Source organism: Artibeus jamaicensis, unplaced genomic scaffold (assembly GCF_021234435.1).
Source record: "Artibeus jamaicensis isolate MK-2021 breed Jamaican fruit bat unplaced genomic scaffold, CSHL_Jam_final scaffold_461, whole genome shotgun sequence".
NCBI lineage: Eukaryota > Metazoa > Chordata > Mammalia > Chiroptera > Phyllostomidae > Artibeus > Artibeus jamaicensis.
This window is the reverse complement of record NW_026522045.1, coordinates 12,188,430-12,260,518: the sequence shown is the minus strand read 5'-3', so window position 1 is coordinate 12,260,518 and position 72,089 is coordinate 12,188,430. Positions and strand designations below refer to the sequence as shown.

At 39.1% G+C, this 72,089-nt stretch overlaps 1 non-coding gene across 1 annotated transcript; it reads left to right on the top strand.

Moving 5' to 3' along the window:
- Positions 1 to 39,327: 39,327 nt before the first annotated feature.
- LOC119040299 (U6 spliceosomal RNA) lies at positions 39,328 to 39,437 on the top strand. Its single transcript, XR_005080824.2, has one exon. It is a non-coding gene; the product is annotated as a U6 spliceosomal RNA (small nuclear RNA).
- The last annotated feature ends 32,652 nt before the right edge of the window (positions 39,438 to 72,089 follow it).

Below are 72,089 nucleotides of genomic sequence, written 5' to 3'. Positions count from 1 at the left end.
GACAAGCCATGCAACCCAGAGTACTAGCGCAGGAAAATAAAGCCTCAAAACCTCTGGCTGTAAAAAACCTGTGGATGTTGTCGCAGTGGAATAAATTCTTAGCTTCACAGGAGAGTTCATTGGAGACACCCACAGGGTCCTAGAATGTACAGAAACCCACCCAACCTGGAATCAGCAACAGAAGGGTCCAATTTGCTGTAGGTAGTGAGGAAAGTAACGGAAAGCCGGCCAAGAGCCTAGTGAGCAGCATGGTTCCCTGTAAAACCCCACCCCACACACAGCACCACCACGCAGCAATGCGGGCTGCCTCACCCTAGCAAATACCTAAGGCTCTGCCCCTTACTACATAACAGATGTGGTGAGACAAAAAAAATACAGCCCAAATGAAAGAACAAATCAAATCTCCAAAAATAGAACTAAGCAATGAAGAGATATCCAACTTATCAGATGTGCAGTTCAAAACACTGCTAATCAGAAATGGTTGAGTATCATCACAAAATACAGGAAAAAGTAAAGGTTATGCAAAGTGAAATAATGGAATATGTACAGGGAACCAGCAATGATGGAAAAGAAACCAGGACTCAAATCAATGATTTGGAGCAGAAGAAAGAAAGAAATATTCAACCAGAACAGAATGAAGAAACAAGAATTCAAAAAAATGAGGAGAGGTTTAGGAAACTCGAGGACATCTTAAAACATTCCAACATCTGAATCATAGGAGTGCCAGAGGAGAAGAGGAAGAGCAAGAAATTGGAGACTTATTTGCGCAAATAATGAAGGAGAACTTCCCCAATATCACAAAGGAGATAGACTTCCAGGAAATCCAGCAAGCTCAGAGAATCCCAAAGAAGTTGGACCAAGAAGTTGGACCCAAGGAAGCACACACCAAGGCACATCATAATTGCATTAGCCAACATTAAAGATAAGAAGAGAATCTTAAAAGCAACAAGAGAAAAGTAGACCATTACCTACAAAGGAGTTCCCATAAGAATGTCTGCTTATTTTTCAAAAGAAACCTTGCAAGCAAGAAGGAGCTGTAAAGAAGTATTCAAAGTCATGAAAGGCAAGAAGCTATACCCATGATTCCTTTACCCAGCAAAGCTATCATTTAGAATGGAAGGGCAGAGAAAGTTCTTCCCAAATAAGGTCAAGTTGAAGGAGTTCATTATAACAAAGCATTTGTTATGTGAAATGCTAAAGGTACTTACCTAAGGAAAAGAAGATGGTCAAAAATATCAACAGTAAAATGACAACAAATTCACAACTATCATCACCTGAACCTAAAAAAATAACAAAAACAAACTAAGCAAATCACTAGAACAGAAACAGAATCACAGAAATGGAGATCACATACAGGGTTATCATCAGGGAGAGGTACTGGGGAGAATGGAGGAAAAGGTACAGAGAATAAGAAGCATAAATGGTAGGTACAAAATAGACAGGGGGAGGTTAAGAATAGTATAAGAAATGAATAAGCCAAAGAACTTGTATGTATGACCCATGAACATGAACTGGTGGGAGGGGGATGCAGGTGGAGGGGAATAAAGGGGAGACAAAAATGGAACAACTGTAATAGCATAATTAATAAAATACACTTGAAAAAAAGGATCCATGAACAAAACTAAAGGTGGTTAAGATTGGGGGTGGGGGCATGAGGGAAAGTGGTCTTGGGAAAGTGGAGACAATTGTACTTTAACAACAATAAAAAAAGGAAAAAGAAATTAGGTAGCAATACATACCATAACATAGATGAACCTTAAAAAATTATGCCAAGTGAAATAGCTCAGATTCAAAGTCAACAAATTGTATGATTTCATTTATATAAAACATATAGAATAGGCAAATTTATAGAGACAGAATATAGACTAGTGTTTGCCTAGGGCCAGGAAAGATGAATTGATTTGGTAATGACAGCTAAAGGGTGTGTGGTGTTTTTTTATGTTTTAATTACAGTTTATATTCAATATTATTTGTATTAGTTTTAAGTGTACAGCATAGTGGTTAGACAATTATATACTTTACACAGTGTTCCCCCTCATATTTCCAGTATCCAAATGGCACCATACAGAGTAGACTGTCTTTACCCCATTGTACATTCTTGCTTCCCTTGTTAAATAGTGACAATATATGTGTGGATTTATTTCTGGAATTTCTATTCTGTTTCATTGATCTATGTGCTTGTTGTTGTTGTTTTTGCCAGTACTATGTTGTTTTAATTACTATGGCCTTGTAGTGTAGCTTGATATCATGTTTTGTGATACCCATGACTTCGTTCTTTTTTGTCAAGATTTTTATGACTATTTGGGGTCTTTTGTGGTACCACATAAATCTTGGGGTTTTTTGTTCTAGTTATTTGAAAAATACCTTTGGTATTTTTATGGTGATTGCATTGAATCTATAGATTGCTTTAGGTAGTATGGATATTTTAATGATGTTAATTCTTCCTATCCATGAGTATGGTATAAGCTTCCTTTTATTTGTACCTACTTCAAATTCTTTTCTTAAGTTTCTCATACTTTTCTGGAAAAAAAAGGCCTTCTACCTTCTTGGTTAAATTCATTGTTAGGTATTTTATTTTTGATGCAATTACTAATGGGATTCTTTTCTTTCTGATAGTTCATTATTGGTGTATAAAATGCAACCAATTTCTGAACATTAATTTTGTATCCTGCTACTTTATTAAAATTATTAATAAATTCTAGTACTTTCTTTGTGGAATCTTTAGTGTTTTCTATGTACAATACCATGCAATTTGCAAATAATGACAGTTTACTTCTTTCTTTCCAATTAGGATGCCTTTTATTTCTTCTTCTCCTCTGATTACACTAAGACTTCCACTAATATGTTAGATAAGACTTGTGAAAGTAGACATCCCTGTCTTGTTCCCAACCTTAAGGGGAACGCTTGTAGCTTTTGCCCATTGAGCATGATGCTGGAAGTGGGTTTATTTTATATGACCTTTATTATATTGAGATATGTTCCCTCTAGTTCTACTTTGTGAAGAAATAGTTATCATAAGTGGGTGCTGGATTTTGTCAAATGCTTTTCTGTATCAATTGCTATGATCATATCATTTTTATCATTCATTTTATTAAGAGGTATATTATATTAATTGATTTGCAGATACTATGCCAGGGATGCAGATACTATACTATACTTGCATCCCTGAAATAAATCCCACTTGATAATGGTGTATGATCTTTTTAATGTATTTCTAAATTTGGTTTGTTGCCATCTTGGATCTTGGTGTATTTCTTTTGGCATTAATGAAAATGTTCTAAAATCGATTATGGTGATAGATGCAAATTTCTGGGCATATACTAAGAACCATGGAATTGTACACTTTAAATGGGTGAATTATATATCATGTGGATTATATTTCAATAAAACTGATAAAAATAAAGCTAAAGCTACCATCAGACTTAATGATGGAACAGTAAATACTTTTTTGTCTATATTAAAAACAAGGCAAGGATTTTTATTCCCAGCAGTGGTTTAAACTTAGTACTACTCAGCACAATAAGGCAAGAAAAAAAAAATAAAAAGGCTTGCAGATCAGAAAAGAATAAAGAAAACTGTCTCAAATTGCAAATGACATGGTCATCTACATAGAAAATATAAAAGAACATATAACAAATGCTCCTTGATTTAATAATGAAGTTTAGTAAGGTCAAAAGATACAATATCATCATAGAAAAACCAATTGTGTCTCTATACACTAGCGATGAACTCATGAAAATCAAAATTAAAAATACAATGCCATTTACAATCACTCAATAAAAGGAGAAGTTCTTAGGTTTAAATTTAACAAAACCTTTATGAGTCTTACATGCTAAAAACTATCAAAAAATAATGAAAGAAACCAAGCATCTCAATAAATGGATAGATGTTATAGACTGCTCTGCCTAGTTTCAGGAATTGTAGCTCTCTGCCCCTTGTGGCTTGAGAATGAGTGAGACAACTACCTCTGGAATGTGAGCCACAGGAGGCAAAGCTTGTCTCTGGTAGCAAATGCTGCCTCAATTCCTCTTCCTGCCCTGAGAGCTTGGTTGGAAGTCATTAACTAGTAAGACCCCTCACAGCGAGGGGCAACCTAAGCCAGGCTCAATCACCTGGGAGGCCTTCATGGAAGGACTCAGGGGGCTGCAACAGAGAGCAATAGACTCTCACCCCCCAGCTTTGTCAAAGCCCGAGTCCCCAAGTACTCTGGGAGAAGCGCTGGCTCTAATCCCCTTAAGCCTGAATACCTGATGGGGAGAGGTGCAGCTCCTTGCCTGGCCAGAGCGTGCCCTGGGGAAAAATCTGGCACCACAAAGACTTGCTGATAAACCTGTGAAATCTGCTCTGCTATGAGTGCTTTTATTCATATGATAAGGGTTCGAGAGGAAATGAGTATGTCTCCCAAAGTTTCTGCAACTCTCTTCCTGACAGACACTCACTCAGACTGAAACCTTCAGACCTCTTTGAAATGTTATCTACTGTTTGATCCTTGCCGCCCTGTATTCCTGTGTATTACAACCCAATAAAAGGCTATGGAAGAGGGTGCTCGGGGCCTCTTTCTCCCCAGAGAAACTGGCCACAGCCCAGGCCTCCATCCCCAAACAGATCTCATTGCTTCTCGACCATATTTACTCATTCACGCGTGTCCGTGGCACTGGGGAGACCTTGTGGAGAGGTCGCCCCCACAGATAGACATACTGTGTTCATACCTTAGGAAACTTAATATAGTAAAACTTAATTCTCCCAAAATTGATATATATATATTGAATGTGATTCCTATCAAAATCCAAGCAAGATTATTGTAAGTTTAAATCATATTATTCTACAATATATTTCAAACAACAAATGACTTAAAATATTTAAGCAATTTTGAAACAAAAAAATAAACTAAGAGCAATTGCTTTACCCAATATTAAGGCTTAAAATATAACTACAGTAATCAACAGAGCATCGTGTTAGCAGAGGGATTGACACAGAGATCAAGGAAACAGAATAGATGATCTAGAAATAGACCCACACAAATATGCCAAACTGATTTTTGACAAAGCAGCAAAAACTAGTCAATGTGACAAACATTGCTTCTTCAACAAATGATAATGGAGCAATTCCACATCCATAAGCGAAATAAAACTACAGGGCCCAGCACATATAATTCCCTTTTTATTACAAATCTTTTATTACAAAATCATAAACATGTAATCCTGTAACATAACAATATCACACTCAAGCATACCATATGACATGTTCAGTGAAATGTTCAAATTAAAGCTATAAATTATTACACCTGATACAGGGTGCAGCCAAAGGGGCCCCCCCCAGAAAAAGATTTGGAATGGTGTCCAGAATTCAAAGTGTATGGGAATGATGGAGAGACATATAAGATGTCCTCACCCCACCCCCACAGGTGTGAGTTGGGGGGGAAGGGACAGTTTTGCACAGCCACAGCCTTGCAGCTAATCCATGGCATTGTCTTTTAACATATCTATAGCCTCTGGCGGTCACTTGGATATGTTAAATGGCTGTGGCCAGGCTTGGAGCTAGGGGGATGAAGTCACTTCCCCCAAGATGTAACTGGGGGCAGGTCCCCCCAAGTTACAGCGCTTGCGTAGGGGCTTGGAGAAGATTGGCTCGAGGACATGGGATGATTACTGCCCAGACTAACGATGGCAGCCCAGTAAACTTGTATTAATACAGAATACTGGCAGGTGTAACTGATTTTGGGAGGAGTCGGAAATAGGGGTACAGAGGAAGATGGGTGCTGGGATTTAAGAGCCAGGCACGGCAGCCATTGGGAGAGAGCCACGCGGTTTCAGCAGAGTGAGGACCCCCTGTTGGTGAGGTGAAAGAGGGAGCCACGTGGTTTTGGCAGAGTGCGGACCCCCTCTTTCCCAAGTGAAAGGAAAAAACCATGCAGCTTTGCCAGAATGGAGATCCCTGCAGCCAGGTGAAGAAGACAGCCACATGCTTTTGGTGGAGTGCGGACTCCTGCAGCTTTGGTAGAAGAGGCCCACGCGGCTTTGGGGTGCCCCTTTGGCCGCGGGGCCTGAAAAAGCAAGAGAGACTTTGACTGGAACTGGGTACAAAGGACTCTTGCCAGTGGACCATGAGAGGGTACCACAGTACTTTGGATTAACTCGAGATCCTGCACGGTGACACAGCTGACGGTGCCAGCGGCCTGCAACACAGACGTGTGCTCTTTTCCTGATTTACGGTACCCGGAGTTGGGACAGTGGGAGAAGGGAAGCGCTGTGTGGGTGTAGGTGTATACAACCTAAAGGACTTTGATATTTTAGTGGTGGCATTAGGCCTGAATAGCATTAAATAAACATTTTGTTTCCTTTTCACAAATCTCTGGCATTAAGAGATGTGTTTCCAATTGGCGGCGGACAGAAGGGCCCAGTAGATTTTAGTATTTTGGTTTTTGGGAGGGGCCCCTGTTGTACAGCAGTTTTGGGCATCCCTAGGTGGGCCAGATATTGTATTGCCTCTCCCTCGGACCACCTCCTCTTGTTCGGTAACACACCCATATTATTATTCCACCAACCACACTCAAGCAGGCATTACTTCTCCTAGACACCTTATTTTGATCTAAACCTCACAGCTTATACAAAAGTAAATCATAGATTTAAATGTAAAACTATACATACGCATAGTTTAATAACTATGTATAGTTAGAGGAGACTTTTTGAGGAAAATAAGAGAACTCTTAGGGATCCAGTGCTTAATGAGGAGTTATTAGAATGATGCCAACAAAACAACCCATAAAAAATCTATAATGGGATCTCATAATTAAAAACTTAGCTCTGTAAAGTTTCTATTAAAGAATGAGAAGACAGCCCTAGCTGGTGTGGCTCTGTGGATTGAGTGCTGGCCTGAAAAACAGAAGGTTGCTGGTTCAATTCTTAGTCAAGGTACATGTCTGGGTTATAGGCCAGGTCCCCTGTAGGGGGTTCATGAGAGGCAACAAAACATTGATGTTTCTATCCCTTTCTTTCTCCCTCCCTTCCCCACTGTTTAAAAATAAATAAATAAAATCTTTTTAAAAAATGAAGAGACAAGTTAATACTAAGAGAAAATATTTGCAAATGATGTGTATGACAAAGAGATACTATCTACAATATATAAAGAATCCTCAATACTCAACAGAAAATACACAAAATTCAGTGAGAAAATGGGCCTAAGACATGAGTATGCAGTAAATTGAAGAGGATATTTAGACAGGAAATAAGCACATGAAAAATAGATCAATATCATTAGCCATTAGAAAAATGCAAATTAAAACTATAAAAAATATCACTACGCACCTGTGAGATTGGCTAAAGTAATAAAATAGTGACAACACCAAATATTTGCAATGATGCAGAGAAATGGAATCACTCATATGTTGCTTATGAAAATGAAAAATGGTACAGTCACTATGGAAAACAGTTTGGCAGCTTCTTATAAAACAGACATGCACTTACTTATGACCTGGCAATCACACTCCTGGAATTTTGTCTCAGAGCTGAAAATTTTTGTCTACACAAAAACCTGTACACAATTATTTATATGATATTTATTTTTTAAATCCCAAACTGGAAACAAAAATATTATCCTTCAATTCATCAATGATTAAACAAACTCTGGTGTACCCATACCATGAAATACTATTCAGCATTAAAAACAAATGAATCAGATGAAGATTCAAGATAGCAGAGAAGTAAGTAAAGGCTACACTAAACTCCTCCCAGGACCAACCTGTAACTACAACTACAATGTAGAGAAAACAGCCAGAATAACCAACTGAACAGTAGCTGGAGAGAAACCTTAAAAACTAGAAGAGACAGAAGAAACCACCACAAGAAGGCTGGTAGGGAGTAAGGAGGAGGTACAAGAGGGCTGGCTGGGCTCTCACAGGTGGCAGATCAAGTTCCAGAGGGATATTTCAGTGGCTGGGGGAATTCCCCCTGAGAAGCGTGGACCTAAAGCTGAAGTTGGGCTCCACAGCCTACAGCATTACAGCCAGAAAGGAACCCAGATAACATCCAGCTGTGAAAACCAGAAAGGTTTCTGTCTGCCAGGGTGAGATCATGGGAGATGAAGAGAGCCTCCTAAAGGGCCAATGCACACAATTTCATTTGCAGACACTTCCTTGGGCTCCAGCAGAGGGAAGACTAGAGATACTTGAGGAGAGTCTGTGGTTGGTGGCACTGGGGAAAGAACTGAAGGAACAGTCACCAGGATCCCTGTGCTGAGTTATTCCCAACATAGCAGGAGACATGTTTCTCAGGCAGAGCACTCCCTCTAAGTGGCATAAGCTTGAGGGAAAGTATCAGCCCCTCACACAGGAATTACTCTGGCCCACCATGTGGAGCTTAAGCCAGGCTGCAGATTACAGCTTGGTTAGTATAACAGCTGATCAGGTTAGCAGCTGATTGGTTCAAATACTGAGGCAGACAATACAAATAAGTAGCCAAAATGGGAAGAAAAAGAAACAGACAACAGAAGAAAGAACAAGAGCATACTCCAAAAGAACTAGATGAAATGGAGGCAAGCAATTTATGAGAAAGAGAGTTTAAAGTAATGATTATAAGGATACTAAACAGCACTAAAAAAGACATAGGAACCATAGAAAAGGACTAGTCAGAAATAAAGAATGCACTATCTGAAATAAATAATACACTGGAAGGATTAAACAGTGGGCTAGATGAAGCAGGTGATTGAGTCAGTGATTTGTAAAACAAAATAGAAGAAAACACCTAGGCAGAGCAGGAAAAAAAACAGAGTTTTTAAAAAATGAGGAGAAATTAAGAAATATTTTGGACAACATGAAATGTAACATCTGCATTATAGGAATACCAGAATGAGAGCGAGGAAGGGATAAAGAACCTATGAAGCAATAATGACTGAAAACTTCCCTAATCTGGTGAAAGAAAAAGATACACAAGTCCCAGAAGTTTAGAAAGTCCCAAACAAGTTGGAGGCAAAGAGGCCTACACCAAGACACATAATAATTAAAATGACAAGGCTTAAAGACAAGGAGAGAATATTAAAAGCTGCAAGAGAAAAGCATGTACTTACCAACAAGGGAGCACCCAGGGGTATTCAACCTTTTGGTGACTCTGGGCCACACTGGAAGAAGAGTTGTCTTGAGCCATATATTAAATACACAAACACTAATGAAAACTGATGAGAAAAAATATGCTTTAAGTAAGTTTAGGATTTTGTGTTGGGCCACATTCATAGTCATCCTGGTCCACAGGTGGCCTGCAGGCACAGGACTAGACACCCCTGATAGACTGTCATCTAATTACTCAACAGAAACATTTCACCCAGAAGGGAGTGGCATGAAATATTCAAGGTGATGAAAAGCAAGGACCTACAACAAGGCTACTTTACCCAGCAAGGCTATCATTTAAAATTGAAAGAGAAATAAGGATCTTCCCAACCAGAAAAAACTAAAGCAGTTTGTTAACACAAAACCAGTACTGCAACAGATATTAAAGGGCTTAGTTTAGGAAGAATAAAAAGAGAAGGAAAAACAGAGAAAAACAGTCTAACAATAAAATGGTACTATATATGTATCTGTCAATAATCACCTTAAACATAAATGGCTTAAATACTCCAAGCAAAAGACACAGGGTGGCTGAATTGATATGAAAACATGACCCATATGTATGCTGTCTCCAACAGACCCATCTCAGATCAAAGGATATACAGACTAAAAGTAAAAGGATGGTAAGAGATATTTCATGCAAATGGAAAAGAAAAAAACTGGAGTAGCAGTACTTCTACCTGACAAGACAAACTTTAAAATCAAGGGTATCAATAAGAAACCAAGAAGGTGGATTGAGTGTGGGCCTGCGAACCACACAATCACGGTTCGATTCCCAGTCAGGGCACATGCCTGGGTTGCAGACCGGTTCCCTGCAGGCCAGTTCCCAGCAGGGGACGCACAAAAGGCAACCATACCTTGATGTTTCTCTCCCTCTCTCCTTCCCTTCCCCTCTAAAGATAAATAAATAAAATATTTTTTTAAAAAAAGAAACCAAGAAGGACACTATATAATGAATGATAAAGGGAACAATCCAACAAGAGGATACAACCCTGGTAAACATTTATGCACCCAATATAGGAACATCTAAATATATAAAGCAAATTCTGATGGACATGAAAGGAAAGATCAACAGAAATACAGTCATTGCCAGGGATTTTAACACCTCATTGACTTCAATGGGTAGATCTTCCACACAGAAAATCAACAAGAAGACAGTGGCCTTAAACAACAAGATCAAACGGACTTAATTGATATCTTCAGAGCATTTCACCCCCAAGCAGCATAATATAAATACTTTTCAAGTACACATGGAACATTTTCTTATATAGATCACATGTTAGGACACAAAACAAGTCTTAATAAATTTAAGAAGATTGAAATCATATCAAGCATCTTCTCTGACCACAATGCTATGAAACTAGAAATCACAAAACACTGAAAAACATACAAAGACATAGAAGCTAAATAACATGTTATTAAACAGTGAATGGGCAAAAATGAGCTCAAAGAAGAAGTCAAAAGATACCTTGAAACAAATGAACAGGAAGACACAACAATCCGAAATCTGTGGTATACTGGGAAAGCAATCCTAAAAGAGAAATTCATAGCATTCATTACAAGCCTACTCAAAAAAACAAAAAAAAAGTTCAAATACACAATCTAATTTTACACTTAAAGGCATTTGAATAGAATGACAAACAAAGCCCAAAATGAGTAAAAGGGGAAAAGAGAGAGAAAGAGAGGGAGAGAAACATCAGTGTGTAGTTGCTTCTTGTGCACTCCCTACTGGGGACCTGGCCTGGCCTGCAACACAAGCATGTGCCCTGACTAGAAATTGAACCAGTGACCCTTTGGTTCACACGCCAAAACAGCCAGCCTTTGCCCATTTCTAAGTGAATTGTTTGTCTTCCTGGTGTGGAGTCATGTAAGTTCTTTATATATTTTGCAGCTCAAACCCTTGTCTGAGCTATCATTGGCAAATATATTTTCCCATACAGTTGGTTCCCTTTTAATTTAGATGATGTTTTCTTTAGCCATGCAGACACTTTTTAATTTAATGTAGTCCCATTTGTTCATCATTTTCTTTATATCCCTTGCTATAGGATACGTATCAGTGAAAATATTGTGGCATGGAATAAACAAATCAACAAACAATAAGAGCTGGTGAGTTTGTGGAGAAAAGGGAACCCTAGTGCACTGTTGGTGGAAATGCAGACTGGTGAAGCCACTATGGAAAATGGTATGGAATTTCCTCAGAAAACTGAAAATGGAACTGGCTTTTGACCCAGCAATACCAGTGCTGGAATTATACCTCAAGAATCCTGAAACACCAATTCAAAAGAACCTATGCACCCCAATCTTCAGAGATGCACTATATGCAATAGCCAAGTGCTGGAAGCAGCCTAAGTTTCCATCAGTAATGAGTAAATAAAAAAACTGGCACATTTACACAACAGAAAATGACGCAGTGGAAAGAAATAAGGAGCTCCTACCCTTTGCAACAAACAGCACAGATGGAACTGGAAAGCATTATACTAACTGAAATAAGCCAGGCAATAAGTCACAAATACCATATGATCTCACCTACAAGTGAAACCTAATCAACAAAATAAACAAGCAAGAAAAATAGAACCAGAGACATGGAAATAAAGAACAAACTGATATTAACCAGAGGTGGGGAGGGGGACCTTGGGGGAAAGGAGGGGAAGGGTGAAGTCAAGGAACATGTATAAAGGATCCAATAACAAAGACAACAGGGTGCAGGGGAGGATTGAATAATAGAGATAGGGAGGATAGGGAGGGGGAGAGTAATAGGGTGGGGGGAAGGAGACAAGTATGATTGAACAATTTTTAAAAAAGAAATAAAAGAGGAAAAATAACAACTGACACCAATGAAATACAAAGGATTGTAAGAAAATATTGTGAACAACTAAATGCCAACAAACTGGACAAACGGGACGGAATGGATAAATTCCTAGAAACATACATCTTCCAAAGCTAAATAAGGAAGAATTAGAGAATCTAGTTAGACAGATTACACCTAATGAACTTGAATCAGTAATCAAAAACCTCCTAACAAATAAAAGCTCTGGACCAGGTGGCTTCACAGGTATGTTTCACTAAACATTCCCAGAAGAACTAGTACCTCTCTTTCACAAAATATTTCATAAAATTCAAGAGGAGGGATGGTTCCCAAACTCATTTTATGAGGCCAGCATTATCCTAATTCCAGAACTAGATAAATACATTACAAAGAAAGAACATCATAGGCCAATATCCCTAAAGAACATAGATGCTAAAATCCTCAAAAACATATTAGCAAATCGAATACAGCAATGACTCAGAAACATCATAGCCCATGATCAAGTGGGATTCCTTCTGGCAATGCAAGGTTGGTATCACATTTGCCAATCAATAAATGTGATTCATCACATAAACAAAATAAAGGATAAAAACCACATTATCATATCAATAGATACAGAAAAGGCATTTAATAAAATCCAGCACTCATTTATGATTAAAAACTCTCAGCAAAGTGGGAATAGACAATACATGTCTAAACATAATAAAGACTATATATGACAAACCCACTGCCAGCATCATACTCAATGAAACCACAAAAGGCCCCACATAGCAACAGAAATCCTGAGAAAGAAGAACAAAGTTGGAAGAATTGTGCTACCCAATACCAAACTATATTCTAAGACCATACTAATCAAAACAGCAAGACTTCCGGCCAAGATGTAGGTGTAGTTGGAAACACTGTACCTCCTTGTACAACCAAGTTTAAACACAACAAAGATTTAGTAACAAAAATGCAACCAAAACAGACAGAAAATTGAACTGTACAGAAGTCCGACAACAAAAATCCATTTATCCAGACTGGTAAGAGGGGCAGAGTCAGCAGCTGGCAGAGAGGGAGGCCCAGGAATAAGCAGCCAGACTGACCAAGGCGCGCATGCCATGGTTGACAGATCCCAGGCATGGGATGGCAACGGGCGGACCCAGTGAGGGCGCAAGATAGTTGGCTGATGGCGGTCACACATTTGCGCTCAGATAAACCAGGTGAAAAACGGACAGTGAGACAGACTGCACAACCCGGGGCCCCAGCACCAGGAAATAAAGCCTAAAAGTACCAATTAGAAAAACTTTTGGGGGTTGAGGTGCCAGGAGAAGCTCTCAGGCTCACAGAGAGTTCGTTGGAGACCCACAGGGTCCTGGAGAATACACAAGCCCAAATATCCAGGAACCCGGGCCCAATTTGCTTGCTGGAAGCACCAGAGGGGATGGAAATCCAAAAGAATGCAGAACAAACACCATTTCCCCTCTCTGACCCTGCCCCCACATATAGCATCATAACTCAGCTATTGTGTCACCCCGCCCTGGTGAACACCTAAGGCTCCACCCCTTATACATAACAGGCGTGAATAGACCAAAACATTATGGCTCAAAAAGAACAGCTCAAAGCCCCAGAACCAATACTTCTAAGCAACCAAGAAATAGCCGACCTATCAGATGCACAATTCAAAATACTGGCAATCAGGATGCTCACAGAATTGGTTGATTTTAGTCACAAATTAGATGAACAAATGAAGGCTAAACTAAGTGAAATGAAGCAAAATGCACAGGAAACCAGTAGTGATGGGAAGGAAACTGGGACTCAAATCAATGAAGTGGACCAGAAGGAAGAAAAAAATGACCAAACAGAAAAGAATGAAGAAGCAAGAATTCAAAAAAATTAGGGGAGGCTTAGGAACCTCCGGGACATCTTTAAACATTCCAACATTTGAATTATAGGGGTACCAGAAAGGGAGGAGAAACATCAATAAGTGGAAAACTTATTTGAACAAATGATAAAGGAGAACTTCCCCAATCTGGCAAAGGCAGTAGAATTCCAGGAAATCCAGTAAGCTCAGAGAGTCCCAAAGGAGGTGGACCCAAGAAGGAACACACCAAGGCCCACCATAATTGCATTACCCAAGATTAAAGTGAAGGAGAGAATTCTAGAAGCAGCAAGAGATAAGGGGACTGTCACCTACAAAGGAGTTCCCATCAGACTGTCAGCAGATTTCTCAAAAGAGACATTACAGGCAAGAAGGGGCTGGAAAGTATTCCAAGTCATGAAATCCAAAGACCTACATCCAAGATTCCTCTATCCAGCAAGGCTTTCATTTAGAATGGAAGGGCAGATAAAGTGCTTCTCAGATAAGGTCAAGTTCAAGGAGTTCATCATCACCAAGCCCTTATTATATGAAATGTTAAAAGGACTTATCTAAGAAAAAGAAGATAAAAACCATGTACAGTAAAATGACAGCAAACTCACAACTATTAACAACCACACCTAAAAACAAAAACAATCTAAGCAAACAACTAGAACAGGAACAGAATCACAGAAATGGAGATCACATGGAGGGTTAGCAACAGAGGAGTGGGAGGAGGAGAAGAGGGGAGAAGGTACAGAGAATAAGTAGCATAGATGGTAGGTAGAAAATAGACAGGGGGAGGGCAAGAATAGTATGGGAAATGCAGAATCTAAAGAACTTGTGACACATAGACATAAACAAAAGGGGGGAATGGTAGGGTAGGGGTGTGCAGGGTGGAGGAGAATGAAGTGGGGGACATGGGACAACTGTAATGGCATAATCAATAAAATATATTTTAAAAAACAACATGGTACTGGTAAATACACAGACACGTGGACCAGTAGAAAAAAAATAAAGAACCCAGAATAAACCCACACTTTTCACTCAATTAATATTTGACAAAGGAAGTAAGCATATACAAAGATAGTTTTAAAGATAGTTTTTTCAATAAATGGTGCTGGGAATATTGGACAGATATGTGCAGAAAAATAAAACTAGACCACAAAAATAAATTCAAAATGGATCAAAGACTTACATATTAGATCTGAAACCATAAAAATCTTAGGAGAAAACATAGGCAGCAAAATCTTAGACACTGCATGTAGTAATTTTTTATCAGATATATCTCCGCAAGCAAGGAAAACAGAAGAAAAAATAAACAAATGGGACTACATCAAACTAAAAGGCTTTTGCACAGCAAAATAAAAAGACAATCCCCAGAATGGGATAACATGTTTGCCAATACATCTCATAAGGGCTTAATATCCAAAATTTATAAAGTACTTACAAAACTCAGTACCAAACCCCCCCAAACAACCCAATTTTTAAAAAAATGGACAAAGGACCTGAACAGACACTTCTGCAAGGAAGACATATCAGATGGCCAATAGACATATGAAAAGATGCTCAACACCAATAATCATCAGAGACATGCAGATTGAAACCATAATAAGACACCACCTCACACCTGCCAGAGTAGGTATGACCAATAAATCAACAAACAAATGCAGGTGAAGGTGTGGGAAAAGGGGAACCTTTTTGCACTCTTGGTGGGAATGCAGACTGGTGTAGCTATTATGAAAAGCAGTATAGGAATACCTAAAAAAATTAAAAATGGATCTGCATTTTGACCCAACAATCCCACTTCTGGGAATATATCAGAAGGAAGCCAAAACACTAATTCAAAAGAAATAAGCACCCAATGTTTACTGCAGCGATACTTACAATAGCCAAGATATGGAAGCAGCCTAAGTCTCCATTAGTAGATGAGTGGATAAAACAACGATGGGACATTTACACAATGGAATACTACAAGGCTGTAAAAAAGAAGAACATTTTACCCTCTGCACCAGTATGGATGGACCTGGAGAACATTATACTAAGTATAGTAAGCCAGTCAGAGAAAGACAGATACCACATGCTTTCACTCATATGTGGAATCTAATTAACAATCTGATCTAACAAATAAATGGGGACAGACTCATAGATGGAGAGCAGGATGACAACTTGTGAGTGGGGAGGTTGGGGTGGAGGAACTATGCAAAAAGGTAAAAAGACTCATGGACATGGACAACAGTGTAGTGACTGCTGTGGTGAGGGGAGTATAAGGGGACTAAATGGTAATGGAAAAAATACAATAAAGATAAATATACAAATGAATGTATTATTAATATATGCAACAACTTGGATGAGTCACTAGGTCATTATGCTGAGTAAAAAAAGCTAATTTCAAAAGGCTACGTATTATATTTTTCTATTAATATAACATATTTGAAATTATTAAATTATAGAGATAGAAGATAGGTTTAGTAGTTGCCAGGGGTTAGGAATCCTGGGGAGAGGAAAGTGGGTGTTACTATTTAGAAGTAGTAGGAGGGAATTCTTTGTGGTAATGAAACAGTCATTCCCAGGTATTTGCTGTGCATCTGTTTCATGGATACCAAAATCTATAGACACGCACATTCCAATTATACAATGGCATAGTATTTGTATTTAATCATCTCTAGATTACTTATAATACCTAGTACAATGTAAATTGTTGTTATCCTATTTTTTTAGGGAATAGTGACAAGAAAATAAAACCCAAACTTATTTAGTGAGTCACAACCATTATAAGCCTAACTATATAGTATGTATCAGCAACAAAATAACTTTTAAACATATAGTTTTGATCTGCATTTGGTTGAATCTGCACAACCCATGGATATAGAAGGAATGGAAGAATGACTATAGTTTTGTATATTGACTGTGGTATTTGATGCCTAAACCCACGCATGATAAATGGACATAGAAGTATACACGCACATTGTGCAAAAGTCCATTTCTTGATGTGATATTTTACAATGTCTATGTAAGATGTAACTACTGTAGGAAACTGGGTGAAGAGTACAGAGGACTGTTCTGTAATGTCTTTACAACTTACTATGACTTTATAATTATTTAAAATTAAAAGTATTAATAACTGTGGCCCACATATTAATCTTCTTGGCCTTTAGTATCTTGGCCAAAAAGAAAGTTATTGAAAGTTTTCATGTACTGTATTTTTTGGGCCATAAGACACATCTGGGTTTTAGAGGAAAATAGGAAAAAATATTGAAGCAAAAAATGTGGTAAAATATTTAATAACATAATATTTCACCAATGTAAATGTAAAGCTACATTCAGACTATAATATGCCTCCCGAATTTGGAGGAGGGGTGCGTCTTAATAGTCCAAAAATATGGTAAATACCTGGAACTTTTTTTGAAGTCATAAAACATGGAATCCCTGGGCCCACATTCTCAGGATTCCCACTGCAATTCTATGAGGGAAATGCTGTCTCCAGCCATTGTAGTCCTCACCCAGGTCCCTGTAGTCATTTATCCTACCAGCCTGGCCCTCAAAGGCATTCGATTTTGTGGCCTCTAGTTATACGTTGCCTGAAATCTTCTGCCCATTTCCAACAGTCATACCCATCCCCAGATAGAAACTCTGCATAAGAAACCTCCAGCTCAGAGAAGATAATTCTATGCCTCACCTTTCTGTTATTAGCCCTGATGGTCCTCATTCATTAGTTCCTGATGTTTGTTTTTATCCCCCTAGCTCTCTTCTGGGATTTGCCCCATATGGATATTAAATGTACCACTAACTCCCTGAACTACTGTCAGGGGCACAGGGTGTCCTAAGTGGGCACATGACAGGTCAGGGCTCTTCATTCCTACCTATCTGTCTGGGCAGGAAGGTTAGACACTCTCAGAGCTGACTCAGAGCTGACTGAGATGCATCTCAAAGTTCTCTGAGAACCTGTTGAATAGTCTAGCATTCCCTTGCACTCAAGGAGTGCTACTTAGTATAGGACGCAATCACTGCTCTCTAGGACAGAACATTCTTGGGGGCAGGATCCACTTGTGATATAGAGTGTACAGACATATCTTCATCCTATTTCTGTGCCTTAGAACTTTATTTAACTACAAAAGCCTTTTATATTCATTTAGAATTCTATTGAAATTACAGAAAAAAAATAAAAAGGAAAGATAATCTATGACATCACAAACTACAGAAAATTACTGGTAATATTTTGGTATATTTTCTTCTAGCCTTTTTTCTTTACTTGTATACTGACACACATACTCCAAAAGGGTATCACACAATATATTTCATAGCCTGTTTTTCTCACTTAATCATATATTATGCACATTTTTCCTTGTCCATAAACATTCTTGTAAAACAATTGTCCCAATCTACTACTTAAAATTAGATTTTCATGGAATTGTTTGTCCTATTTCTTTCTCATTTTTAAGGAGTCTCTTTTATCTTTTTCATCTCTCTCCATATATCTCTCTCTCTTTCTCTTTCCCCCTTTCTCTCTTCTTCCTATTCTTCCTTCCATCCTCCCCTTCTACTCTTCCTCCCTATTGCTGACACAGTAAGTGAATCAAATATACAGAGATGAAAGTTTGGAGAGAAGCAGTGGACCTAAAGAAGCTATGGAATTAAGAGGCAGAGGTTTGGTGCATACAGATGAAAAGCATCTCTGAGGAGCAGAAATGGGTTTGCTCAGCCAAGTGGCAAAACGATTTGTCTTAATTGTTTGTGTCTGAGTGAATAGAGTTGGAGCCCTGGGGCCAACAAAGACCACCATTCTTTCCATTATGAAGACTCCAACTGTGGACCCTCATATTTCATATTCGAAACACATATTCCATTTTAGGTGACATATATTTAGCCATCCATTAAAAACAGTGAGGTTACATCATGTTAGTGAATAATAACCAACCTCATATACCAAGGATACACTGGGAAGTGTGCTCACCACTCTACTTACATGACTTCGTGCAGTAAAGCATAGTGTTTAAGAGGTGGCCTCTTGAGGCCTCTTGAGCAGATTGGGTGGGTTTAATGCTGAGCCCTGCTGCTTACTAGCTGTGTTACCTTGGGCAAGTTACTTACCTCTTTTCATCTTCAATTCAACATTTATAATGTGGGGGTAATATGAGTACCTATCTCTATGAGTTATGTGGAAGGTTTAGTGAATCACATCCTGTAACATGCTTAAAAGAGTGACTGCCTGGTCCACAGTAGATGCTTCTCAATGTTCACTATCATTATTAATAGTAATAAATTATTATTAATAATAAATTGTCACAGTAGCCCCATGACAGAGATACTATTATTATCCTTCTATGAGAGGTAACAAAACTGGGGCTCAAAGAAATTAAAAGATTGCCTAGCTCATGTAGCTCATTATTAATCAAGTTACAATCTAGATCCAGGTTGCCTCACTCCGGAACTGGTCTTCTTAAACCAAGTGCTATAGGTCTCCTGCCTTTCTGTGAACAGAAACTAATTTTATTGTTCCAGAAGCCTGGTGCTGAGGCTGAGCAGAGAAGAAAGGGATCAGTGGTAGCTAGCTAGCTAGCTAGCTATCCTGTGTATTTGCCACTGCAACTGACCTTAGACCAGGTTAGAGATGCTCCAGGCAGCTGCCCCCAACCAGAGAAGGGGAGCTTGGAGATAACTCAATAGGTTTTGGTCTCCTGTTTGGGGACTGTGAGCTTAAGCTCCTAGCCCTCTGACTCTCAGTTTGACCTGTCCAGAAGAACTGCTATCTGAATCTGATTTTCCTGTCCCATTTCTACTTCAGTGTCACCTCCCTGAGTTCCACATGGCCTTAGGGGCATTCAGTCTCACTCTGGCCAAAAGAGACAGCTGTCTCAAGGCTTGTCCCTTTGTTTAGGAGCTGGTAAATTGGCAGTAAACCCTGATTCACAGTGATAATCAGCTCCCTGTCTGGACAGTCAGTCTACACAAAAGAACGAGTGGAGCTGCACCTGTTTCAGGGGTCTGGCACTCTAAAGCACACTGCCTCCTGCCAGGGCAGCAGCTTTGGACTGTAATCAGGGCTTCGTTAGCATAAGAATGGAACCAGCCTGCCAGCTTGCCAGCTTCCTTTACTCCCTCCTCCCCTTATTGCCTGGAACACTAAATGAGCCACCCTCATTGTGAGCAGACTGGCTTTGCATTTCTTCATTCAACTGCACTAATCAACTTTTCACTTGTGGGAGAAAGAGCACTTTTCTTTCTTCAGAGGTATCCCAGGTAGAGGAGGAGTCTGTAGATCTACTTATTATTTACCATGTTCTCACTCCAGGGTGGGGGCACCCACAGTAAGTACACAGCTCCGGGAAGTGTACTACACAGAGAGTGGAATGTAAACGGTGCCCCCTGGAGTTGTGTAGTACACAGCCTGAGTGATCCTGCTCCAGGGGCAAATGTAGGCCAGGGACTTTCCGTAGAAGTCTTCTTGTTCCTTGCTTGTAAAAGTATATGGTCCATTAACCTGCTACCTTAAGAGTATCTGGGAGTTTGTTCAAAATACAGAAGCTCAGGCTCTACCCCAGAATTGTGAATTAGAAATCTGATTTTAGCAAGATATGGTGATTTGTGTTCACAGTAAAGTTTGAGAAGTATTGGGCTAGAAAACAAGGTCCTCACCCTCAAATTTTCACACACTTGAAAGTGCTTGAGCTTTTGAATCAGGAAAATAATGGTTCAAATCTTAGTTCCATCAATTACTAGGTGTGAGATGTCAACTAAGTCACTTAATCTCCCGAACTCTCAGTTTCCTCATTTGAAAAAAGGCAATAATAATAATAATAATAATAATAATAATAATAATAGGTTTACTGTGAGAATGAATAACAAAACTGTATGTGAAAGTCCTTAACATACTGCTGGAATATGGTCATGTCTCAATAAATAATAGCTCTTATTATTATTTTGCTTGGCAGTAAAGAACACTACACTGTCAACTTCAGATGATTCAGATGTTGACTTGCTGGGTTGTATATAAATCAGAAAGGCCCCTTCACTTGTTTTTCTGCTGCTATGGGAACTTAAAACAGTAGGTTTAGTTAATAACACCTCATACTGATGGAGCACTTTGGAATTACCTAAGCATTTCCACCCTGATTATCTCCTAGCATCAAAGACTCGGGGTATCAGTGCTGAAGGGGAGCCCAGAGATCAACACCATTCATGTTCAGATGAGGACTGTCCAGGGGTACGCCCAAGGTAAAATGGGTGGTGCAATCAGCACTAAAACCTGATTCCCAGCTCAGTGCTTATACTTTATTTATTTATTTTATTTTAATTGTTGTTCAAGTACAGTTTTCCACCTTTTACTCCCATCCCAGCCAACCAACCCAGCCCTCCCCACCTCCCTCCCATTTCTACACGCCCCCTAGTTTTTGTCTGTGTCTTTTTTTTAAAATATTTTATTTATTTATTTTTAGAGAGAAGGGAAGGGAGGGAGAAAGAGTGGGAGAGAAACATCAATGTGTGGTTGCCTCTCACGTGGCCCTCACTGGGGACCTGGCCCGCAACCCAGGCATGTGCCCTGACCGGGAATCGAACCAGCGACCCTTTGCTTCACAGGCCCGCGCTCAATCCACTGAGCTACACCAGCCAGGGCTGTCTGTGTCTTTTATACTTGTTCTTGTAGACCCTTCCCCTTTTCCCCTGAGATTCCCTCTCCTTTCCCCTCTGGTCACTGTCAGCCTGTTCTCTATTTGAACGTTTTCTATTATATTTTGCTTGTTTGTTTGTTTTGGTGTTCAGGTTCCTGTTAAAGGTGAGATCATATGGTATTTGTCCTTTATCACCTGGCTTATTTCACTTAGCATAATGCTCTCTAGATCCACCCATGCTGTCACAAAGGGTAGGAGCTCCTTCTTTCTTTCTGCTGCATAGAATTCCATTGTGTAAATGTACCATAGTTTTGGGGTCCATTCATTTACTGATGGACACCTAGGTTGCATCCAGCACTTGGCTATTGTAAATTGTGCTGTTATGAACATTGGGGTGCAGAGGTTCTTTTGGATTGGTGTTTCAGGGTTCTTAGGATATAATCCTAGCAATGGAATTGCTGGGTCAAAGGCATATTCATTTTTAGTTTTCTTGGAAAATTCCATACTGTTTTCCATAGTGGTTGTACCAGTCTGCAATCCCACCAACAGTGCAGTAGGGTCCCCTTTTCTCCACAACCTCTTCAACACTTGTTTGTTGCTTTGTTTATGATAGACAAAGTGCTCACATTTAGTAGCAGTTTATACAAAAATGTTTGTTTATGGAGAGATGACACTAGAAACTGGGGTCAAACCAGGGCATGACTACAAATGACTTACCTATGAACATTGTCTTAACTGGACAAATTAAGACTATTTTTATAGCATGAGGCTGGCAACCACCAGATTTGTCAATGCCAAAATACCCTTTTATAAGTGAGGGTGTGCATTTCCCTCCTTCCTGAATACAGATGAAAAGACTACAGCCTAAATTCAATCACAGTTCAGGAGAACAAATAAAGGCCACTACTATGAACTGCTCTGAGAACTAAGCTCACTGGGAATCAGTTCCCACTGAAGTCATGACATGAGGGCTGGACAAGTTATAAGATTCCCTCAGTTCTAAGACAGTGAACAACATTTCACCTCACAAATTAAATATGTAACAGTATTTGATTCAGTATACTATTCAGAAGCTTAAAAAACTCTTAAATCACTTAGAAAGATATTAGAGATAAGTCAAATAGAAAAAATGCAAATTATGGAACAGTGTGTAATTTGCCATCTGAGGTTGACCTGGAATGGTGCAGGAATCAAGACCATAGGTGTTCTTCAAGCAGAGTTCTTTAATTTTAATATCTGTAAGAGGTACTAGCAAGCATGAAGGTAAGATGAAGTGCCTTGGAACACTCACATGAAATTACATCAAGCTGTGACAGCCCTCAGTCTGAGCCTTGACAATACACATCTGGAAAGGACACTGTTCCTTGACACAGATTTATGAAACTCTCATTCTTTTGATATAAGAAATACTCTTCTATTTCTAATAAACAGTGAACTCATTAGAGTTTGTGATAAAGGTCAAAATCAATGGAACCAAATTTTTCTTCTTGCTGAAGAATTTTTACTCTAATAAAAAATGTCCTTAGATGCCTAGGAAAATAAACAGAAACAAAACACAGCTGCTTTAGCTAAATTAGGAATTGGATCCTGGTGTACTGTCTACTCAGCCTACTGCCCCTCACCTTCACTCCAGAAGACACAGGGATTCATTAAGTACAATTTAAAAACAACTACCCTAGCTGGTGTGGGTCAGTGGATTTAGCACTGGCCTGTGAACCAAAGGGTCGCCGGTTCAATTCCTGGTCAGAGCACATGCCTGGGTTGTGGGCCAGGTTCCAGGTCCCCAGTTGGAGGCACTCGAGAGGCGACAACACATTGATGTTTCTCTCTCTCTCCCTCCTTTCCCCTCTCTCTAGAAATAAATAAAACCTTTGGAATCTACTGCTGTAAGTTGCTGGGGGGTCATTAATTGCATACTGAGCAGGGAAGTAACACAAGTTTATCAATGTAGAAAGATTATTCAAGCCCAAAAAACAGCTTGAAGGAGTTTTCTATAGAGCCAGGCACTCCAGGTAGGCAGTTATTGTAATGGTCTAGATGAGAGATTATGAAAATCCAGAAAAATTGCTGTCAACATGCAAAGGAGACAAGAGACATTTTGGATTGGAGATAAACTTAGAAGGAACTGGAAATTATGGAAAGTGAAGGAGATGAAGAAGGAATTTTGGATGACTCAGGTTTCTGGTTTAGTAGAGTCAGAGTATATAAAAGGTCAGGTTCCATTTTGGACACAAGTGGAATTTCTAGGCAGACAGCCCATAGAAAATTTTACAAACAGATCTAGGACTCAGGAGAGATATCTGTGGTGGGGTATATATCTGGGAGCCATAAACATGTAGGTGATAGTTGAAGCCACAGGCATGAATATAATTTCCAAGAAAAATGTGTAGTGAGAAGAGAGACAGGGAAAGATATTCCTGGAAACACTTATATTTTAGGTGTGAGATAAATAAGAAAAGCTCAAGAAGCAGTCAGAGAAATAGGAGGTGAATCAAGAAAGAACACTGTCATGGAATCTGCCAGAAAACAAATTTTCAGGAAGGCAAGCACTATAAATTAACGACTCAACAAATACCAGGTAAGGTAAAAAGACAGAGGGATATTCATTAGATTTTTCATATGGGATCACTGGAGTTCACAGCAAAAGATGTTTCATGAGAGCAGAAACCAGATTCCAGTAGACTGTGGAAGTATGTTGAAACAGAGGGAATGAAGACAACTTAAGTAGATATATTTTCCAAGAAGCTTGGCTGTAAAAGGAAGAAGAGATATACAGCAATAGCTAAAAAGGGAGGCTAAAAAGGTTGAAGAAAAGGTCATAAAATATAAAATAAACTGTAGATATTTTGAAGGGAGCCAATAGTAAGATGTTTAAGAGCCACAAAATAGAGGGAAGTTTTTGTAGAGTCACAGAAGAGAATAAAAATGAACATAGATACATCAAGCTTTGAGACAGCAAACCTATGGACATCGATGAGGACATCAAGGTGTGGAAGCCACTATTTTCACTATGAAATGGAAACTGAAGTCATCTTCTCTTTTCAATATATATTATTGATTTTGCTATTACAGTTGTCCCATTCCCCCCTTTTCTAATCCATCCTGCACACCCCCATTCACCACATTGCCCCCTTTTAGCTCATGTCCATGAGTCATACATATAAGTTATTTGGCTTCTACATTTCCTATACTATTCTTAACCCCCTCCTGTCTATTTATGTTTCTTATTCCCTGTACTACCTCCCCCTCCCCACTGATAACCCTCCTTGGTATCTCCATTTCTGTGATTGTGTTCCTGTTCTACTTCTCTGCTTAATTTGTTTTAGTTTTTCTTTTTGTTTACGTTTGGTTGTTAATTGCTGTGAGTTTGTTGTCATTTTACTGTCCATATTTTTTATCTTCTTTTTCTTAGGTAAGTCCCTTTAACATTTCATATAATAAGGGCTTAGTGATGAACTCCTTTAACTTTACCTTATCTGGGAAGCACTTTATCTGCCCTTCCATTCTAAATGATAGCCTTGCTGGATAGAAGAATCTTGGATGTAGGTCATTGCTTTTCGTGACTTCAAATACTTCTTTCCAGCCTCTTCCTGCCTGGAAGGTTTCTTTTGAGAAATAAGCCCATAGTCTTATGGGAACTCTTTTGTAGGTAACGCTCCTTCTCTCTTGCTGGTTTTAAGATTCTCTCCTTCATATTAATCTTGGCTAATGTAATTATGATGTGCCTTGGTGTGTTCCTCCTTGGGTCCAACTTCTTTGGGACTCTGTGAGTTCCCGGATTTTTTGGAAGTCTATTTCCTTTGCCAGATTGGGGAAGCTCTTCTTCATTATTTGTTCGAATAAGTTTTCAATCTCTTGCTCCTCCTCTTCTCTTTCTGGCACCCCTATGATTCAGATATTGAAACATTTAAAGATGTCCTGGTGGTGCCTAAGCCTCTCCTTATTTTTTTGAATTCTTGTTTCTTCATTCTGTTCTGGTTGAATGTTTCTTCCTTCTGCTCCAAACTGATTTGAGTCCTGGTTTCCTTCCCGTCACTGCTGGTTCCCTGTACATTTTCCTTTATTTCACTTTTCATAGCCTTCATTTTTTCTCTAATGTGTGACCATATTCAATCAATTCTGTGATCATGCTGATTACCAGTGTTTTGAACTGTGCATCTGATAAGTTAGCTATCTTTCATCACTTAGTTGTATTTTTTGTTTCGGAGCTTTGATCTGATCTTTTGTTTTGGCCATTTTTTAAATCTCTGCATGCCAGTAGGGGGCACAGCCCTAGTTGTTCACCAGGCTGTGGCAACCCACATCACTGTTGTGTTGTGACACTATATGAGGGGGGAAGGGTCTGAGAGGGAACGATGCCACTTGCTCCGCTCTCTACCAGTTTTCAGTCACTTCCGCCACTATTCACAATCAAATTGGGCCCTTCTGGTGCTGATTCATGGGTGGGTGGGCTTGTGTACATTCTAGGACCCTGTTGGTCTCTCCAAGGAACTCTTCTGTGAGGCTGGGAGTTTCTCCCGCTGCCTCAACCCCCACAGGTATTTTCAGTCAGAGGTTTGAGGCTTTATTTCCCCACTCTGGAACTCTGGGTTGTGTGGTCTATCTCGCTCCCTAGTTGTTCCTCCTGGTTTATCTGCACATGAATGTGGGACCACCCAGTCCACAGTCCGCTGCCTTGCCAGGTCCACCAGCCGCCGCCTTGCCTACACTGGTTCTCCAGCCACTGCCTTAGTGCAAGTCTTCTCTGCCCAGCCGCCCATCTCTGCCCCTCCTACTGGTCTGGATGAATGTTTCTTCTTTAACTCTTTGGTTGTCAGACTTCCATACAGTTTGATTTTCTGTCAGCTCTGGTTGTTTTTTGTTTTTTAATTTGTTGTTTTTGGCCCTGGCTGGCGTAGCTCAGTGGATTGAGCATAGGCCTGTGAACCAAAGGACTGCAGTTTGATTCCCAGTCAGGGCACATGCCTGGGTTGCAGGCCAGTCCCCAGTAGGGAATGCATGAGAGGCAACCATACATCGATATTTCGCTCCCTCTCTCCTTCCCTTCCTCTCTAAAGATAAATAAATAAAACCTTTTAAAACGTTTGTTGTTGTCCTTCTTCTGGTTGTGCGAGGAGGCACAGTGTGTCTACCTACACCTCCATCTTGGCCAGAATTATAGAGTTTTTTAAGGATTAAATGAGATAACAAACATAAAATGCTTAGCACAGTGTGTGATACTTAGTAATAGCTCAATAATTGTTAACTTCTCCTCTTCTCATCCTACTTTTATTCTTTCCCATTGTTATTATTGCACTGAATGGAATCCAGGGGAAGTTATTTGAAGCACTGGCCTAAGGGAATTCCAGGTCAGAGCCATGAAGGTAGTCCAGAATCAAGTTTCTAATCCACATGGGTCTAAACCAAAAAGGGGAGTCAAGGAGTGAATTTGAGGAGAAGGAACAAAAGGAGAAAAGCAAGAGAGTTTATGTACTTGGGGGGTGTGGGGGAAAGGAGGTCTAGAGCAAGGACTTCCACAATACAGGTGACTTCTACAGCTTTTCATCCCATTCTCTTGACCACCATTGGGTTTCTTCAAGAAACAGAAAACAAGAGTAGGCAGTAGGCACTATTCACTTCCACACTCCTTCTGACAAGTGGTGGGTCCTAGGATTTTCTTGCATTTGCCTTAAGAGTCCTGGTCTGCTGCTGACCAGAGGTGAGACATAGAATTCCAAGCCCAGTCCATTGGCTTTTACCCTCCCACCAGAACAGGTACAAACCTAGCTCTATCATTAATACAAGCCATTTACCTTCCCTCTCTGTGCCATATTAGTGTGATTCATCATAGGTTATCCAGAAGGACCACTGAATGCACCTGGACCCTGGAAGATGAGATCTTAGTGGGTCAAGTGTATCAGGGAACACATCTAGAACAGGGTTGATACTCGCTAGAGGGCATGGAGTCAGAAAGATGTTGGTGTCAGAGAGTGACAGGTTTGTTTATGGATGTCTCAAGTCTCAAACAATGATCCCTGAGCTTACAGCATAGTGCACATGTGTCTAGAGGCAACCCAGACATCATCTTCCATATCAAGTTCCCCATCAACCCTTTCCCACCCTGTGCCCAGTACTAGTCATTTTATCCTTTGTAATGGTCTTTGACCTACCAGAATGTGCCCTAGGGGCTTTCTGGGCATTCTGAAGCTCCCTCAGGTACAAACTGGCAACAAAAATGCCCCTGATGTTACAAGTGAAATAAAGAGTGGAGAATATGCTAAATGAAATAAGCCAGGCAGAGAAAGACAAATACCATATGATTTCACTCTTATGTGGAATATAATGAACAAACTGAGCTAACAAGCAAAATAGGACACACTCAAAGCTAGAGAGCAGGATGACACCTAAGGCGGGTGTTATGGGTAGAAGAATTGAGCAAAAACAATAAAAGGACTAATGAACATGGACAACATTGGGGGATTGCAGGAGGAGGGGTTATAAGAAGACTAAATGAGAGGACTTCCACCAAGATGGAGGCGTAGGTGGAAGCACTGTGCCTCCTCCCACAACCAAGTTTAAAAACAACAAAGTTTTAGCAACAAAAACGCAGCCAAAAACCACAGAAAATTGAACTTCATGGAAGTCTGACAACAACGAACCCTTCAGCCAAACTGATAAATCGGTGAGGGAGGGAGCGGTGAGACAGACCGTGAAGGCCCCAGTGGCAGGAGCAGCAGAGGGGACCGCCATTGTCCCTCTCTGACCCCGCCCCCACCTATAGCATCACAAACCACCAACCTGGGTAGCCCCACTCTGGTAAACAACTATGGCTCCTCTCCTCATACCTAACAAGCAAGAACAGATCAAAACATGGATCAAGAAGAACTTAGAGCCCCAGAGCCCATAAATCTAAGCGATGAAGAAATAGCCAAACTTTCAGATGCACAGTTCAAAACACTGGTGATCAGGTTACTCACAGAACTGGTTGATTTTAGTCACAAATTAGAGGAACATATGAAGGCTAAACTAATTGAAATGAATGGAAATGAACAGGAAATCAATAGCAATGGAAAGGAAACTGAGACTCAAATCAATGGAGTGGACCAGAAAGAGGAAAAAAAATGACCAAACAGAAACGAATGTAGAAACAAGAATTCAAAAAATGAGGAAAGGCTTAGGAACCTTCAGGACATCTTTAAACATTTTAACATCAGAATTATATGGGTGCCAGAAGGGGAAGAGGAACATACACGAGTGGAAAACTTATTTGAACAAATAATAAAGGAGAATTTCCCCAATCTGGCAAAGGAAATAGACTTCCAGAAAATCCAGGAAGCTCAGAGAGTCCCAAAGAAGTTGGACCCAAGAAGGAACACACCAAGGCACACCATCATTATATTAGCCAAGATTAAAATGAAGGAGAGAATCCTAGAAGCAGCAAGAGATAAGGGGACAGTCACCTACAAAGGAGTTCCCATCAGACTGTCAGTGGATTTCTCAAAAGAGACCTTACAGGCAAGAAGGGGCTGAAAAGAGGTATTCCAAGTCATGAAATCCAAAGACCTACATCCAAGATTGCTCTACCCAGCAAAGCTTTCATTTAGAATGGAAGGGCAGATAAAGTGCTTCTCAGATAAGATCAAATTCAAGGAGTCCATCATCACCAAGCCCTTATTATATGAAATGTTAAAAGGACTTACCTAAGAAAAAGAAGATAAAAAAGATGAACAGTGAAAGGACAGCAAACTCACAGTTATTAACAACCACACCTAAAACAAAAGCAAACTAAGAGGATAGCTAGATTAGGAGCAGAACCATAGAAATGAAGATCACAAGGATGGTTAGCAACAGGGGAGTGGGAGGAGGAGAAGGGGGGAGAAGGTACAGAAAATAAGTAGCATAGATGGTAGGTAGATAATAGATAGGGGGAGGGCAAGAATAATAGGGGAGACATAGAATCTAAAGATCTTGAGACACGTGGTCATAAACTAAAGGGGGGGAACAGTGGGGGAGGGGGTGTGCAGGGTAGAGGGGAATAAAGGGGGGAATAGAACAACTGTAATGGCATAATCAATAAAATATATTTAAAAGGAAGACTAAATGATAATAGAGATATGAAATAAAAATTGGAAGAAAGTTCTTTGAAACAACAACAAAAAAACCAAATTTGTATTTTTTCTGGACCTTTGATCTGTTCTTTCATTTGGGCCATTTTTTTTTGGTCTGGGCATGCCTATCACATAGTAAGGGGCGGAGCCTTAGATGTTCACCAGGGTGGCGCAACCCACATTGCTGTATATGGGGGAGGGATCTAGAGGGAACAGCACCTCTAGTTCACCTCTCTGCCAGTTTTCAGTTACCTCCCCTGCTACCCATAATCAAATTGAGTCCTTCTGGTGCTGATTCCCAGGTGGGTAGATTTGTATACATTCTAGGACCCTGTGGGTCTCTCCAAGGAACTCTTCCATGAGGCTGGGGCTTTCTCCCACTGCCATCTCAACCCTCACAGATGTCTTCAATTAGAGGTTTGAGGCTTTATTTCCCCATACTGGAACTCTGGGTGTGCAGTCTATCTCACTTCACTTGTTCCTTCCAGTTTATCTGTGCACAAATGTGGGACTGCCTTGCCACAAGTCCTCTAGACCCGGCTGCCCATCTCTGCCCCTCCTACCAGTCTAGATGAATGTTTTTCTTTAACTCTTTGGTTGTCAAACGTCCATACAGTTCAATTTTCTGTCAGTTCTCATTATTTTTTGTTTTTAAATTTGTTGTCCTTCTTTTGGTTGTGCGAGGAGACACAGTGTGTCTACCTATGCCTCTATCTTGGCCAAAAGTCCTGAAGCCATCTTATAAGAGAGACAAGGACAGAAGTGGTTTTGGAACCCGTATGAGAGTGGGAAAGTTTCAGTGAAGCACTGAGAGGAATGTGAGATGTAGCTCAGGAAGATCACTTTGTAAAATGTCCACGTGGTTTTAAGGGAACAATTGAGATTGGTTTCATGCCCAGGGGTGGAGGTATAGAAAGAAAAGAAGGAGTCACTGGATTCATTCACACGGTCTCACTCTGGTTCACTTAAGGAACATATTTTAAAGTGTCCCAGGTAATTCTAATAAACAGCTAAAACCAAGATGCACTGAAATGATCTATTGTTTTGATTTTGATTAACCACTGTAGTATAAGAAAAACTAGAAAGAAAATTGGTACATGAGAATTGTTGGAAGAAATGCACTGTAGGGTTTAGGAGGTAAAGAGAAAGAAGATAAGCCAGAAGAACTGATATCCATGAACACCTGAGTACACTAGGAGATGAAAGAAAAAGTATAATTAGAATGAAGCTGGATGTTTAAGCTTCTGTGATCACAATACTTGAGTTTCAGATTTTAGTGGTTTGGAACAATGGCAAAATACAGGTATTGGCAATGGGGACAGGTAGTCAAAGTGGAATAGAGATGAAAATGAGTGGACATAAATGAGGTCAGAGAAACTTCATATATAAGTCAGACATCATCTGTTTCTCCAGCCAGAACCCTCCCCTCCAGGGGCTCACCATTTCATTCAGATTAAGAACCAAAGTCCTTACAATTTCCTGTAAGTTGCCACCCTGGCCTCATCTACTCTCCCCTCACTAATTTATCTTCAGTCATACTGCTTCCTCCCACCCAGACACACTCCTGTCTCAGGACATTTGCACTTGCTCTTACATCTGCCTATAATGCTCTCCCACAAGATAGTTACATAGTAGCTCCCTTACTTCCTCCAGGTCTTTGCTCAAATATTATCAGCTCAATGAAGGCTACCCTTGTTATAATTCCTTCTCTCACATATGAAGTTGATTACTCTCTCCCAAAATTCCCTGTCCCCTGCTTCAATTTTTTCTTATGTTTATTACCATTTGGCATTCCATGTACCATTCTTCTCCATTTACTTACTGGTTGGTTATCTCCCTCCCTCCTGCACTCCTAATCATAAACTTCTTGAGGGCTGGGACTTTTCTTCGTGTGTTCACCTACTATATCCTTTGTATCACCACTATATCAGTGCCTTGTACATAGCAGGTAATCCATAAATATTTGTTAAAAAATGTTGGAATCATGAGTATCCTAGGATGTTGGATGGATTAAACTAGGGGCACTAAAGTCACCGAGGATAAGAGTAGGACTTAAGCTAGAAAGGAAGATGATAAAACAGGTATTCTAAGTCCAGAAAAAGTATAGGTAAATAAGAATAACAAGAGTTGAAAAAAGAATAATGGGTGGTATAAATAGCATGTGCCTCAAAGGATCACTGATTTTAATTTATTTTATTTCATTTTTAAAACAATCTATTTAAAACAAGAAGCAAAAAATCAGTTTTTTAATCTAATTTTACCTATATTTTTAGGATGGACACAAAAGGCCTGAAAATAATGCCGAGGAATAATATTGTGTGGATATCATGCCTCACCTCTGTGGTATGTACAATCCAGGAGAATGAGCAAGCCTACACTTAATAAAACTGTGAGAGAATTGGAATGGGGTCGCAGGAGGTAGAAAAAGGTAAAAGGGGGATAAATGGTGATGGAAAGAGACTTGACTTGGGGTGGTAAACACACAATATAATAGAGATGATGTCTTATAGAACTGTATACCTGAAACCTATGTAATTTTATTAACCATTGCCACCCCAATCAATTCAATAAAAATAAACAAATAAAAACTGTAATAAGAGAATTGTGTCAGTTAAGGCAAGCAGTCATCAGTGGTTTGTAAGCTTAGCTGCACACTAGCATCACAAGGGTTTGCTCTTCAAAAGTACAGAAGCCCAGGGTCCACTTCCAGCCAACTGAATCAGAATCTCTAGCAATGTAGTCCAGGCTTCAGGCCTTGTTAAAAAGCTGCCTAGGTAATGCTACTGTATAGCCAGTGCTGTGATGTGCTAGGTAGAAGACACTGCAAGAGGACAAGGGCCAGGGGAGTTTATTGAAGTGCAACATGAGTCTCAAAGGGCACAGATGAGTGGCCTGGGGGAGTGGATAAGGCATAAAGAGAAAACACAAACATGTGCAATGATGAAATATCCCAGGAGAGAAAAGGAGCTTACATTTGGGGTAGTGACAGAGGATAACACAGATGGAAAAGCATTAAGAGGAGTTAAGATGTCTCAAAATTTTGAGTAGAATCCTTTCGGAATAAAATCATTGGGATTGAGGTTGTCCCAAAGTTGAACAAACTTGGGAGGTACTGGTTACCACGCCAAGGGCCAATTTTAGATTTAGGGAATTCAGAAGGTACAACCAGTTCCACAAGGGTGGGAGTGGGGATATAATTATTGCCTGTGGGTTTCTTTTGGTGGCCTTAGAAGACAAGAAGTATAGTGGACCCCTAGATGCTCATTGCTACAGGCTGTGTGTTCTACAATTGATGACCAGGTCAGCCTCATGTCTCCAAGAGAAGAGGTAGAAGGCAAGAGAAGTGGAAAGCAGTGATGATGGAGATGCTTAAAGTTAAACCTCTGGACACTTGGAGAAAGTTTAATTTTGTGATGTCCAGACTATTGCGGCCAGGATGTAGAGCAAGTTTTGGTGAGGTAGCAATCTGAGCTGGCTAGACCAGGATCAAATCCTTTACAGTGTAAACCTGGAGGCAGGGAACTAGTCAAAGTACCCTTAATGCCACAGAGATGTTAAATACACACTTATTCCCTTCCAACACCCCTGATTGAATGCTGGGCGCAAATTCAGCTCCTCTTTGAAATGCAACCTCAGAAGTTTCTGGGAACTGGGGGTTCTACCTCTGTAGAGTAACAAATCAGACAGTGACCCCTTGAGACCATCCCAAAATGCAGCTGTATTGCCAATCAGTTCCCATGCACAGCTGAAATGTTAGGAATTCTGGCCTCTTGGCCCTTTCTACTCTGGTGGTCAGATTGTTACATCTCCTTTTTTAATGATTCTTCTGGGAGTCCATGCATCAGCACAACTGTGTGTAAAATTCCTGGGGTTACTGAAAATAACTGAACTATTTCCTAAGGAGGTAGCAAAGATCGGCTGAGTTGCACCCAATAGCTAGCTTTACCAGTTAATTCCAGGGCTGATCCTTAAGCCAGGACATCTCAGAGTGTGATATATTGGTGGATAACCTGCATGAGAATTTCTTGGAATGCTTGTACAAAGGCAAACTCCTGGTTTCTTACCTCAGAACTTCAGGACCAGTTGAGTCAGTGTAGAACTTCTACAAGAATCACATAAAAACTGCAATAGGGTGCCTCCTTTTTGTTTTGTCTTGTTTGGACATGGACATCCAACTATATTTGGTCTATTTTGTGACTGAATCTAAGATTATGTAGCATGCTATTCATGGTATGTGCTTTCAGATGCCAATGCTGAAACGCATGGCCACAAAAACCCACACCTGCCTCAACAACTGAGGCCCTTGTGCTACTTCTAGTCTTCTGTTCTGCCCTCTCTGAGCTAACCTGCACAGTACCATGAGGCCATTCTTCTATGAGTGGATAGCCTTAATTGCATTGCTAAAGGATGTTCTGAGGACCAAGGTTAGGTGTGCCCTATGTATCATGCTGACACAGCAGCAATTGTTCAAAGGTGATTAATGATGGAATATAGTTCTAAGTCTGTATCAAAGCATACATCTCTTCAAGGGTCTCATTTAAAAAAAAAAAAACCTTAATCCAGAGTCATGTCTGATACTTTAGTGAGAAGAGTAAAGTTGAAAGAGAAAGGAGTTCCTTCCTTTAATTGACCATTCAGTCTTCAATACATCATGTGTTCAGTTCTTTGGAGAATACAGACATAAGTAAGACATAGTGTTTTCAAATAAGTTAAAACCCACTTTGAAACAACAAATAAAGTCTTGTTAACTATTACCAAAACAAAGTAGTATAGAATATACGCTAAATGAGTATTATAGACCAAATGTGGCATAGTGGAGCTAAACTCCAAATCTCCTTAAGGATACATCTACCATGTCTATTAGTTGTAATGCCATCTACCTTGCTTAAGTCTGACACATGGAAGTCTTTCTTGATTGCTCCCTCCCTTCAGTCCTAATATGTAGTCCATAAGCAAATACTTTTTGGCTCTAGCTCCGAAATGTATCCTACACCTGCTTGCTTCTCTGTATGGCCACTGCCACCCCCTAATCTAGGCCACCAGCATCTTTTCCTGGACTACTCTCCAGTGTCCTATCTTGCCTCTCTCTCTCTCTTCTTGACACTCTCCAGTCCTATTTTGTAAAGTGGCCAGAATACTAGTATAAAATATGAATTAGCTTAATTTAATACCTCACATAAACATGTCAGTGACTTCCCACTGCACTCGGCATAAGGAGAGAACTCATAACTATGGCATGCAACACACTGCATTGTCTCCAACCTCACTGAATACCACCTTCTCCCTGATTCACTTTCTCTTCTACTTGCTTGAATAGGTCAAGCTTCCATTTCATGGTGTCTGCACAAATTGTTCCCTCTGTATGGAATGTTCGTTGTTAATATTTATTCATCTTTCAAGTCTAGCTTAAATGTTGATTTCCCTAGAAAGACCTTTCTTGATTCCCCCCTCATCTAAGTTAAGTCTCCTTAGTTTGGTGTCTAATACCATCCTGTCCATTTCATTTACAGCACTTGTTAGAATTTATAATTATATATGTCTGGCTTTATTTGTTTAATATCTGCCTCTTCCACTATACCATGAGCCCCATCAGGGTAGGGCCTATACCTGCTTTGCTTGTATTCATATTCTAAGTGCACAGCATGGCAACTAGTGTATAATAGATGTTCAGTATGTGTCCTTGGGATGAAAGGATGAAATAATAAAGAGATAAAGAAGTGATATGGTCTGAGAAGGATTTTTGAAGAACTAGTAGGAGAGCACCATGGGAAAAGTCATGGAAATGGGTATTTGTGTGTAAACTGTGTTCTTGGGGTAGGGGTAGCAGTGGCTGAAGGACTGGATCTGTGTTAAGTAGACACCATTGAAAGGTATGTTATAGTCATTTATAGTCATATATTAAAAAGCCTAAAACTCCAGGCTAAGAAGTATGACCTTTATTTGGTAACTTCTAGTAAGCTGCGACCCTAGCCTGAACCTAGCTATACCAAAACATCCTAGAATGGGTAGGATGCACCACCCCTCATTTGCTTCAAGCAGTTAGTGTTAACATGGTCCTCTTATCTCCAGGCAGTGCCGGATCCAGTGCCCTAGCAGGGTCCAGAATGAGCAATGTCTACTGTACACAAGCAGCTGGTGGGAAAGTGGAAGGGGTGAGAAGGAAGGACTAATTGTCAAAATTCATTAAAAGTCCTCTTGAGTCATACAACCATTTCTAAATATTCCATATAGGTGTACAAGTTCCCATTTGACCCTGAGTACTCAAGAATGACAGATATCACATAAGGCATTATGAGGATAAATGAGAAAGTAAATATCAGGCACTTAGCATAGTGCCTAGCACACAGTAAGCACTCAATAAATGTTAACTATTATTATTTTTCCCCTGTAAAATGGAAATATTCATAGTGACTACTTCCCAGGATTGTTGTGACTATTAAATGAGATAATAAATGTAAATGCTTAGCAAAGTGCCTAGAACACAATAAGCATTCAAATGTTAGCTATTATTACCATTATCGGTAGCATCTACAGCAGCAGCAACAATAATACTGAATAGTTCAGGGAAGAAATAATAAGAATTGAACTAAGGCAAAGAAATTAGAAAATTCGATGAGAGCAACATATGCCTGAAATTTTCAGTCTGGGGCTCCAGAGGTAGGGATTAACGTTTAGAGAAAGAGCCAGAGCCAGTAGTAGGCAGGCCAGGTTGCTTCATCACCATGCTGAAGCAAGTGATGCCCTGAGAAATGGCTACCCTCAAGGCAGGCCTGGTCACCAGGGCTGAAGTCCCAGCTCTATTGATCAGGTAGGAATTGTCACTATGGTAGCATACAGTTGCCTTACTTGATGTATTACTTGGGGAGGAGATGCAGGGCTCCCCAGCCTGTTATCTTAGAGGAATGCCAGAAGGGAATACATAGCTGGCAGCGTTGCCAGAGGAGGTATAAGAAAGGCCAATAACAGAACTTTATGCTGCATGGGGCCAGGCTCCTTTGGGAGTTGCTAAGCAGGCTCTGCTTTGTCCCCAGTATTGTTACTTTGTGAACTGACTTTTGCTCCTTGGAGTCAACTGCTCTCTAGAAGCATGTCATGTAACACTGTGCTGTGCTTTTGCAGGAAGCCCTCTCAGTCTCAGGAGGTCACCATGCAAAAAAAAAAGTTCTCCTATTCTTACCCCAAACAACATATACATCACATGCATCATAAATTTCTGCTGGGGTGGGAGCTGGGCCCAAAGGTGGCTCAAATACTAAGAAGTCAGAGACCAAAGAGGCTACCCAGGGTTGTTCAACCTTTTGGTGTCTCTGGACCACACTGGAAGAAGAGTTGCCTTGGGCCACACATTAAATACACAATTAATAATGAAAACCAATCAGAAAAAAAAGGATTTTAAGTAAATTTACGATTTTGTGTTGGGCTGCATTCCTGAGCTATATGCAGCCCACAGGCCACAGGTTGGACACCCCTGCCAATGAGCCTATAGAGTCACTGAGGTTGGAGCCCTTTTATGTAACAAACAGTATGCTCAGAATTTTGCAGGAATTATTGTCTTTAGTCCTCAAAAATCCCTAAGAGGTAGCTACTATTAGTAGTCCTATTGCAAAAGTGAAAACACTGAAGTTTAAAGAGACTAAGTAACTTGTCCAAAATGCCTGGGCACTTATACCTCTAAAAAAGCTTCATGCACTCAAAATTACAAAAAATAACTGCCATTTATTGGGCACCAACTATAAAGCAGACCCTTGACATGTATTCTGTTTGATTCCATACCATAAGTCTATTAAATAAGTACAATTATTACTTTTTCCAAGTTACAGAGCTAAGGATATTAGGTCATTAAGAAACTTTTCATTATAACTTAACTAGTAGGAGATAGAATAGGGATTTGAATTTCAGCAAATTATTCTGGCTCCTGGCCCTCTAACCTTACGCTACTTTCTTTTTTTTCTCTAATACAGCTCTTTTGCCAGATAAAACCTGAAGATAACTGCAATTATATATCTTGAACCATTTCTTTTCAATAATCTAATTGCTCTAATATCTTCATGGAAAAGGGTGAATCGGGATCATAATAGATGGGAGAGCTGAGGCCTAGAGAGGTAAAATGCAAGTGACTAAGGCCTTCCAGGATCATGATGCCTATAGACTATAATAACTGGAACTGACACTAAAGAGGAAAGATACTTCAGAAATGGCTAAAAGTCTTCATCTGAAGGCTACAATTCAAAAGAGGTTTTTAGAGAAACTATAGCCAACACAAGCTCTTTCCAGAAAACACCAAAGGAAAGAAAAAGTGTTTTTATGCAGGAATTTTAAATTGATCCGTATACTATATTCAAAGTGAAATGTTGGGCCCTTTCAAATGGGTTATTAGGTTAAGGCTTGAGGATAACCTCAGTCCCATGGGTATATTTTGAAACTCTCTATGTATAGATTTATTGTGTTCAGAAATTTGAGTTGTATCAATCCTAGTTCAATGATTCTATATTGGAGAATAACAAATATTCCTTGCTACATGCTGCAAGCTTGTTAATGAGAATCAGACAAGAAGGAATTGAGTCAGTTGGAAACCAATGAATCCAAGCCAACAAGATTGTTGTTCACACTCTTCTGGGCCTTTCTCCTGGCTATCTTCCCCTTTGCAACTCTATTTTAGCTCAGAATATTCAGAAGGTCACTCCCAAACTCTGATCATCTATACTCTTGGAACCAGTTCCCTGATTGGAGCGGAAGAAGAAAAATAACAAGTATGCTTCATACTCTCATTATCTACTAAACAATGATATCAAGAACTTCTCAATGTCAAGGTTACAGGTTTACTCAACTATCAATTTTCAAGAATCAAAACTAGTTCCCTAGCTTCACCTCTGCCATGACACATAATAGTCCTGGTAACAGTACTCTGCCATTACAATAGAGTCCTGGTGTTTGAAGTTACTCAGACTCTTCATGGCCCTGTCTCTTCACTTTCAAGAAAATCTGTTGCTTCCTATACTCACCCTTGGTATAACAGAGCCTTATCACTATGGGGAGCCCTTTAAAGCAGAATATTCTGTTTAACCATTCAGGACCCCCGACCAGACAGACAGATCTTCTTTGCTACTCACTAGCAGGATGAGCATATGCAAGTCTCCTAGCTGTTCTGAGCCTCAGTCTCTTCCTCAGTAAAGGGAGATTTAACTGTACCTACCTTATATATTTGTGAATGGGTTTAAATGAGATAATGCATACTAAAATAGTGGTGCAATACCTGGCACATAGCTATATAAATGGTAGCTATATATATGAAAAAGAAAGACTTGCTGTGTCTGAAAGTGTGCTTTGGAGAAGCATTTCTCTAGCTTCAATTGCCCCCATGATGAAATGAAGCAATGAGGACTGAGACATAATAAAATAACTTGCTTAAAGGAGTGGACAGTGATGCTGCCTCCTTTTCTTTTGGCACTTAGGGGGCAGGATAGTATTGACAAAGTGCCTATGGCTGAAGAAAAACAAACTGGTGATTTGATGAAGGGAGGGCTTATAGGTAGAGAGAAGTTGTTTAAAATGTGGTGGTGGCAGGAAGAGGTTAGGGCATAAAAATCTGGGGTGTTGAAATCCCAAGAAACAGGAAAAGCCACTGCAACACAGTGCATTTAATAAAGAGAATAGAAATAAAGTTTAACAAGTCAAAGGAGTCATACAAACTTCAAACAGGATTCGAAGGAGAGCATGGGCAGAAAGGGTGAGAGTTCTGGATACCACTTTCTCCTTTATCAGGAAGGCAGAAGTCTTCCACTGAAGACTGAGTGCCAAATGGCCTGAAAATATGCTAATTATTGAATAATTTGTCAGTTTCTTCATCCAGACTTGCTCTTATTAAAAAAGCATCTAGTGCTCACTTTGGTGGCACATATACTAAATTGTATATGTACATATACAAAATAAAACAATACCAAGATGATTAGCATGGTCCCTACATAAGGATGACATGCAAATTTGTGAAGCATTCCACATTTTGGGGGGAGACATAGCATATCTGCCTAACACACAGGAAACAAATATGAAGACAAACAAAAATGCCCCAAACAAAAGAAAAACAGAAGCCCTAGCTGGTGTAGCTCAGTGGATTGAGCATGGACCTGTGAACCGAAGTGTCACCAGTCTGATTCCCAGTCAAGGCCTGGGTTGTGGGCCAGGTCCCCAGTTGCAGGCACATGAGAGGCAACCACACATTGATGTTTCTCTCCCTCTCTTTCTCCTTCCCTTTCCCTCTCTCTAAAAATAAATACATAAAATATTTTAAAAATAAAAAGAAAAACAGAAATCCCCAGAAAAAAATTAATAGAAACCGATGAAATGGAAGCAACCCAAATACCAGATACACAGTTTAAAATAATGGTTATAAGAATGGTCAAGACCCTTAGGGGAAGAACAGATAATATCAGTGAGAACTTAAACAAAGAGACAATAAGCATTTTAAAAATAACAGAGAAACCATTAACAAGAACCAGAAATAAAGATTACAATATCTAAAATGAGGAATTCACTAGAAATCAAGAGCAGGTTAGATGAAGCAGAGAATTGAATCAGAAAATTAGAGGACAATATAATTGTACCTACCCAAAGAGAGAATGAACAAGACACTTAATATATAAAACAAGCCCTTATAGTGTGTCTCAGTTGATTGAGTGCTGACCTGTGAACCAAAGAGTCACCAGTTCAATTCCCAGTCAGGGCACATGCCTGGGTTGTGGGCCAGGTCCCCAGTAGGGAGCGAAATAGGCAACCACACATTGATGTTTCTCTCCCTCTCTTTCTCCTCCTTTCCCCTCTCTCTAAAATAAATAAATAAAATATTTTTTAAAAGATGTAAAACAAGAAAAATCTAAGGGATCTTTGGGACAACATCAAGTGTAATGATATTAAAATCATAGGGGTATCAGAAATAAAACAAAGTGACCAAGTGATAGATAACCTGTTTGAAGAAATAATGGCAGAAAACTTCCCTGAACTGATAAAGGAAAAGTCATACAAATTCAAGAATCACAGAGTCCCAAACAAGATCAACCCCCAAAAACCCAAACCAAGACATATCATAATTAAAATGGGAAAGGTTAAAGACAAATAGAAAATCTTTTTTTAGTAATTTTTAATTTAATTATGGTTCAAGTACAGTTTTCTGACTTTTAGTCCATCCCAGCCCCTCCATGCTGCTCACCTCTCTCCCATTTCCACCACCCTTAGTTCTTGTCCCTGTGTCCTTTATACTAGTTCCTGTAAATCCTTCCCCTTTATCCCCTGACATTCTCTCCCATCTCCCCTCTGGTCACTGTCCCCCTGTTCTCTATTTCACTGTTGCTGTTTTTATTTTGCTTGCTTCATTGTTTTCTGGTTTAGTTTCCAGTTAAAGGTGAGATCATATGGTATTTGTCTTTCAACACCTGGCTTATTTCACTCAGCATAATGCTTTCCAGTTCCATTCATTCTGTTGCAAAAGGTAGGAGCTCCTTTTATCTTTCTGCTGCATAGAATTCCATTGTGTATATGTACCATGACTTTTTGATCCATTCATTTACTGACAGGAACCTAGGTTACTTCCAACTCTTGGCTATGGTAAATTGTGCTGTTATAAACATTGGGATGCATAGGTTCTTTTGAATTGGTGTTTTAGGGTTCTAGGGATGTAATCGCAGCAGTGGAATTGCTGGGTCAAAAGGCAGGTCCATTTTTAGTTTGCCGAGAAAAATTCCATACTGTTTTCCATAATGGTTGTACCAGTCTGCAATACCACCAGGAGTAAACTAGAGTCCCCCCTTTCCCCACAACCTCTCCATCATTTGCTGTTTGTTGCTTTGTTTATAATAGCCATCCTGACCCATGTAAAGTGGTATCTCATTGTGATTCTAATTTGCATCTCTCTGATAGCTAGCGATATTGAGCATCTTTTCATGTGTCTCTGGATCCTCTGTATGTCCTCCTTGGAGAAGTGTCTGTTCAAGCCCTTTTCCCATTTTTTAATTGGGTTAGTTGTCTTCTTAGAGTGAAGTCATGTAAGTTTTTTGTATATTTTGGAAATTAAACTCTTGTCTGAGGTATCATTGGCAAATATGTTTTTCCATACAATTGGTTGTTTTTTATTTTAATGCTGTTTTCTTTAGCCACACAGAAGCTTTTTATTTTGATGAGATCCCATTTGTTTATTCTTTCCTTTATATCCTTTGCTCTAGGTGACAAATCAGTAAAAATGTTGCTGCATGGAATATCTGAGATTTTCCTGCCAGTGTTCTCCTATAGGACTTTAATGATGTCACGGCTTATATTTAAGTCTTCTATCCACCTTGAATTTATTTTGGTATATGGTGTAAGTTGGTGCTCAAACTTCATTTTTTTGCACTTAGCTGTCCAGTTCTCCCAACATCATTTGTTGAAGAGGCTATTTTTACTCCATTTTATGTTACTGCCCCCTTTGTCAAATATTAATTGACTGTAGAGAGTTGGGTTGATTTCTGGGCTCTCTGTTCTGTTCCATTGGTCTATGTGCCTGTTTTTATGCCAGTACCATGCTGTTTTGATTACAGTGGCCTTGTAATACAGTTTGATACAAGGTATTGTGATCTTTCCTACTTCGTTCTTCTTTCTCAAAATTGCAGCTGCTATTCCGGGTTGTTTGTGTTTCCATATAATTTTTTTAATTTTATTTAGTTATTTTTCAAGTACAGTTTTTTGTCTATTTTTCCCATCCCAGCCTCCCCCGCCCCTTGCTCCCCACCTCCCTCCCATTTCCACCCCCCTTAGTTCTCAGCCCTGTGTCCTTCCTATTTGTTCCTCCAAATCCCTCCCCCTTTTTCCCCTTAACTTCCCTTCTTTCTCCCCTCTGGTCACTATCCCTTGTTCTCTATTTCAGTGTCTTTGTTTTTTGTTTGTTTTTTTTCTGCTTGTTTGTTTGTTTTGTTGTTTAGCTTCCTGTTAAAGGTGAGATCATATGGTATTTGTCTTTCAACCCCTGGCTTATTTCACTCAGCATAATGCTTTCCAGTTCCATCCATGTTGTTGCAAAGGGTAGTAGCTCCTTCTTTCTCTTTGCAGCATAGAATTCCATTGTGTATATGTACCACAATTTTTGGATCCATTCATTTACTGATGGGCACCTAGGTTGCTTCCAACTCTTGGCAATTGTAAATTGTGCTGCTATGAACATTGTGGTGCATAGGTTCTTTGATATTGATGTTTTAGGATTCTTAGGATATAATCCCAGCAGTGGAATTGCTGGGTCAAAAGGCAGGCCGATTTTTATTTTTCTGAGAAAATTCCATACTGTTTTCCATAATGGTTGTACCAGTCTGCAATCCCACCAACAGTGAACTAAGGACCCCTTTTCCCCACAACCCCTCCAACATTTGTTGTTTGTTGCTTTGTTTATGATAGCCATCCTGACTGGTGTAAAGTGGTATCTCATTGTGGTTTTAATTTGCATCTCTTGATAGCTAACGATATTGAGCATCTCTTCATGTGTCTCTGAATGTTCTGTATGTCCTCCTTGGAGAAGTGTCTGCTCAAGTCCTTTTCCCATTTTTTAATTGGGTTGGGTGTCTTCTTAGAGTGGAGTCGTGTAAGTTCTTTGTATATTTTAGAGATTAAACCTTTGTCTGCGGTATCATTGGCAAATATGTTTTCCCATACAGTTGGTTGTCTTTTTAATTTAATACTGTTTTCTTTAGCCATGCAGAAGCTTTTTATTTTGATGAGATCCCATTTGTTTATTCTTTCCTTTACATTCCTTACTCTAGGGGACATATCAGTAAAGAAGTTGCTGTGTGAAATATCTGAGATTTTCTTGCCAATGTTCTCCTCTAGGACTTTAATGGTGTTATGACTTACATTTAAGTCTTTTATCCACCTTGAATTTATTTTGGTGTATGGTGTAAGTCTGTGCTCAAGTTTCATTTTTTTTTCATGTAGCTGTCCAGTTCTCCCAACACAATTTGTTGAAGAGGCTATCTTTACTCCATTTTATGTTACTGCCCCCTTTGTCGAATATTAATTGACTGTAGAGAGTTGGGTTGATTTCTGGGCTCTCTGTTCTGTTCCATTGGTCTATGTGCCTGTTTTTATGCCAATACCAGGCTGTTTTGATTACAGTGGCCTTGTAATACAGTTTGATATCAGGTATTGTGATCCCCCCCTACTTTGTTCTTCTTTCTCAAAAGAGAAGCTGCTATTCGGGCTCGTTTATGGTTCCATATAAATTTTTGAAGTGTTTGTTCTATGTCTGTGAAATATGCCATTGGTACTTTAATAGGTATTGCATTGAATCTGTATATTGCTTTGGGTAGTATGGACATTTTGATGATGTTAATTCTTCCAATCCATGAACAAGGTATACATTGTCATTTGTTTGTGTCTTCCTTGATTTCGTTCTTCAGGGCTGTGTAGTTTTCTGCATACAGGTTTTTTACCTCCTTAGTTAGGTTTATTCCCAGATATTTTATTTTTCTTTTTGCTATATCAAATGGGATTTTTCTCTTTATTTCTGCTTCTGCTGATTCACTGTTGGTATACAAAAATGCCTTTGATTTCTGGATATTGACTTTGTAACCAGCTGTTTTGCCAAACTCATTAATTAGTTTGAGCAGTTTTGGGGTAGAGTCTATAGGATTTTCCATGTACACTATCATGTCATCTGCAAACAGTGACAGTTTTGCTTCCTCCTTTCCTATTTGGATGCCTTTTATTTCCTTTTCTTGCCTGATCGCTGTGGCTAAAACTTCCAATACTATATTGAATAGAAGTGGTGAAAGTGGACAGCCTTGTCTTGTTCCTGATCTTAGTGGAAAAGCTTTTAGTTTTTTCCCATTGAGTATGATATTGGCTGTAGGTCTCTCATATATGGCCTTTATTATTTTGAGAAATGCTCCCTGTATTCCCACTTTGCTGAGTGTTTTTATCATAAATGGGTGTTGTACCTTATCGAAAGCTTTTTCTGCATCTGTTGATATGATCATGTGATTTTTGTCTTTGCTTTTGTTTATGTGATGTATTACATTTACTGATTTGTGAATATTGAACCATCCTTGCATTCCTGGGATGAATCCTACTTGATCATGGTGTATGATCTTTTTGATATATTGTTGGATGCGATTTGCCAATATTTTGTTGAGGATTTTAGCATCTATGTTCATCAGCGATATTGGCCTGAAGTTTTCTTTCTTTGTTGTGTCTCTATCTGGTTTTGGAATTAAGATGATGCTGGCTTCATAAAAAGAATTTGGGAGTTTTCCATCCTTCTGGATTTTTTTGAAATAGTCTGTGGAGAATAGGGGTTAGCTCTTCCTTAAATGCTTTATAGAATTCTCCTGTGAAACCATCTGGTCCGGGGCTTTTGTGTGATGGGAGTTTTTTGATTACTGCTTCAATTTCTTTTGCTGTTATTGGTGCATTTAGATTTTCTGCTTCTTTTTCACTGAGTTTTGGAAGATTGTATTTTTCTAGAAATGTGTCCATTTCCCCTGGGTTTTCAAATTTCTTGGCATACAGTTATTCATAGTAATTTCTTACAATCTCTTCTATTTCTGTGGTATCAGTTGTAATCTCTCCTTTTTCATTTCTGATTGTGTTTATTTGTGTCCTCTCTCTTCTTTTCTTGATGAGCCTACTTAAAGTCTTGTCTATTTTGTTTATCTTCTCAAAGAACCAACTCCTGGATTCATTGATCCTTAAAATTGTGCTTTTAGTTTCTATGTCATTTAATTCTGCTCTAATCTTGGTTATTTCCTTCCTTCTGCTTGATCTGGGCTGTCTTTGTTGTTGTTCCTCAAGTTCTTGCAGGCGTAGGGTTAGGTTGTTTGTTTGAATCCATATAAATTTTTGAAGTGTTTGTTCTATGTCTGTGAAATATGCCATTGGTACTTTAATAGGTATTGCATTAAATCTGGAAATTGCTTTGGGTAGTATGGACATTTTGATGATGTTAATTCTTCCAATCCATGAACAAGGTATATGTTTCCACTTGTTTGTGTCTTCCTTCATTTCTTTCTTCAGGGCTGTGTAGTTTTCTCCATACAGGTTCTTTACCTCCTTGGTTAGGTTTATTCCCAGATATTTTACTTTTGTTTTTGCTATATTGAATGGGATTTTTTTCTTGATTTCTGCTTCTGCTGATTCATTGTTGGTATACAAAAATGCCTTTCATTTCTGGATATTGACTTCGTAACCAGCTGTTTTGCCAAATTCGCTTATTAGTTCCAGCAGCTTTGGGGTAGAGTCTATAGAATTTTCCATGTATACTATTATGTCATCTGCGAACAGTGACAGTTTTGTTTCCTCCTTTCTGATTTCGATGCCTTTTTATTTCCTTTTTTTCTGATCACTGTGGCTAAAACTTCCAATATTATATTGAATAGAAGTGGTAAAAGTGGACATCCTTGTCTTGTTCCTGATCTTAGTGGAAAACCTTTTAGTTTTTGTTCATTGAGTATGATGTTGACTGTAGGTCTCTCATATATGGCCTTTATTATATTGAGGAATGCTCCCTCTATTCTGAATTTGCTGAGTGCTTTCACATAAATCAGTGTTGTGCCTTATCAAAAGTTTTCCCCACATATATTGATATGATCATGTGATTTTTGTCTTTTGCTTTTGTTCACGTGATGTATTACATTTACTGATTTGCGAACGTTGAGCCATCCTTGCATCCCTGGGATGAATCGAACTTGGTCATGGTGTATGATCTTTTTTATGTATTGTTGAATGTGATTTGCCAATATTTTGTTGAGAACTTTAGCGTCTGTGTTCATAAGCAATATTGGCCTGAAGTTCTCTTTCTTTGTTGTGTCTCTATCTGGTTTTGGAATTAGGATGATGCTGGCGCTTCATAAAGAGTTTGTGAGTTCTCCATCATTTTGGATTTTTTGGAATAGTCTGTGAAGAATAGGGGTTAGCTCTTCCTTAAATGCTTTGTAGAATTCTCCTGTGAAACCATCTAGTCCAGGGCTTTGGTGTGACGAGAGTTTTTTGTTTACCGCTTCAATTTAATCTACTGTTATTGGTCTGTTCAGGTTTTCTGCTTCTTCGTCATTGAATTTTGGAGGATTATATTTTTCTAAAAATGTGTCCATTTCCCCTAGGTTTTCAAATTTCTTGGCATACAGTTCTTCATAGCAATTTCTTCCAATCCCTTCTATTTCTGTGGTATCAGTTGTAATCTCTCGTCGTTCATTTCTGATTGTGTTTCTTTGTGTCCTCTCTCTTCTTTTCTTGATGAGCCTACTTAAAGGCTTGTCTATTTTGTTATCTTTAAAAAAAACCCAGCTCCTGTATTCTTTCAAAGACAGCTCCTTAGATTTGTGCTTTTGATCTCTATGTCATTTAATTTTGCTGTGATCTTGGTTATTTCCTTCCTTCTAGTTGGTCTGGGCTGTCTTTGTTGTTGTTCCTCAAGTTTTTTCACATGTAGGGTTAGGTTGTTTGTTTGAAATGTTTCTATCTCCTTTAGGTAAGCTTGTATTACTATGAACTTCCCTCTCAGGACTGCCTTTGCTGTGTCCCATAAGTTTTGGGTTGTTGTGAGTTCATTTTCATTTGTTTCCAGAAACTTTTTTAATTTCTTCCTGATTTCATTCTTGACCCACTCGTTGTTTAATAGCATGCCATTCAATCTCCATGATCTTGAGTGTTTTGGGATTTTTTCTTTGGGGGTGGTTTCCAGTTTTAGTCCCTTGTGGTCAGAGAAAATGCTTGGTATGATTTCAATTTTCATGAATATGTTGAGGCTTGTTTTTTGTCTTATAATGTGGTCTATCTTAAAACGTTCCATGTGCACTTGAAAAGCATGCATATTTAGCTTCTTTGGGATGAAGGGCTCTATATATATATATATATATCAGTTAAGTCCATTTCATCTAGGGCATTCTTCAATGCCACAATATATTTCTTGATATTTTGTTTGGAAGATCTTTCCATTTTTGACAGTGGGGTATTACAGTCCCCAACTATAATTGTGTTGCTGTCAATATCTCTCTAGAAATCCTCTAAGATTTTCTTTATATATTTGGGTGATCCTATGTTGGGTGCATGTATATTTACGATGTTAATGTCTTCTTGGTGGATTCTTCCCTTGAGTATTATGAAGTGACCTTCTGGATCTCTTTATGGCCCTTTTTTTTTGAAGACTATTTTGTCTGATATGAGTATTGCTACCCCGGCTTTTTTTTTTTTCTTGTCCATTTGCTTGCAAAATTTGTTTCCAGCCCTTCACGTTTAGTCTGTGTAGGTCTTTTGTCCTGAGGTGTGTCTCTTGTAGGCAGCATATGTGTGGGTCCTGTATTCTTATCCACTCAGCTATTCTATGTCTTTTGATTGCAGCATTTAATCCATTTATGTTTAAGGTTATTATTGATAGGTACTGATTCATTGCCATTTTTATACCTGTGTTCTTCCCTGTCTCTCTCTTTACCTTCCTTAAAGCAGTCTTGTTTGCATCTCTTGCAGAGCTGGTTTGGTGGAGGCACAAATAAGGAATCTTAAAAGCATTGAGAGATACACTTACTTACCTACAGGGGAGCTCCCATAAAACTGTCACCTGATTTCTCAACAGAAACATTTCAGGCCAAAAGTGATTTGCATGAGATACTCAAGGTGATAAAGAAAATAAGGACATGAAACCAAGAATACTTTACCCAGCAAGGCTATATTTAAAATTGAAAATGAAAAAATGAGAGTCCAAGACCAAAAAAACAGAGGCTAAAGAAGTTCATTACCACCAAAGCAGCATTGCAAAAAATGTTAAAGGGCCTGCTTTAAGAAGAAAGCTGTAGAGAGAGGAACATAAGAATAAAAAATTGTGTTAAATAAGTAACTACCCATAATATTCTTTTATAAAATTATTTTTTATTTTATTGATTATGCCATTACAGTTTTTCTATTCCCCCTCTTTATTCTCCTCCACCCTGCACTCCCCCACCCCCACCATTCCACCCCCTTTAGTTTATGACCATGTGTCTCAAGTTCTTTAGATTCTATATTTCCCATACTATTCTTGCCTCCTATCTATTATCTACCTACCTTCTATGCTACTTATTTTCTGTACCTTCTCCCCCTTCTCCTCCTCCTACTCCCCTGTTGCTAACCCTCCTTGCGATCTTCATTTCTATGTTTCCACTCCTGATCTACCTGTCCTTTTAGTTTGCTTTTGTTTTAGGTGTGGTTGTTAATAACTGTGAGTTTGTTGTCCTTTCACTGTTCATGTTTCTTTAACTTCTTTTTCTTAGATAAGTCCCTTTAACATTTCATATAATAAGGACTTGGTGATGATGAACTCCTTGAATTTGATCTTATCTGAGAAGCACTTTATCTGTCCTTCCAATCTAAATGAAAGTTTTGCTGGATCCAGCAATCTTGGATGTAGGTCTTTGGATTTCATGACTTGTAATACTTCTTTTCAAGCCCTTCTTGCCTGTAAGGTCTCTTCTGAGAAATCCACTGACAGTCTGATGGGAACTCCTTTGTAGGTGACTGTCCCCTTATCTTCTCCTGCTTCTAGAATTTGCTCCTTCATTTTAATCTTGGCTAATGCAATTATGATGTGCCTTGGTGTGTTTGTTCTTGGGTCCAACTTCTTTGGGACTCTCTGAGCTTCCTGGATTTCCTGGAAGTCTATTGCCTTTGCCAGATTGGGGAAGTTCTCCTTTATTATTTGTTCAAATAAGTTTTCCACTGGTGGCTGTTCCTTTCTCCCTCCTAGCACCCCTATAATTTGGATGTTGGAGTGTTTAAAGATGTCCTGGAGGTTCCTAAGTCTCTTCTCATTTTTTTTGAATTCTTGTTTCTTCATGTTTTCCTGTTTGGTCATTTTTTTCTGCCTTTTGGTTCACTCCCTTGATTGAGTCCCAGTTTCCTTTTCATCACTATTGGTTTTCTGTGCAATTCCCTTCATTTCAATTAGTTTAGCCTTCATATGTTCCTCTAATTTGTGACTAAAATCAACCAGTTCTGTGAGCATCCTGATCACCAGTGTTTTGAACTGTGCATCTGAAAGTTTTGGTATTTCTTCTTTGCTTAGAGTTATAGGCTCTGGGGCTTTGAGATCTTATTGAGCCAGTTTTGGTCTGTTCGTGCTCATTAAGTATGAGGAGCAGAGCCTTAGCTGTTTACCAAGGCAGGGCCACCCAGGTTGCTGGGTTGTGATACTGTATGTCGAGACAGGGTCAGAGTGGGGAAATGGCAGCCTCCTCTGCTGCTTCCCACTGCTGGGTGAGGAGCAGAGCCTTAGATGGTCACCAGGGTAGGGTTGCTCAGGTCGCTGGGTTGTGAAGATGTATGTGGTGGCAGGGTCAGAGCGGGGAAGTGGTGGATCCGTGTGCTGCCTCTAGCCGCTGGGGCCTGCTCGGTTCCGTCTCACCGCCCACTTCCTCGCTGGTCTATTTGTGCATGAATGTGCAGTCTACAGTCATCCTACCGCCCTGCACCCTCGCTGGGTCCGCTGGTCACTCACTGGATCACTCACTGGGGCTGCCCGTTGCAACCCCTTGCCTGGGATCCGCACCCCTGAGTCTGTCTGACCGAGTTTTCCTGTGCAACCCCGCTCCAACAGATGCTGGTTTCACCCCTCTTACCCGTCAGGCTGAAGAATTTGTTCTTATCAGACTTCTGAAAAGTTCAATTTTCTGTGTTCTAGCTGTGTTTTCTCTTGCTAATATTTTGTTGTCTCTAAACTTGGTTGTGTGAGAAAGCACGGTGTCTCCACCTATGCCTCCATCTTGGCAGAATTCCCTACCCATAATATTCTTAAATGTAAATGGATTAAATGCTCCAATCAAAAGACATACGTTAGATGAATGGATAAGAACATATGCCCCTTATATATACTATCTACAAGAGATCCACCTCAAAATAAAAGATTTCCACAGTCTGAAATTGAAGGGATGGAAAATATTCCTTGCAAATGGAAACAAAGAAACGAACAAAAAGCTGTGGTAGCAATACTTCTATCTTACAAAATAGATTTCAAAACAAAGGACATAACAACAGACAAAGAAGGTCACTACTTAATTCTAAAGGGATCAATCCAACAATAGGCTATAACCCTTGTAAGTATATATTTAACCAATAAAGAATTACATAAATATATGAAAAAAGTATTGGTGGACTTTAAGGAAGAGATTGACAGCAACACAGTCATAGTAGAGGATTTTAACATCCCAATATCATCAATGGATAGATCTTCTAGACAAAAAAAAAAAAGAAAGAAACAGTATCATTAAATGACACACTAGATCAAATGGATTTAACTGATATTTACAGAACATTTCATCCCAAAGAGGCACAATACCCATGCTTCTGAAGTGCACATGAATCATTCTCAAAGATAGACCACATGGTAGGACACAAAGTAAGTCTTAACAAATGAGACTGAAAACTATCAAGCACTTTCTCGGATCACAACAGCATGAAACTAGAAATCAATCTGAATAAAAAGGCTCAAAAACCTTCAAACACATTGAGGCTAAATAGCATGGTATTAAATAATGAATGGATTATCAATGAGATCAAGGAAGAAATAAAAAATAACCTGGAAATAAATAAAAATGAACACACGAAACCCCCAAATCTATGCAAAACAACAAAAGCAGTCCTGAGAGGGAAGTTTATAGCATTACGGGCATACCTAAAGAAGATAGAAAATAAAAAAAAAATGTTACTCAACATAATACTGGAAGTCCTAGCTGTAGTGATCAGAAAAGGAAACAAAAGGCATCTATATTTGAAAGTAGAGAGTAAAACTGTCATTATTTGCAGATGACATCATATTGTACATAGAAAACCCTAAAGGACTCCAACAAAAATTACTAGACCTAATAAATGAACTCAGCAAAGTAGCAAGATACAAAATGAATACTCAGAAATTAATGGCATTCAGAATGAACAATATGAAAAAGAAACTAAGAAAACAATCCCATTTACTATTACAACAACAAAACAATAAGGTACTTAGGAATAAAATTAACCAAGGAAGTTAAAGACTACAGAATACTGAAGAAAGAAACTGAGGAAAATACAAATAAGTGGAAGCATATGCCATGTTCATGAGTTGAAAAAATTAACATTAGTAAAATGCTCATACTACCCAAAGCAATCTATGGAGTCAGCACAATTCCTATTAAAAAAACCATGTCATATTTCACAGATCTAGAAAAAATATTCCAAAAATTATATGGAAGTAAAAAAAGACCCTGAATAGCCTCAGCAATCATGAGAAAGAAGAACAAAGTTGGAGGAATCACAATACCTGATATCAAACTATACTATAAGGGCATTGTATCAAAACAGTCTGGCACTGGCATATGAACAGGCATATAGATCAATGGAACAGAACAGAGAACCCATAAATAAATCCATGCCTTCATGGTTAATTAATATTTGACAAAGAAGGTATGGTCATACAATGGAGCAAAGAGTCTCTTCAATAAATGGTATTGGAAAAACTGGACTAGTGCATGAAAAATAAAATGAAACTACAGGGATCAACTACAGGGAACCAACTTATACTATACACAAGAATAAAGTCAACATTAAAAAAAAAAGACTTAAATGGGACTTCCAGTCAACATGGAGGCATAGGTAGAGACACTTTCCATTCTCGCACAACCAAAAGAGGGACAACAACAAATTTTAAAACAAAAAAAAAACAACCAAACTCCCAGAAAATCGAAGTGTATGGAAGTCAAACAACCAAAGAGTTAAAGAAGAAACGTTCATCCAGACTGGTAGGAGTGGTGGAGATGGGCAGTTGGGGCACAGCGGACGTGCAGCAAGGGGGTGGCTGGAGGACCAACTGGTCCCACATTTGCATGCACATAAACTGGCGGGCCAACTGGGGAGCAAGACAGACCATGAAACCCAGAGTTCCAGCACGGGAAAAGAAAGCCTTGGAACCTCTATCTATAAAAACCTGTGGGGATTTTGGTGGCAGGAGAAACTCCCAGCTTCACAGTAGAGTTCCTTGGAGAGACCCACAGGGTCTTACAACATACACAAACCCACCCACTTGGGAATCAGCACCAGAAGGGCCCAATTTGCTTATGGGCAGTGGGGGAAGTGACTGAAAACTGGTAGAGAGCTGAGCAAGCAGCATTGTTCCCTCTCTGACACCTCCCCCACATATAGCGCCACAACACAGTGACATGGGTTGACCTTCCCTGGTGAATATCTAAGGCTCTTCCCCATACTATGTAACAGGCATGCAGAGAGAAAAAATATATATGGCCCAAATGAAAGAACAGATCAAAGCTCCAAAAATAGAACTAAGCAATGAAGATATAGCCAACTTATCCGATGTACAGTTCAAAATACTGGTAATCAGGATGCTTACAAAAATGGTTGAGTATGGTCACAAAATAGAAGAAGAAGTAAAAGCTATGCAAAGTGAAATAAAAAATAATATATGGGAAACCAAGAGTGAACAGAAGAAAACTGGGACTCAAATCAACGATTCGGAGCAAAAGGAAAAACTAAACATTCAACCAGAACAGAATGAAGAAACAAGAATTCAAAAAAATGAGGAGAGGCTTAGGAACCTACACGACAACTTTAAACAATCCAACATCTGAATCATATGGGGTGCCAGACGGAGAAGAGGAAGAGCTAGGAATTGAAAACTTATTTCAACCAGTAATGAAGGAGAATTTCCCCAATCTGGCAAAGGAAATAGATTTGCAGGAAGTCCAGGAAGCTCATAGAGTTCCAAAGAAGTTGGACCCAAGGAAGCACACACCAAGACACATCATAATTACATTACCCAAGATTAAAGATAAGGAGAGAATCTTAAAAGCAGAAAGAGAGAAGGAGAGAGTTACCTACAAAGGAGTTCCCATAAGACTATCAGCTGATTTTTTCAAAAGAAAGCTTACAGGCAGGAAGGGTCTGGAAAGAAGTATTCAAGGTTATGAAAGGCAAGGATCTACACTAAGATTACTCTATTTAGCAAAGCTATAATTTAGAATCAAAGGGCAGATAAAGTGTTTCCTATATAAAGTTAAGTTAAAGGAGTTCATCATCACCAAGCCCTTATTACATGAAATGTTAAAGAGACTTATCTAAGAAACAGAAGATGAAAAACTATGAATAATAAAAATTACAACAAACTCATAACTATCAACATCTGAATCTAAAAAACAAAAACTAAGTAAACAACTAGAATAGGAACAGAATCACAGAAATGGAGGTCATGGAGGGTTATCAATGGGAGGGGGAATGGGGAGAATGGCAGGGAAAAGGTACAGGGAATAAGAATCATAATTGGTAGGCATAAAACAGAAAGGGGGAGATTAAGAATAGTATAGGACAGGGGTATCAAACTCATTTTCACCAGGGACCACATCAGCCTCAAGGTTGCCTTCGAAGGGACAAATATAATTTTAAGACTGTATAAATGTAATTACTCATTAAGTGTTAAGTAAGAGCTCGGCACTGCTGCTGGGTAGAAACAAGGTGCTGGGCAGGATAAAACAAGGTGGAAGGCCGGATTCCACCCATGGGCCTTGTGTTTGTCACTTGTGGTATAGGAAATAGAGAAGCTAAAGAACTTATATGTACAACCCATGGACATGAACTAAGGTGTGGGGAGGAATGCTAGAGGGTAAGGGAGTGCAGGAAGGAGAGAGTATAAAGGGGAGAAAAAAGTGGGACAACTATAATAGCATAATCAATAAAATATATTGTTAAATATATTAAAAAATGAAAAATACCTAAATGTAAATTGTGGAAACATGAAAATCTTAGAAGAAAACATAAGAAGTAAAATCTCATATATCTTGTATAACAATATTTTTGCCCATATATCTCTGATGATGAAAGAAATAAAAAGAAAAAATAAATAAAGGGGACTACAACAAATTAAAAATCTGCACAGCTAAAGAAACCATCATCAAATGTAAAGGGAACCCACCATATGGGAGAATATATTTGCTAATTATACATATGATAAGGGTTTAATGCGCAAAATATGCAAAGAACTTACACAACTTAACACTAGAAAAACAAACAATCCAATTAAAAATGGGCAAAGGTCCTGAATAGGCACTTCTCCAAAGAGGACATACACCTGAAAATATGGTCACTGTCATTTATCATCAGAGAGATGAAAATTAAAACCACAATGAGATATCACCTCACAACTGTCAGAATGGCTATCATGAATAAATCAAAAAACTACAAGTGTGGGTGAGGTTGTGGAGTAAAGTGAATCCTAGTTCACTGTTGGTGGGACTGCAGATTGGTTCAGCCATTGTGTAAAACATTATGAATTTTCTTTATAAAACTAAAAATGTAACTCTTTTTTGATCCAGCAATTCTACTGAGAATATATCCTAAGAATCCCAAAGCACCAGTTTGAAACAATATATGCACCCCTTTGTTCATAGCGGCATTATTTATAGTAGCCAAGGTCTAGAAACAGCCTAAGTGCCCATTGCTAGATGAATGGATAAAATATTGTGTTACATTTACACAATGGAGTACTATACAGCAATAAAAAAGAGAAATCTTACCTTTTTTGACAGCATGGATGGACCTGGAGGACATTATGAGAAGTGAAATAAGCCAGTCAGGGAAAGACAAATAACATATAATCTCACTTACATGTGAAATCTAATGAACAAAATAAACTAACAAGCAAAGTAGAAACAGAAGCATAGATACATGGAACAGACTGATAGCTGTTGGAGGGGAGGGTGGACTAGATGAAAGAAGGTGAAGGATTAACCAAAAAACATATATACCTGACCCATAGACACAGACAACAGTGTGGGGATTGCCTGAGGGAGGGGTGAGGTTGGAGGTGGGCAAGGAAGGAAAAAGTGGAAACAACTTTAATAGCATAAACAATAAAATATAATAAAAATTATTTGAAAAGAGAAAATTAGCCCTGGCTGGGGTAGCTCAGTGTATTGAGTGCTGGCCTGTGAACCAAATGGTTGCTGGTTTGATCCCTGTTAGGGCACGTGCCTGGGTTGCAGGCCAGATCCCCAGTGGGGGCCACATGAGAGGCAACCATACTTTGTCATTTCTTTCCTTCTCTTTCTCCCTCCCTCCCCCTCTGACTGAAAGTAAATAAATAAAATATTTTAAAAATTATGAAAGAAGGGGAGGGAAAAGAAAGAAAAAATAAAAGAAAAAATAAGGAACATTCTGCTCCCTACTCAGTTCTGCAGAAACCAGCCCCACGGAACTATGTCAAAAAACAGCCTCCCAAATGCAGCCTTAGATCACAGGTTTCTAAACCACAGTTCTGGGAGACCTGGAGTTTACAATTATGCGAAATGGTTTCATTCTCTCAGGTCAGAAAGCCTAGGAGATCTTGCCCTCTGAAAGTTACCACAGGAGAGGGTCATGGCCTTCTACGAATCATCTAAGGAATCCATTAACAGATTTGTTGGGTCCACTCTTGTAGTCTCAGATTCAGCTGATTAAAATGAGAACTCAAACATATTTTTTAAAGTGACCACAAGTGATTTTGTCATAAAGCAAGTTTTGACTGGAGACAAGTATGCTTTGTTGAAATTGAAATACTACAGTATGATCTATTCCTAACTCTGTCCTCATACTTTATGTGAGGAGTCTTGGGCTCAGGGACATTTAAGCACTTGTTCAAGGTCACATGACTAATTGGTAACAAAACAAGAACTGGAACTCTGGTCTTCTGCCTCTCAATTCACTGTAACCTCCATTTACCAAATCTGTTTGCCTCTTAATGAGATATTTCCTTTCTAGTTTAAGTATGGAGACAGATATCCCCTCCTGGTTTTCTAATCAGAGTTATAAAGCAATGGCAGCCCCCAGTCGTACTAAAAGTATCAAGCATAGATTTAAAAAAAGGAAATATGGCCTTTCCCTTTATGACCATGCATAAGAAGAAATATATCACATTTTATGTGTACAGACCTTATTTGTGGCCGTAATGTTTCAAATTGTTCAGTTGAAGAAGAGACACTGTACGTTTAAGAAGGGACATTCATTAACTTAACAACCAAGACTTTTTTTTCAAGGCAGCAAGGATTAATAATTATATTATTTGGCTATCAGTTCCTCTGTGAAATATCTTCATTCTAGTCCAAAGCATTAAAAGAAAACAAAAAGTAAGTATTAGATAGGCTCTAAAGCCATTTGCCAAATACCAAGATTTTGAGGAACATAGAAAACCACAAATCATAATTGCCAATAGTTCAAATAACCCACATTATTCCTTTGGGGACAATAACCCACCCATCTTCTGATAGCTTATAGGCATCCCAGTGGTGGGCTATGTAAGTACCACACTAAGTAAAGTTAAGGATGGGTAAATACAAAGGGCATTCTGAAATCTATCATATTAGGAAGCTATACTTTAAAGACACCTAACCTATATCCATCCCCAAGGGAGAGAAATTGCCAAATTTTTATCTACCAAGTGTTAGGGTGGTGGACTATGTTAGGAGTCTTTTTCAGAAATGTCCAACTCTCAGAGCATTTCTCCTTTCCAGATGTGTTTTTCCATCTGTAAAATGGATAACAACTGTCCTCACTCTTTCATGCTCCCTCCACTGCTCTGCAACCCCAAGGGATTTTAAGGTTGCTAATGACTCCCTTCAGACAAAGGTAATTCTTAAACCACACAAAAGACCACTCCAATTTCCATCACCTCCTAATCTATAGACCCTACTCTTGGCCTAAAGCAAACATCAAATCCCCCTTGACTATAACTGGATGTTGGCACGAAAGAGATACAAAAAGACTAGGCAGAGTGAGGGAAAAAGCTACAACTGTACCTGTTTACCATTATTCCTGTTGCAAAGGGTGACATCAGTGTTTATTTCTGTTACAATAACTTCTCATGGGAGAGCCTGAAACTTGTACTCTTTGCAGGAAGCCAAGTTGGATGAATAAAAGCTGACTCCTGTTCAGCACTCAGCTTCTAGAAAATTCTGAAACCAATCTACCTGACCTCAGAAATTAGTGAAGATGGAGCAATAGCTTCCGCCTAAGTGACTTACATGGTAGATCTCGAAAGTTAGTTGTTTCTTGCTGCAGTTGCTGCCAGCAGAAACAATCCTAAATGGCCATTCATTTCACAGTGAATTTTGAGGGACTTGATGATGGAAAATGCTTGACACAGTTCTAGTTGGAAATGAATTAAAATGCATGCTTGCTTAAAAATTGAAGGCGAAGCATGTATTACATGTATTTCATGTGCAGTTAGGGATTTGTGTTCCAAGCATTCTGTAGTGCCGAAAATTGCTGACTAGCACTTGATTTAAGAAGCAAAACCTTAACTATCAGAAGACATCAAGAGGACAAGAAGAGTACTTTTATATAGTGTGGTTGGAGTGTAAACTGGTAAAAACACATTACAGAGCAATTTGATAATATCTAGAAAAAAATAACTAAACAAATCCAGTCCTAGGAATTCATCTTAAGGAAATAATTAGCAAAATGCTTATTATCTACTCCAAGGATGTTCACTGTGGCATTAAGTACTCATAAAGGCATAGAGTGACAATTATGATTTTTTAAATTTCAAACACTTCTGTACGATGAAAGACATTAAAATAAAAGTTAAAAGATAAAAAATAAACTGCTTAAAATTTTTCCAACATAGATAACAGTTAAGTAGGTACTATCTGAAACAGATCCCAGATCTCAAAACCAGAAATAACAATAATAAAACAGGCAAAGAATATGAAGTGGCACCACAGAAGAAGAAATACAGATGGCCAATAAACATATGAAAAGATCTTCTGCCTCGCTAGTACTCAAAAATATAAATAAAAAGATTTTTCACCTATCACATTGTCAAAGTTTACAGAGATCAATAATATCTAACACTGGTGAGGAAGGGCATGGAGAAATGGCCATTGTTGGTGTTAATGTAAGTTGCTATGGTCTTCTTGGAGGGCTCTATTAAAATCAAAGATGGGCAAACCAAACTCTGAACTAGCAATTTTGCTACTATGAATTTATACTACACAAACACTTGCAATCATATGCAGAGATGCATGTAAAAGGAGGTATGCTTTACCAATATCTAATAATTTTAATAATTAGAAATAACATAAAAATTCATCAATAAAGGTTGGACTAAACAAATTATGTCACAATTGTATTTTTCAAATGAAATAACTAGCTGTATGCTGGCAGGAAACTACCTCCTCCCATATAGTTCAATAAAAAGCATGTTGTAGAACTAAGTATGTGGAGCATTGGTCATGACTTTCATTATTTTACGAATGTGAATATATGAATATTCATAAAACATGCACAAAATGATACATACCAAACTGTGAACATAGTAAGGGATCAGTGGAAGAGAGTCTAAGAACATTCTACTTCATATTTCTATTTTTACAGCATAAGCATATATTATTTTGATCATAAAAATGCGTAAACAAGTGAGGCAAACTGTGCCATCCCCCCACAATGTCCAGCTCCCACTCCCAGCCTCTAAAAATGTCCTCTTCAAGGACATGGTGTTCCAGCATCTAAGACAATATCTACTACCCAAAGCCATGAGATATTGCTATTTAGAACTTAAACTAAGGGAAGGAATGCTGGAAAGAAGTGGAAGGGTTGTCAAATTCTTTTAGAACAACTGTTCTTTTAGGAACAGTTTCATTTCATGCAGCTACGGTGTGATTAACACCCTCTCTAGAATGACCTCTCTCTCCCATCCATCTAAATATTCTACCATTCTCCCTGCCATACCTCATGTCCCCTCATAAAACTGGGAGAAGGGGACATGGCTAGTCCATTTCAATTCCTTTTCTGTTTTCACCTGCAGCCCAGAATTCAATCCCACTTTCTTATCCTAAAGAAATTTCACCCTAACTTGTCTTCCTCCTGTCTATTTAACACAAGGCTCATCCCAATATTTCCAATTCTCTCCAAGTTCAGTTTTACAATCCCAGCTCTGGGAATCTTAGGGAACATATACAAGTGACCCTAGGCTGTGCATTAACACCAAAAGCCAGCAGAGTAGGAGCCTTGGATGGCCCTGAAATTACATGTTCACCTTAGTGGATGTTAACACTTCTTTGGGAAATGCATCAGTAGCTCTCACTGGATTTTCAAGGGGGTCATTGGTCTACAAAAATGTTAATAACCACCACAGTAGAGGGACTGAGATGACTGAGTCATCCACAGAGTATCTAGACAGAACACCCAGACCTCAGGTTCCCAGCTAGCTGCTTTACTTGGTGATTCAGACAACCACATACTGAAGAATGGAGAATGGGGGGAGGGGAAACATGGCCTTTTGGGGCTCTACTAGACACCTGTACATCTGATAAAACTGCCACATAGAGGCCGAAAAACACAGGCCTGGAAATGCCCTCCATATCCCACTGAATGAGCCAATCCAAATTCCCCTAAGTTAGACAAGAAGATACTTAGGTCTAGTAAAAAGAGCATTAGGAGGCAGCAGATAATAGCAATTAGCAAGTTTAACCTTCAGAATGACTTCTGTTCTGTCATATGGTAGCTGTGTAAACATAGGCAACTCACTGCACTTCCTCATTTTCCTCTACCAAACAGACGGTTTGCACCAGAAAAACTTGGAAAGATACATTTGGCTCTGCCATTCTATAAATCTTCCCTACTGTATAGGAATTTCCACTAAATTCTCCTGAGCAGAGAATGACTTCACTGTCACTTTTTAGTATCACAGTTTTAAAATCATAGTTTTCTCTGTGGCTAACCTAAATCTTTCCTACTTCTAATAAGCTTGCTGCTTTCAGGAAGAGAATGGCTGACTCATGAACAGAGCATTGTAGAACTAGTAAGTATAATGCCTGAACATTAGTCTCTACCCCAAATACAGTTTGCAATGATTGTTGTCAAGAACTCAATTCTTCTTCCAAGGCATCTTGTAAAGAATAAAGGTTGATGAAATTAATGAACAGTCAAGGAAAACAGGAAGGATCACTAGTCACATGAGTAATTTCTTTTGTCTTTAAATTTCCTTAAATATGGCCATGCCCTGCTATTGCTAAAATGAACCCCAAAACTGTGCTCAAGAAACCTCCTTTGCAAACCAGGCTCCAGCCCAAATAGGTCATGGGGACACTGGCAGTGAACCCTGCAGCAAGTAGCTTCCAAGATGGCCTTTTAGAATTGCTTCTCCAAGAAAATGAGTCTGAAAGTTAAAAAGCAATTTTCCAACTAAACTTAATCCCCACCTCCAGGGTTTTCTGGTCAGCAGGATGTGTTCAGGTTGATGGGATTTTTCTTGAAACTGTAGTGATGATACCTCTGGACCAGGAAATTAAAGGTCACACTGAAATTTTCAGGATGTGAAAGGAAATAAGTCCAGAGAACTGAGTCACCCAAGATTGAATGAGGATAGGTCTTTCCAGTCAAAGCACAGCAGAGAACTGAGGCAGTGTGCCCAAGAACACAGCAGAAAAACAGGATTTGAGCCTGAATTATTAGGATAATTATCTTAATTCTTCATGTCCCTTTCACAATAGCTTTAGGTTTATATACAGCCTTTCAATTCTAAAGAGTTCAAAATACTTGCAGAGATAATATCTTAGTTGTCATCACACAATCACAGTCTGTGAGAGCAATGACTGCTATCAGCCTGGTTTATACCCGGGGAGGAAAGCCTAGAGGGGTGAAGCAAGTCATTAAGTTTACCAGCAAGACATTGGCAAACCTCTGAATTCAGCCAATTATTGCCTAAAGAATGTTCCTCTCTGCCCTGGCTGGTGTGGCTCAGTGGATTGCAGGCAACCCTCTGAAACAAAGGGTCAGCAGTTCAATTCCCAGTCAGGGCATGCTTGGGTCCCTGGTGGGGAACCCATGGGAGGCAGCCACACATTGATATTTCTTTCCCTCTCTTTCTCCTTCCCCTTCTAAAAATAAATAGATAAAATATTTTTTTAATGTTCTTCTCAACACCAGTCCAACCAAGTGTTTGTTGGAATGTCAGGTTCTCTGGCCAAATAAGTCTGGGAAATACTGCATATTCTTTTTTTCTAGAGATTCACATTATACACTAACCTAGTAAAGGCTTTTAGAAGTACTGCAGTAAATAAACCTGTTTATTTTTAAACAAAAATCTTCTAAATTAAACTTGACCACAAAACTCTGTGTGTGTATATATGTGTGTAACACCTACTAACATCCTGTGGGACTAGTCTTCTTTGGAACCCACATTGAGAAGCACTCGTCCATCCACTAAACTGATCTGAGTATTGGCATAGAAGACATCAATTCTACTCCAGCTCAAGCTGTAGGGATATTCCTTAGAAGTATTGCCTAATAAATTTTATTGACAGCCAGTAAACAAAGGGCCTTTTCCCATCCAAAGGACCCCATGCCATCATTTCCTCTGCAATAGGGCATTAAACAAACTAGGGAGGGAGTAGGTTCAAATTCACCTAATGCTGTTGAAATTTCTTTCAAAGAGTACCCAGGGCTATTTTCAGTTTTCATTTAAGGGAGGATATGCTCAGGATGCTGATCTAAGCCCTAGGGGCTTATGCTCTTAACTAGCATAATTTTGTGCCCATTAGGCACTTTCAGTAGAAATCATCCATCTTTAGATTCATTTCCAGTGCCACTCATTAGCTCATGCAATTAGCACCAAAAGAACAAAAGAGGAGACTTGGAATGTGTCTCTGTTCTAGCTTAATTGCAAGACTATTATAGTACTTACCATATATCCCTTTCAAAACTAACATATAGCACAGAATCTTGTGCTATTATTAATTACCAATGACACTACTAAAAGTACCTGAAATGTAAAAACCCTGAAGACCCTATGCTGGTCCATTTGTATTTTATATACATTTCAAATGATAAAGGGACACACAATGGGTTTATTATTTATTACTGATATTTTCATGTTTTATTACAGTATTTATTAAACATCCACACCATGAGACAAAATGCTTCCATTAAAATTGGTAATTTTGTGCAAAATGTAATACAAGTATTCCTTTCTTTGGTATAGCATTTAATGGCTATGTGAAAAATTCTGTGTAAATGCATCTTGGGTAAAAATTTCACTGTAAAGGTCAGATGGGCACTATTTTTTAAGATGATCTGATTATGAATCCTTTTGTAAAGCAACAAACTCTGCAGTGTGAATACTATGCATCTAGTTCATTTTCCTTGTAAATTCATACTTAGACATTTATTTTCTTTTATTTTTAAAATAAAATTTTTATTTTACTTTTAATTGAATTTATTAAGTGACACTGGTTAACAAAATTATAAAATTTTATCGGTTTCAGGTGTACAATTCTATAATACAACATAATCTCTATATTGTACTCTGTGTTCACCACCCCAGGTGAAGTCTCTTTCCATCATTATTTATCTCCCCTATACCTTCTCCTACCTCCTCGCACCCAATACTGGCTCCTTTTGGATTCACCATTAATCACCATCCCAGTCGAGGGAGATTCACTCTGAGTTAGTTGAGAATGTGACAGTAACCCTTCCGAGGACCCCCTGAAGTCTTACTTAACTATGACTACTCTGCCTTTAGACATGCTGTTCCTTCAACCTAGTCACCTGGTGAATTAATCCCCAAGACTCATGCAAATGTATCTTCCCCAGTGAAACCTTTCATGATCATATACCCCCATCGCCAGCAACTTATCCCTCCTCTGTGCCCTCTCACAGTACTCTACCTGTCCCTCGTCATACTCTACTATAATTATTCTATTTACACACTCTATCTTGCCTAACAGACTGTGCACTCCCTGAGAACAGAGATGATAGTTTTATTCATTTCCATACTTCTGATACTTAACATTACTATGGCACATAGCAGGTGTTCAATAAATGTCAATTGTTTTGAATGATCACTATCCTTAACTATAATTTTGGACCCCGAAAAAGCAATGCTTTATTAAAACCACAAATAAAAATGTCAAAGAGAAGATGTAAGAGTTTCATTCATTTTTATTAATCTCTTTTTTCTTTGATTTAAAAATAATGGCCATACCAATTCGCACTTTATGGTTCAAGAAAAAAATTTCTAATCCAAATACACAACTAAATACAGAGCTGCATTCAATATTTTCCTTTTCCTCCAAGCAGACATTTCTACACCCTAGACTACCACTAACATCCTTGCAGCAAAAAAGAAATCAGGATCCACTGATTAAGGGATGGGGGTTGCTGCAGGGATCACAGTAAGAGCTTTGGATGCTCATTGGCTGAGAGAGGAAAACCTGCTTAGAAAGTTGGGCATCTTTGTGGGAACAATAACGATGTCCATTAAGACTTGGTCAACTTGGCTAGAAATTTCCACATCCATAATTCCTAAGCAAGAGCCCCAGCTGCGGGGATTTCCATCACCTTGAAACCATCTTTACCCTTCCAATGTAGGCAGAACAGGTTTGACCTGATCTACCAGCATATTACTGCAATCTGGCTTGTCATGGGCTGATACTCAAGGACACATAATACCAGGACTAGCCCAGCCCCATGGCGTGAGAGCGCACGCACACACACACACACCACTCACACTCACTGAATCATATACAAAACCCGCACTATCTCCGCAACACACACTCCCTGTCACAAACAGGGAGTGCCCCCTCACATACTCTCACTTCCTTAGTCTGCTCAGCCCACACCCCACACCACCCCCAGACTGCAGCCTAATCTCGAACTGGAAGCTGGTGAGTACTGGTTTTGGTTGTATGCAACAAAGCCCCGTGCACCCAGGTGCCCTGCTGGGTCGACACCATCCATCTCTCCCCGCCCCCCATCATAAGCTCCAAGAACAAGAAAAAGCTCGGCTATGGTAAGTGAATAAGGGAGGTGGAGGGGCTGGAAGAAAGAAAGCTTTAGGGGTGGGCGGGGAGCTGGAGTCCCGGCACCTCCGGTGTTCTCTCGCCTTGAAGGGAAAAGGATGGCGAACTGGCAGAAGGATCCAACACCTTTTCACCCCATCGCATCTCATTTATTCATTGAAAAAGACCAAAAATGAGAAAATAATCTTCCCTCCCGTCCGCCCCGTGCCCTCCTAGTGGCTGTTGGAGCCACTCGTGCTCCAACAACCCGCAACAAAGCGCCCCCATGACAGACCTGTTCCGGCCTCTCGTGGCGAGGGCGAGAGGGGTCTTGCTGCTGAAGGTTCTGCCCTTCACAGCCAAGCCGGGGCTGGGAGGAAGAGCAGGAACTGGGCGAAGAAGGAGGACGAAAGGGGATGGGAGACACAGCAGCAGTGGCAGTGCTGGCAGCGGTGGGAGGAGGAGAAGGAAAAGGGTAGGAGAGGAGGCTGCTTCTGTGGCAGCTGTTGAGGATGCTCTGGCGCGAGGCAGGGATGGGTGCGCGGGGCGTGGGCTCACGTGCGCCCCATAGCCTGAAGATGCGCGCGCCTCTGGGTGTGTGAGAGCATCTGGGTGTGTTTTGATTATGATTATCCCAATTCCGACCTATTGGAACTTGTGGTTCCTGTAGTCAGGCGGAAGTGAAACCCTTTCAGTCTCCCAAGCTTGACTATGACTGCAGGGGAATGGGGCTTGTGGTGAGGGAGCTGGGGGCGGGGGGGGGGGGAGGAGTGTTCAATACGAAAGCTCCAGACCTGCCATTAACGTTCACACCCCTTCTTTCAATCTTCTTTCTGGGCACTAGTAGCTTGCATCCACACACATTTCTGGAAAGCCTATAGCCAAGAAAATAGAAGAGACCAAGGGCAGTCACTATCACCACTACATTGTATTGCGTGAGTGCTCAAACTGAGCTGAGTTTGGGATTGACTTTCACGAGTCAAGGTGCCCATAACTTCATACAGGATCTACATCTCGCCTTTTCTCCTGTCTCTCATCTCATTGCAATATCTTCGTGCTTTTAACCAAGGTGGCTTACAATAAATTCTCAGTCTGCTTACCCAATCAGCATTTTCCACATTCCCAGCTTCACCGGTGCCAAGAGGTCACTTAATCAGCATGTTACTCACCCTCTAGGAATGGGGCACCCAGTTTAGATAAGAATAGGTCTGGTTTCCTAGAAATCAGAGAGTTGAAGATCATCACGGATCCAGCTAGAAACCCATTTTGGATCTGCACCCCTTAAGCTAAGATAAGGGAAAAAACTGGGAGAGGCACAACTTTTCCATGAAGTCAATCCTTGGTGAACCCCTTGCTTGGAGCCCTCCTTCCTGAGCCTAATGACTTCATCTTGCCTAATGACTTATACTTGTAGAACACTTTGGGATTTACAAAGCAATTCCTAACAATGGGATCCCTACCATATCATCTCTGTAAGTTATGCAAGGAAAATACAAAATTTGCATTCTATAGATAAACAGATTTAGTAATATTTAGTGGATTTGCCTAACATTGCAAGCCAATAAGATCCAGAACTGGGACACAAGTTTGCAGATTTCCAGCCCAACGTTCCTTTTTAAAAATTACATCTTGGAAAGACATTACAAATTCATCTATTGATCTCCATGTTGGAGTTGAATGGTTTAGTGCTGTTACTAAGTTGAAATTGTTAATTAAAAATGAGATTTTTTTGAAAAAGAATTTTAGTTAGGTTGATACACTCAGGTGCATCTCACAAATTAATGGACAAAAAGTCAAAGACTTTTAGGTTTCAATCTCCAATAAGGAAACACAGTTATTCCTTTGATTCTGCTAGTAGCTACTGTAAGAATAATTTGAAATAAAGGTACAGAAAGGAAAATAGGAAGAGGATCTATTTGAAATTCTTGGGCTGATAATTCTGTGAATGTTTCCCCCACAAGCTAGATCTTTGTCCTTTAAGTCATGAGAATGAATCATTGTTTGTCACCAAGGAAACCTGTCTCCCATACAGCAGCTTGCATAGTTCCAATAGTGTGAGGATGAATGTCAAGCAAAAGAAGAAATCTAGTGCATGGAAATTAAAGCTCCACTCTGCATCCAGACAACCCTAGTTAGAAAATCATGGGGAATAACTCAATACCAGTGATCCACCTATGAAGTAGGTATACAAGTGTGTGAATGAAATGGAGGGAGCTAAGTGCCTGAGACATATCAAGGCTCAATAAATATTAAGTATTATTATTATTAAAGAAAAGAAAAGGAAAAACTTTATTTATAGCTCTTTCTCCATTAGAGGCAGAAATTATTTATTACTAGTAGAACTTCAATATTGAGGGAATGCAGAGGAAGGGATTTTTTTTTTCCCGGGATAGGAGAGATCAAGTGCTGGTGATAAGAGATAGGCATGATAAACGAAGGGAGATGAAGGGATTCTCTGCCACTACTGAGAACCAGCACTGAACTGAGAAGAGAACAGAATCTGAAGAGGGTGATGAAAAGAGGGCATTTAGGATGAGATAAGAAATTTTGACCCAGATTCTTGATATTCATGGTTACTCTGATAGATGTATATGCCTGTTAATAGTTTTGTAACAATGTACATGCTTTACTAAAATGAGTGTTCTGGCTGTTGTAATAAAACTCTTGTTTATCAAAACACCTAATAAAGAACTCCATTCAAAATTTATCAGAAATACCTGAATCCGACATTCAGCCAGGACTCCTTGTTTTTATTTGGTACCTAATACAGGCTATTCTTATTTCAGCCTTGCCAAGCACAGAGAGGTTGAGTCATAACAATGCTCAGAGCCAAGCTGCAAAAAAAAAAAAAAATGTGAAGGAGGTGAAATCTGTCTCTGAAACCCATCTAGTCTCTCTGTGCTGCACCCGTTCCTTCCCAGTTCCAATCTCTGAATATCAAAATCCCTGCCTTTCCTACCCAGAAAAAAAGTGACCCAATTTATTCATTTACAATAAAGTAGTGGTACATGTTTCTTTCCTCAAAAGGAAGATGAGCAGGAGGAAACAATAACCAAACCCAATGAAACAGATCATTGATGGTAGAGGTTCAGGCATTCTGGATAGTAAAAATACCTTGGGTACCCTTAAATTGTTTAGGTATGAGACTCCCCATGAATAACACTGAATCTTAGAAATTTTAATTCCCATCATAATAGAAACCCAGGCAGCAAGAGACACTGGTTATTGACTTCAGTTCAATACCTTTGTTTCACAGGTGATTAAACCAAGGCTCAAAAAAGGTTAAATGACTCCTGGGACCACATAGCTCCCAAGAAGAAGAGCCATGATATGAATTCCAGGCACAAAACTACACTGTGTTATTCCATCAGTAAAGAAAACCAGGAGCAATTGTTTATGTTGAGGCCCAGGTCAAGCTGCCCCAAATGATGCCGAAGTGGCATATTGACTATTTTGAATTAAAGTTACTTGAGAAAGAGCCAGTACAAAAAAGTATACTAACCCTGGCCTCTCTCCCCTCAAATGAGCAGGAAATACAACTTCCATATGAAGTATTATCTTCCCCCTATACCAAGGCCCTAACAATCATTCATATCACCAAAGTTAGGGAAAGGTATATAAACAAACCTTGTTACTTCTTCATTAGGTTGCTATGCAAAACACAAACTACTTTGTTTTGTCCAGTCTTCACTAATATTTTTTGTCCAAAAATGGTATATAAACCACCTGCTTTTGTCACTTTGTGGGTTACATATGTTTAAGACCTTCATACATATGTTTGAAGGTCTTCATAAATTTGATTTTCTCCTATTAATCTGTCTCATGTCAATTTAATTCTTAGATATGTCAAAAGTACCTAGAAGGGTATACTTTAGAACAAATATTTGAAACTTTATTCCAGGTAAGAAGGAAGGCATGAAAACAAGAATAGAGACAAGAAATGAAGGTTTGGTTATTTTTCTTACTTTGATTACCTTTCTTTCACAAGTCACTTTTGTCTAGTAGCCATTTCAAATAAGAATCATGCAAAATGGCATATGTAATTCCAGATACCTAAAACTGGATATAATATTAGAGGTATTATGCTTGCTGAGAGTGGACAGAGTCCAAGTCACTCCCTGAATTTTTTCTATTATTGTGGTAAGAATATTTAACATTAACACCTACTCTCTTAACAACTTTTTGAGTGTACAATACAGTTTTGTTAAGCATAGGCACAATGTTGTACAGTAGATCTGGAATTTAGTCATCTTGTATAACTGAAACTTTATACCCATTCAATAACACCTCCCACTCTTCCCCAGTCCCTGGCAACTACCATTCTATTCTCTGCTTCTACAAATTCAAATATTTTAGATACCTTATGCAAGTAGGATCATGCAGAATTTGTCCATATATGACTGGTTTATGTCACTTAACATAATGTCCTCAATGTTTATTCATGTTGCGTATGGAAGTATTTCCTTCATTTTTAAAGGCTAAATAAAATTGCATTGTATGTATATTCCATTTATCCATCAATGAGTATTTAGATTTCTTCCACATTTTGTTAATTTGAATAATGCTTCAATAAACATAGGAGTGCAAATATCTCTTTAAGAAGTTGATTTAAGACCTTTTGAATACCCCCTGGCTGGTGTAGCTCAGTGAATTGAGCACGGGCCTGCGAACCACAGGATCGTGGTTTGATTCCCAGTCACAACACATGCCTGGGTCGCAGGCCAGTTCCCAGCAGGGGACTCACAAGAGGCAACCATACTATGATTTTTCTCTCCTTTTCTCCTTTCCTTCCCTTCTAAAGATAAAGAAAATCTTTTAAAAAAAAGATCTTTTGAATAAATACTCAGAAGTGAGATTACTGTAATATTTTGAGGAAATTTCATACTGTTTTCTATAGCAGCTGCACAAATTTACATTCCTGCCAACAGTATACAGGGGTTTAATTTCTCCACATTATCACCAACATTTATTATCTTTTGTTTTATTTTCTTTTTGTTTTATTAATAGCCATCATAACCATTGAGAGAGTATTTTTTACTTTGATTTTTATTGTGGTTTTGATTTGCATTTCTCTTTTAACTAGTGATGCTGAGCATCTTTTCATGCACTCCTTGGCCATATCATCTTTTGGAAAATGTCTATTCAGGTCCTTTGCCCATTTTTAAATCAGATTATTTGGCTGTGTTTTTTTTATCACTGAGTTGTATGAGTTCCTTATATATTGAGCATTAACATTTATGAGATACATGGTTTGCAAATATTTTCTTTCATTCCATAGGTTGCCTCTTTATTGCTTCCTTTGCTGTGCAGAATTTTTTTAGTTTGATGTAGCCCCATTTTTTTATTTTTGCTTTTGTTGCTTCTGCTTTTGGTGTCATATCCAAAATAATCATTGCTAAGACCAATGTCAAGGACATTTTTCATTATATTTTCTTCTGGAAGTTTTATGGTTTCAGGTCTTACATTTGTGTCCTTAATATTTGTGGAGTCAATTTTTGTGAGTGGCATAAGGTAGGGGTCAAGTTTTATTTTTTTGGACATGGATTTCTGGTTTTTCCATTGCCATTCATTGAAGAGACTATTATTTCCCCATTATGCATTCTTGGTGACTTTGTCAAAGGTTAGTTGACTGTATGTGCATAGGTTTATTTTTAGACTCTCTATTCTGTTTCATTAGTCTATGAGTTTGTTTTTATGCCACTGGCATACTGTTTTGATTGCTATAGCTCTGTAATATAGTTTGAAATCAAGATATGTAATGCCTCCAACTCTTTCCTTGTTTCTCAAGGTTGCTTTGGCATTCAAGGTCTCCTGTAGTTCCATATAAATTTGAGGCTTCTTTTTGAACTTTGCAAGCTCACTTGTACTCCATAGCATGTTGTGGGAGTGATGCTGTGTGAATTCTGAGGATGTATCAAAAAAGGTGATTTCTGTTGCCATTTTGCTTGCTGGAACACTTACTCTTGGGGCCCCAAACTACAGTGTAAAAATTTTGACCACCCTGAAGACACTGGACAGCAAGAAAATCATTCGTGTGGACAGGCCACATGTAAGCACTTTAATTGGTACTTCCAGTCTTTGAATTTTCCCAGCCTAGGCATCAGGCATGTGAGTGAACAAGACCTTTGGTGATTCCAGCTCCTGGACATCAAGCCACCTCAGCCTGTAAGTTTCTCCAAGCAGAAGTGTCATACATCATGGAGCAAAGAATGCTTTCCCCATTGTGCCCTTTCTAAATTTCAGGCCTACTGCTTCCAAGAGCATAAAATCATGGTTATTTTAAACTGCCAAATTGGACAATCATTTGAAATAGTATATTTGAAATATTCAATATTTGTCCACTTTTCATAAACCTATGCTCAATTTTATCATCATAATACAATCTTGGTTGTAGTGTGTCACATATTTTGAGGGGAGTAGTATTTCCTGCTCATTAAGGGAATGAACTCTGGAGCCAAACAATAGTTATTTGAATCTCTGCTCTTTTCTTTATGAGCTATGATCTCAGATGGGCCACTTCACTTTCCCAAGCCTAGTTTTCACATCTGTAAGATGCAGATAATAATAGTCTTTATTCATAGAATTGCATACAATGATATATATAAAGCATTATATGTTTAATCTTTATATAAATAATATATAAATATATTCTCATTGTAAAAAAATTGGAGGCCCTGATTGGGTGGCTCAGTTGTTTAGAGCATGGTCCTGATATGCCAGGTTTGTGGGTTTGATCTCTGGTCAGGGCACATACAAGGATCATACAAGAATCAACCAATGATTGCATAACTAAGCAAGACAACAAATCTCTCTCTCCTTTGGTCTCTCTCTAAAATCAATAAGGAAAAATTGGAAAAATATAAATGCACACAGCACATGCACAAAAATTTGTATGTTAATAATTATGGTAACATTATTGATGATAACTAAAAAATGGAAAATAACTCAAATGTCTATCAACTGATGAATGGAGAACAGGCTGACAGGGACCAGAGGGGAGACAAGAGGGAATTTCAGGGGAAAAGGGGAAGAAGGGTTTAGAGGAACAAGTATAAAGGACACATGGACAAAAACTAAGGGGGGTAGAAATGGGAGAGAGGTGGGGAGCACTGGGGGGGTGAGCTAAGATGGGAGTAAAAGACAAAAAACTGTACTTGAACAACAATTAAAATAAATAAATTTAAAAAATTGATGAATGGATAAACAAAAAGTGGTATATCCATACAATGGGTTATTATTTTGAAATAAAACAAAGTGAAATACTAATTTATAAATGAAACTTGAAAACAGTACGCTAAGTGAAATAAGTCAGTAATGAAGAACCACATATTGTATGATTCCTCTTACAAAATATCCTAAATGAACAAACGCTTGAGACAGAAAGTGGTTGTCTAGGGCTGGGTGTGGCAGTGTGAATGAGGGGTATTGAGGATTGAATGCTAATGGATAAAGAGGTGTTTTTTGAGAGAGAGGGGAAGGGAGGGAGAAAGAGGGAGAGAAACATGGATGTGAGAGAGAAGTATCATTCGCTTGCCTCTTGTATGCACTCTGACCTGGAATTGAATTCACAATCTTTCACCTTGCAGGTCGACACTGAACCAGCTGAGCCACACTGGTCAGGACTAAAGAGGTTTTGTTTTGTTTTGTTTTTTGAGATGAAGCTAATGTTCTTAAATTGTGATGAATATACTAAAAACCATTATATTGCACATTTAAATTGTGTAAATGTATTTATGTGCAGTATAGCTCAATAAAGCTGTTACTAAAATATGTAACATATAACGTAAACATCCCCTTCACAATCATTTGTGTCCATTTTCCCCTCCTTTTTGTAGAAAACCTGGTATGTCTTATACAAAATAATTTATTTATTTTTTAAATATTTTATT